The sequence below is a fragment of the Melanotaenia boesemani genome, chromosome 12 (genome assembly GCF_017639745.1).
Source record: "Melanotaenia boesemani isolate fMelBoe1 chromosome 12, fMelBoe1.pri, whole genome shotgun sequence".
In the NCBI taxonomy this organism is placed as follows: domain Eukaryota; kingdom Metazoa; phylum Chordata; class Actinopteri; order Atheriniformes; family Melanotaeniidae; genus Melanotaenia; species Melanotaenia boesemani.
Genome location: NC_055693.1, coordinates 12,371,507 through 12,443,171, shown reverse-complemented (window position 1 = coordinate 12,443,171; position 71,665 = coordinate 12,371,507). Strand labels below are relative to the sequence as shown.

General features: G+C 38.0%; 4 protein-coding genes across 11 annotated transcripts; 3 read left to right on the top strand and 1 right to left on the bottom strand.

Annotated features, from left to right (window-relative positions):
* Window positions 1-13,339: 13,339 nt before the first annotated feature.
* On the top strand, window positions 13,340-16,855 carry col8a1a (collagen, type VIII, alpha 1a). Its single transcript, XM_042002210.1, has 2 exons — window positions 13,340-13,652; window positions 14,919-16,855. Exons 1-2 carry the CDS (start codon window positions 13,349-13,351, stop codon window positions 16,853-16,855), a joined length of 2,241 nt encoding a protein of 746 aa, XP_041858144.1. The 5' UTR covers window positions 13,340-13,348.
* Window positions 16,856-19,321: 2,466 nt separating this feature from the next.
* jagn1a (jagunal homolog 1a) lies at window positions 19,322-21,210 on the top strand. The gene is made up of 3 exons (XM_042001806.1): window positions 19,322-19,414; window positions 20,116-20,219; window positions 20,305-21,210. The coding sequence occupies exons 2-3, from the start codon at window positions 20,131-20,133 to the stop codon at window positions 20,765-20,767; spliced, it is 552 nt and encodes a 183-aa protein (XP_041857740.1). The 5' UTR covers window positions 19,322-19,414; window positions 20,116-20,130; the 3' UTR covers window positions 20,768-21,210.
* A 738-nt stretch (window positions 21,211-21,948) lies between these two features.
* tfg (trafficking from ER to golgi regulator) lies at window positions 21,949-35,817 on the top strand. 4 transcript variants are annotated; one of them, XM_042001805.1, is made up of 8 exons: window positions 21,949-22,092; window positions 24,763-24,976; window positions 25,145-25,228; window positions 26,990-27,136; window positions 28,249-28,416; window positions 28,529-28,678; window positions 34,376-34,453; window positions 34,579-35,817. In XM_042001805.1, the coding sequence occupies exons 2-8, from the start codon at window positions 24,793-24,795 to the stop codon at window positions 34,983-34,985; spliced, it is 1,218 nt and encodes a 405-aa protein (XP_041857739.1). In that variant the 5' UTR covers window positions 21,949-22,092; window positions 24,763-24,792; the 3' UTR covers window positions 34,986-35,817. The 4 variants fall into 4 exon arrangements, with proteins under 4 accessions (XP_041857739.1, XP_041857738.1, XP_041857737.1 ...); XM_042001804.1 differs by having other exon boundaries at window positions 34,576-35,817; XM_042001803.1 differs by having other exon boundaries at window positions 34,376-34,468.
* A 1,328-nt stretch (window positions 35,818-37,145) lies between these two features.
* On the bottom strand, window positions 37,146-62,844 carry LOC121650888 (target of Nesh-SH3). 5 transcript variants are annotated; one of them, XM_042002685.1, is made up of 23 exons: window positions 62,573-62,844; window positions 55,258-55,437; window positions 55,049-55,117; window positions 54,834-54,966; window positions 53,880-54,070; window positions 53,040-53,083; window positions 52,407-52,455; window positions 51,828-51,893; window positions 51,582-51,659; window positions 48,288-49,334; window positions 47,858-47,935; window positions 47,303-47,491; window positions 46,553-46,618; window positions 43,315-43,380; window positions 41,796-41,918; window positions 41,379-41,468; window positions 41,075-41,284; window positions 40,108-40,213; window positions 39,370-39,449; window positions 38,827-38,856; window positions 38,583-38,741; window positions 38,238-38,360; window positions 37,146-38,155 (listed from the first exon to the last, which is right to left on the bottom strand). In XM_042002685.1, the coding sequence occupies exons 1-23, from the start codon at window positions 62,673-62,675 to the stop codon at window positions 38,040-38,042; spliced, it is 3,396 nt and encodes a 1,131-aa protein (XP_041858619.1). In that variant the 5' UTR covers window positions 62,676-62,844; the 3' UTR covers window positions 37,146-38,039. The 5 variants fall into 5 exon arrangements, with proteins under 5 accessions (XP_041858619.1, XP_041858620.1, XP_041858621.1 ...); XM_042002686.1 differs by lacking the exon at window positions 46,553-46,618; XM_042002687.1 differs by lacking the exons at window positions 47,858-47,935; window positions 48,288-49,334.
* Between the last annotated feature and the right edge of the window lie 8,821 nt (window positions 62,845-71,665).

The following is a 71,665-nucleotide window of genomic DNA, read 5'->3' as shown; positions in this document are numbered from 1 at the left end:
GAACAAGAATGAACCAAAACAGCTATATTATCAACCATAAAACCATTATCAGCATTGTAAAAATTGTAAAATTCTTTGTATTGGTGAGAGGAACTGCACAACTGATCATTTGTGGGCTCACCACTGTAAGTGACTCCAGTCAAAACATCTTCGTTATTAGTGTAAAGATGCTCGGTGCAGCTTTATGATGAATTTTGCTTTTCATCTAACACATAAACAACATAAATGCCAAAATGATTTGTGGAATGATATGTGATGAATGGGTCTGCTTTCCTGTGCTGCAGGACGGATGGTTGGTGGCAGTTGTGAGGCCCATTGAGGCTTCATTAATGGAGCAGGAAGAGAATTGAAGCACAAAAGCAAACAAACACAACTCATTACCCCCTTGCTATCGTGTACCTTTCACACCACAACTCAAAGTGTGTGTCTGCATGTGTGGTGTATTTATTGCATTTATATGAGTTTTGTGTTTGTGTGGATGGATAGGAGCTGAATTATATTTCTGCTGGACTTAATGTTAAGGGCTTCAAACATTTTAGCAGTCACTTTTACAAAAGATAGCTTTATGTAATCACTTTATTATAAGTCATTTGAGCAACAGTGCCAGAGAAAATTACATAATCAGATTTTTTTTAACAGTGCTGCAACCCTTTGCATGGATTAAAAATACTTGATACTACTGAATGAATCTATTAAATGAACAGTCCTCAGCTATGAAAACACACCTAAACCATTAAGCTGACTAAGCTGACACTTGGTTGTTGGAGATGCAACTGGACATCCACCCTTTTACACCAGTGTGTCGCTTTGAAACTGCACATATCCACTGTTCATACAAACACATTCGCTGAATTCATCATCACTTCGGACACACTGCCGTCTCTGTTCAGTATCTAAAATCAGTAAAGCAATTACTACAGCAGTCTTTACAAGGAAGCATGCACAGTCACAGAAGAATAGTACACAGTCATACTGTATATACTCAGGTGGTCTGACATGTCAAAGTTACTGTAGTTTGTTGTTAAAAGAAAGTTCTTGAGCACAGGTGTCAAAACTGGCCTGGAAAGTGTCTGTCATACAGACCAACAAAGAACCTTTAAGAAAATGTGTGTTTTTACTCAGAAGGCTCCCTTTTAGTACTCATCACCACAGGCAGTGCTGAGTAAAGTTTTCACACTTTTGTAAGAATACGTCTAAAGGTGGGGTTGTCATTTTTCCCTTTATTTTTTCAAGGAATGCAGACGTTGGCCCAACACTCATGGTGGACAATCCCTACATGACTGAGACCACAGCTCCGGTCAAAATAGGCCATTTGTTTGTTTGCTTGTCTGTTTCAGTGTAGAGCTGCAGTCTCAGTGTACAGAGTGATGGATGAAAACTGATACAAAAAAAAGAAAAGTGCATAAAGTGTATGACTACATGTTCTACTTTTAAAGGTTATTTTAGCAGCACTATAGAAGCAGGACTAGCCCAAGGTGTAAGCAAACTAAGCAGACACATGGGGCTCCTATCCCACCAGCTGGCCCCGCCAAGTCTGCTTGAAATGTCAAGAGCTTGATTTAAAAGAAAATAAATGAATAAATTTCCATCCATCCATCCATCCATTATCTTGACCGCTTATTCCATTTCGGGTCGCGGGTGAGCTGGAGCCTATCCCAGCATTTTAACAGGTGAGAGGCAGGGTACACCCTGGACAGGTCACCAGTCTGTCGCAGGGCCAACACAGATAGAGACAAACAACCATTCACACACACACTCACTCCTACGGAGAATTTAGAGTGTCCAATTAACCTAACATGCATGTCTTTGGACGGTGGGAGGAAGCCGGAGAACCCGGAGAGAACCCACGCATACACGGGGAGAACATGCAAACTCCACACAGAAAGGCCACCACCCTCAAGGTTCGAACCTCCCCCCAGCTGAGATTCGAACCGGCGACCTTCTTGCTGTGAGGCTGCGGTGCTAACCACCACACCACCGTGCAGCCCAATTTAAAATAATAAATTTAAAAAGTAATAAAAAATAATAATAATAACAACAACAACAACAACAACAACAACAATAATAATAATAATAATAATAATAACAGTCATTTAACAGTGGGATGGAGTAAAGACAGTTGCCAGATGAATCTGTGCCAAGCTGGTCAAACTATTTCTCCACCTTAGTACTACATATGTGTGCCTTGACCTACAAACTGGCATGATAACAGTGACGGACAATTAACCTGTTAACACCTGAGGGCCCCCAATTAAGGGACACTGAGAACAGATGGTCCAAATGCCAAAATAGCAATTTTAGAAATCTTACCTGAATTGTCTAAACTATGGAACTACTAAAATCCTCTCTAATTTGGTTCTGCTTCACTACAAAGAAGTTTTAAAAGACCTTTGCAGAGAAAATGTTCATATATTGGACTGTGATTTTATATATGGTTGGAGCTACAGCTGCATCATTCCAAAGGGACATACATTTTAATTCTGAGTTTGTTTTTGCTGTATTTTTATTGTTTACTTATTTTACTATTATTAGTAGTTTTTTTTAAAAATGACTTTAAATATATTCTTTGGGTCTTGTGTCATTGCCTCTGTGTGTTTTATGTTTTTCGAAGTGCCTAGTAATCCCGTTGCACTGCTGTGTGTAATGACAATAAAGGCTTTGAAATGAATTGAATTGAATTGAATTTTGGTTTTGTTATTTTAGGCAAGCCAGAAATGTTTTTTCATTTGGGCTATGTGCCATCTTCATTTATTCTTCACCAGTTCCCTTTATCGTAACTCCAAAAATATTTACATAGACCTTGTGGTTGCAGGGATATACAAATTGCATTATAGGTGTGCAATTATCAAACAAAGGCCCAAAACACAGCCACAAAGGTCAAGGGGTTATATTAGTGTTGTGATGTTTAGAAACTAAAGTTCTTTTGTTTTTTTGTTAGAAAACAAAGTTCCTTTACTTGCACTTTTACTTTGTGACTTCGAGAAAAAAATTTAATGTTAAGTAATGTTACAGATTATTTTGGGATTATTGAAAAATGAGATGGTGGAATAATTTACTTATGCTCTTGAAATTAAGGTAGGAAAAAAGAACTATTACAAGTGTGGTCACTATTAGCCCCAGTGTAAATACTGTAGGTAAATTCTGACTATTTAGGTTGTTAAATGTCTTTTAGACACTACTGTCTACATGTAGGTTCTTCCTATGCTTAATTATGATTTTTACAATGTGAGGTATGTGTTTGTATATCCTCCTTTATAGGCTTTTTCCCAGGTGTGTGCCAGAACAAGTGATCCAGAACAACCAACTCCCGTGTGTTTGGACTCTTATAGAATAACTGCTTTTTATTGCATTCAGTGGTCAATATATCACAACATTAATGAGGGAAACATTCCTTTTTATCATTGTCATCCACTGTGGGTGCTTAGCCGGGGTATGTGAGCATGTTTTGCCACTATAAATTATGGCATAACTTTATTGGGAGCTTGTATTTACTTTCAGTCAAATCCCTATCCCTCCATCTCTTCCTCCTTCCTTTCCTTTCTCCTTCTTTCTCCCCCACCCACTCCGGTGACTCCACCCTGCAGCAGATAAAAGCTGTGTTCACAAGGTGTGCATCTCTTATGTGCACATATGCCGAGGTTCCCTCTTTGTGTTTGTGTCTGCCTACTAGTGAGACTGCAGTGATTATTCCACCATAAACGGCCTCTCAAAAAGGTAAGGTCCCACTGAAACACTGCTTTATATAAATCAGATTTTGATGTCTGTTTTCTTGAGTCATATTAGGATTTTTCTGAGCTTCCTTTCAACTGTTTTTCTGCTATATATAATTTATCCAACACATCTTAAAATAAGATCACTAAAATTTTCTTTATTTTAGTTTTTAAATCTGAGTGATGTTTTAAATTCAAATCAGATGACAGTGAAAGTTTATCTCTATTACACTCACCACAACAGTTAAATAAATCCTCACACTTTAAAGTGTAACTAACTTCAGCTCTGATAAAGGTTTATCTTAAGCCTGGACCTTATTGAACAGTATCTTAGAAGCTTCACAAATGTTAACTGTAGACATATCACCATGCAGACTGTGTGGCAGAATGCTAAATGAATGTTCAGCTGCTGTTGCACAGCATGTCTTGCAGCGTGAGCTATGCATCCCTCTGTGTGTGAGAGAAAGAGACTCTGTTTAAGGCAAATATCCATTCAAAGGCTCTGTGTGCATGCGTGTGTGCAGAAAGTTGAAGCCAAACTGTCAGATGAAAGTGATGGGGGCAAGAGCAGCAGTTTGGTGAGAACAGACTGCAGAGCAAACAGCGCCTTTGGCCCGTAGCAGCTCTGTCTCTTCGGTTTGATACGCTTTATAATGGTTTCTTTCTCTGACGTTGCGTGGTGTCTTGTCTGTCACAGCTTTATAACTCTTTAATGACTTGGTTGAATCTTATACAGGATTATGCCTCCAGAAGTACAAATTGAGGAAGTTATTGAGCTTGAATACTGATAAATTTTCATTGTAATCCAAAGTTTATAATTATTTAGCTGTGCATTAAGGGTTATTTTTTATTATTAGAAAACATCCTTACTGGGGTTTCTGAGTCACTACAAGCTGTATAGGTCTTATATAGAGAGGCATGTGTTTAGTAACGTGGATAAAAAAAATGCAAAGAAAAAATATTGTTAGTATATTTGTGTCACGCTGGCTGCAAGTGGCATAAACACAGCAAAAAGATACATGTGAGGGGAAACAATGAAAAACAGTAATCCTTGAAATTTGTTTGACATTTATTTAAGTACAGACAGCATTGAGCCAAGATGTGTACTTTTTTTCTTATTACCTTAAAATTTTTTGTTCTGGGCAATACTTTTCAAAAGAACTTGTGATTGTAAACTTTTATGTGCGAAAGTACAGGACTCGCATTGTAGCATTCTGTTTTAAATTTCTTCAATATTCTCAATAGGGGACAGGCCAGTCCACCATAACACTTTATTCCACAGAAATGCTGCTGTAATGCATGTAGAATGTGGGTTTGCATGGTCTTATTAATAAAACAAAAAGAAAAAGAAAAGGAAAAGAAAAACCTCCATGACCTTATTTGGGAAATATGTGCCATGGAAGACAACATAGGACATGAAGTCTTAATGCACCTTTCTGATGCTTCAGCCTCACGTTTGGAATTGTTGCTGATAACCGTCTAAATAAATGTGTTAGTGTTTTTTGTGTTTTTTCATGCAAAACCACCTTTCAAAAAACAAACAAAAAAAAAGTGCTAAAAAGACAGCACTAATTCTGGACAAGGTTAACAAGAGATTTTTTTTTTAGTTTTTTTTGTTTGTTTGTTTGTTTGTTGTTTGTTGGAAGAGGATGTTTCCCCAAGAAAGATACAAAAAACACCAACACATTTATTCAGACGGTTATCAGCAATAATTCCAAATGTCAGGTTGCAGCATCAGAAAAGTGCTTTAAGACTTCAGTGACGTTTAAAGCGACATTTGGGCATATTACTCTATTTTGTAGTGTTTTACAACAAAAATCCCACAGAAATCCTTTAACCGTGTGGTTACAACAGCCAGTGATGAGTATTCCTGGTTCATTTAATGAGAAAATAATTTATTTTCTTACGTAGGTGTTGTTGTTTTTTTTTTCTTTAATTAATATTCTGCAATAAAATGTTGTCTTTGGACTTGCTTTAATTTGATCTGTGTGGATGATAAATATCTTTAACCCCCCCCCCATAATTTTTGCAATACTAACAATTTCTTCACGTTCTGGCTACATACTTTATACCTATTATTCCATAGGGGATGCATCATAGTACAGGATTAGTGTGTGGCCTTAGTTTTGACCTTTGTGTGTGAAAGGTGCTGAAGAAGAGACCTTATATATTAGAAGGTTTCTGCACAACAAGTAACCTTTCAAAAGGAGTGTGTGCTCATACAACATTGCACCCCCTTGTATGCATTATTCAGCAAACTTCAGGAATGCATGGAACAAAAGGGTGAAAGAATGCTATGAAAACCGAGAATGATGGTTGGGTAAAGCAGGGAAGTAAACACTTTGGTCTTTTAGCTGCACAGCTGTGGCTGTGTGTGTGTGTCTATGTGTGTGTGTGTGTGTGTGTGTGTGTGTGTGGAGTAGCTATGTTCCTCTGGTATGTGTATGGGGTTTGTTTGACTGAAAACGTTTGCAGCGTGACTTGAGGAGGTGTTAATTTTACAAGGTGTGCTTTGTGATAAAAGTTGCGTTTAGGGAGGAGAGGAGCTGCAAATGTTGTTCCCTTTCACTGAGAAACCACAGCGTAGCGCCAATTAAGATTAAATGCAAGTGTGTTGTTGGCTTATGTAAAAATTTGTGGATGGTTTGCGGTGCGGAGAGGAAAGCCAAGAGGTTTGCTAACATCTTAAGTGGGATTTAAAGCTAACTTTTTAAAAGCTGCCTGTTTCTTGCAACAAATGTCATTGAACCCTTCCAAAAAGTGTTTCACACACACACAAACATACAGCATGAGCAAGTATTGTCAAAAGAGTACTCCTCAAGTCTCACATCTCATCCCCTCTGGACTGTTGTGTGTCTCTTTTTGCTGGGATGTTGGTGTGTTGGTTTGAAGTCACACTTTTTTTTTGTCCTTTGACCTCCAGTGGACTGTGGAACTGACTTAAGGGCACTGAACCAGCATGTTTCCAGAGGCAGAACAGGGCCAACGAGGACAGACGGAGAGGACAGAAATAAAGCTGATGGTGTAGCTCAGTTACAGCTCTGTAAGAAAACAGGAAGAAATGGAGACAATGAGAAAAGTCTTTTCACCAGAGGAGACTGTGACAATATTTCCATCACTGTGGATGGAAGAGAAGTACTTTTGAGGAAGAATGTGTGTACTTGGCTGCCACATCCATCAGCTGAGACATGTCCCTGTGTGTGCATAGGCTCATGCTTTTGTGTACTAGTGTGTATGTGTGGATGTGCATGATGTGCATGTGTAAGGAATCTGGCAGCTGCCATTCTTCATCATTTGTGTCTGTGTTTAAAGTTTTGAATGGAGATTATATCATTTTTCTGCAGAAGTTTGTAAGGTATCCATTTAATTGTAAAAGTATTTTAAAAGTTAACTTGGTCAATTGCTTTATTTAATAATTATGGGTTGCATCTCATCATCTGAAATATAAAGCTGCAAAGTGATAATAAAAGCATTTCTTCGTAATGTTCTAGCAGCTTAGTGAATGTGTTTTTAATGTTCCTCTTGCTGCCTTCCTACCAGCATGCAGAAGTAAATCATAAGTAAAGACGCTGAGTTTATTACAACATTCTATAACACTGATAGCATTAATTTTGCTCACGTTTTTCCAATGTGTTGCTCAGCTTTTGTACCTTTAATGAGATTTTGGAGGTTTCAGCTTATAGAAATGTGTCAAACACCTGTGTTTCCGCTGGATGAGGGGCAACTTGGTATATAAATAAAAGCTTAGGGTCATGTGATACCCACAAATCCTCTCACATTACACAACTGATGGACAAATTACTGAGTTTTATTTATGAAAAATTAAAAGAAAATGGACATCTGGAAGTGGTCAAAGATGCAAAGCCGCACAGATGGACACTGAAACACATACTGTAGACTTAAGGCAGACTACTTCAAGGTTTGATTATTTTTTAAAACTGTCTGGGCTCAGCAGCACATGGTGAGAGTTAAATGGTGTATAACCAACCACAAATGAATCTGGCAGCAAATGCTGAAAAATCCATGTTCAAATGTGGATATTTTGTGCCTTTTTGTCTGCCTTTGCTGTTACTTCATGGTTTAAATACAAGTCTTGCCTGTTTTAACATAAGATTTTTTTAAATGCACAAGTGTTATAGCTTCAAGAAAGGAATAGTCAGCTGTCCTACAACAGAAGAATAAACATTGGATGGAATACCAAAGGATGAATCCCACTGATTAACTGGTTTTTCTACTATAAATCTGTCAGGTCACATTTTAAACAAAGAGTGAAAATTTAGTTATCTTTTAATCCCATTTTGGTTCATGACTAACTGACAAGAAACTAATGGCATCTGTAGCCTTATAAGCTCCACACATATGCTGTTTAGTAACAGAGAATGAGGTGGTACGTTATTGCATGCTGGGATTGGAGCCCCATCTTCTAAGATTTACTCACTTGTTAACTCTATTGCAATTGTTGCCATTTAGATTTTGCTTTGTTTAGCTAACTATTGACAAATCTAACACAGAAGGGAAAACATAGAGAAGAGAAATGGAGAGAAAGAAGAAAAACATATAAATTTATTTGAAGTGTTGCTTAGATCTTAACCCAAGTATGCTATGAAACCTTAAAATCCTGTGTATTTTATTATCCTTTTTATTCTATTGTACTCTTATTTAATGAATTTTAATAATTTTTTAATATTTAATAATGACTTTTATTTTCACTATCAATTGTACTTTTTATTGTTTTTAAATATTGTATATACATTTATCTTTTACACTGACCTTTTAAAGTTAATTTTACTACTAAACTAAAACTAATAATACTTTCAAGTAAATTCAGTAGAATGTTTATTTCATATTCATATGGAATAAGAGTTATCAATCATTATTATTAAAAGTAAAGGTGTGTTTTAATCTTGATGTCTCAATAGATGTAGATACTATTATTCTACAATTTGAGTGTAGAAGGTTAAATTCATCATCTGGGTAAACAAAAATCTGTCTCAGAGCGAGTACATTATGGCATCTAAATAATAAAATGTGACATCACTTTCAAATACTATATTAGCTTATAGTGAGGGTAGTAGACCTTAGTCAGAAAACAAGTGGTATTATAATTGTTCTGGTACTTCTCAAGACATATCACTGACAAAAATATAAAATTTTAACTTGTAAATTATAAACAGATGGCTTCAATAGCAAACTTATGCTTAATGTCAACACAACCAAAGATTTTTGTGGTCATCCCGCATCACAGCATGTCTTTGTGGTGCTTGAGACAGATTACATGCATCATATGGCAAACCACAGTGTACCACTGGGCATTTAAATGTTAGAGGGCAGAAATCTTGTAAATCTGGTAAAAACTCACACATTGCACATCACTGTTGTGCTAAATAGAAAACATTTTATTAACAATAAAGGCCATGTTGTAACTTTCATTTGTCAAAGCTGAGTAAGTCATTTATCATCACTAAGCTCACAAATGTACTGGTGCAGCAACAATTCTGGAGCAAAGGAAACCCCTATAGAAACAACACTTTTTCCTTGTATAGCCTCCAAATTGTTTCTAGATTCTAACCTATAGAAGTGTGGCATGCTGGAGTTGTGAGAAGACCATCTGAGGAGCATGTCAATGAGAACACACGATTAGCTAGTACTTTCATTCTGAGGATGTTAGCATGCTAGCATTAGCATGTGACTACTGCTAACACAAACTCAGAGCTAAATCTAAGATGGCTGCAACCTTATGTCTTTAACTTAAGATTAGAAGCAGTATTTTAAAAGAAAGAAAAAAATATTGCGAAATGAGAACATTTCCAGAAAGGTAAACTTTTTTAAAAAGTAGCTAGAATTATCACAGAGCTAATCAGTTTCAGACTATAAACATGAAAGCATAGAAAGATAAATACAAAACACAGCAAATTATTAGACTGTATATATAACAGTAAGTGGTTTATTAACAATGTTCAAGCAATTTTTTAAATGATTTCAATGTGAAACAAGGTTTATGAGTGACAGTGCTGCTACCTACATTTGCATTTTTTTTGCAGTTACAGCTGTTCTGAGGTGGTACATTTTTTAAATTTCCTTCTTTCTTAAATAAAGGTTAAATAATAAAATAAATTCATATTAATTAAAAAATAGGTTGATTGATCATCCTTAGAAAATCCATTTTTGTTCAGATGAATGCCTTTTTCAAATCATTTGTCAGTAGCAGCAGGAGAGATATTAACATGATGTACATTAGCTTGGCATTCAAAATATATTTCTCTATAAGAAGCTTTTTCTGTACCTGCACCACATTTGTGCAATCAGGGCTAGCAAAATCAGGTCATAATATTGTTTCTTCATTGTTTACAGATGATCTTGCTGTGTCCCACCTCCTCTGGCGCAGAATTATGACGTCTGTCATGACCTGTGGGTTTTGGTTGGGGTTTTTAGTCATGTCATTTTGAGTTCTGTCTTTTCTGTTTTATTTTTAGTTATTCCTTTGTGTGTTTGTTTTCTTTTCTTTTCTTTTCTTTCTTTCTTTCTTTCTTTCTTTTTTTTATCATAAGTTAAACTGCTTTAAATTAGAATGTGTAGAAATTAGTGTGAGAAACAGCTCACAACTCAAACCTTACAGCTATGCCACATTTACATGTGTCTAATTGTCATCTGAATGGACTCAAAGGGATATGAGTTTGAATATGACTTTAATCAATATGATTATATATGATTATATACTTTTTTATAGTCGTTTTGTCATAGCCCAGCCTTGTTTTTATTTAATTTGATAACAACTTCAACATGTGGAAATTGCAAGTTAATGTTTATGCTGGAGACTTAAAGTTGCCCTAAATTAAGCCACTAGAGAGGCAACACTTGTGTAGAACAATGTGTTAAAGAAAAACCCACAAGTTTAAGAAAGGAGGTGTTTCCATCACTTTGCAGTTGTCACGACAATGCTTCAGTGTTGCTATGTGACACTTACCAGACCCTTGTTGTGTAGACCCATTGATCGACAGCTGCAAGTTTTGTCTGAATATTTCTAACACTTACAAATGCACACAGATGCATACATATACACACATACCAAAACAGAGCTGGGATGTGTCTACAGCGTCGTAAAACTGTAACTTTAAATTATGTTAAAGATATACATGATCTGAATGAACCAGATGAGTGACAAGAGAATTGTAAAATATTTGTGAACACTTCATATTTCTTTTTACAAGTGTGCGAAGTATTTCTGACACCTTCAAGCTATCTCACTGGTGTGTATGCCCCTAGTTAGCACTGGTATCAATCGGAGAAATGCAATCATTTATGGAAGCCAGTGATTTAAAATAAATCACAAAAAACAATGGAAAACTCTCAGCAAAACTGCAAAAGAAGTCAAATATTCAAATCTAAATACAGGAGCCTGTCAGAAAATTCAGCTTTCAGCTGCTCATCTGCTAGTTTCATTCAGTCATTCTTAGTGGCGCCACTTGTACTGCAACATAATTCAGATGTGATCTTATACTATTACCAAATTATCTTAAGGCTGTAATTCACATTCTAAACTACATCCTCAATGGTCTCTCCATAAATGACTATTCGGATCTTTTCAACCCTTTCACCTTTTCTCAGGCGTCTGGTGATTTTGACATGGCTGTGCCACTGTCTCCCGCAATGAGAGCCGGTCTTTGAAGGAAGTCTAACTGCTTTCCACGGCGACAGAGGCCAGACATGCTAAAGAGTACAGAAAAATGCCAATAACTTTTTTTAATGAGATTGATACCTGTTTGTAATTGCTGGATGAAAAAGTAGTAACCTTAACATCAGAATGAGTCTATGAGGTCTGCAGATTTTAAAACAAAGTTAAGGAAAGAATAAAGGAGATTACTGCATTGTTTGAGAATATGTTAAGGTGAAATTAACACTGTATAACAGTGCTTTGAGTTAACTTTGACATATACATACAAACAAGAGAAGCAGAATGAATAGATAAGGATAAAAACAAAGGAATTTTACAAAAGAAAAGCCAATGATGTTTCAGGGATGGAAAAGCAATTAGATAATGTAAAAATAAATTATCAAAGCCATGGTTAACATGACAACATTTATCTTGCCCAGAAAAAATTGTGACTATTAATGTTTGTATGTATTGCATAACATTTTATATTTATTTTACTATTTATTGTGCTTACAAAAAGCAAATCGTTTATCAGCTTAAACTGTTTAGACACACTTTTGCAAATAAACAATTTGAGAAAAGAAATCCTGAACATCGAACAACTTTTAAAGGTTTTGTGAAAAAGAGAGGCAAACTTTGTCCAAATAAAGGCAGTTGCTTTTCTGTACTTTACAATACATGACGTTTATATATGCATTAAATGCCAAAAACTTGAGTAACTAATAATGGCATGAAAAAGCAAGTTCTGTGTTGCTCCCTTTTCTGGACAACTTTTGCAAGTTTGAATATTTGAGTTAAAATGAATAAAAAATCCATTTATTTAGCAGGCCTACAAATTCCAAGATATAAATACTTCAAGCAGACATAATCATGCAATAACATAAATATATTTATTTTTTGTGGGAATTTCCTCTTATCCATTTGTCAGGAAATATGGTATTATTTGCTGAACACCAGATTAGTTGTGTCTGCCTGCACACACAGACACATACATCATTTTATGCAAAATTTCCAAGTTTGGGTTTGACCAATTTCAGTAAAATACAATTAGAGAAATTGAGCATCACAATTTAATATAAAGTTTATCATTTTAAGACTATTATTATTATTATTATTTAAATATTATTAGTTATTTTTCCCTTAAATACTTAAAATAGGTTTACAGAGAATTCTGTAAGGGTCCTCCATGTCTTGGCATATTTAATTGTGTTTTATTTTTAATGTTGTTGTTTAGCTTAAGTGTATACCCAGTCAAAAAAAAGTAAATAAACTGAAATATTTGAGAGCACTGAGAATTGTGAAATTGAATGTTTTGTTTTGTTTTGGGTTTTTTTTTCGCAAATAACTCAGATAAATTTTAAAATATTGTCTTTGATAAGATTTTATCTGTGAACCTATACCAGTAAAAATTTATTTTAACCTTGAAAGCTTGAATAAATTATTTTCTTGGTTCTGAGAAATCCAGTTCAAGCTCAAAAAATGCCCATTTCCTGGATAATTGAGACTATACACTAGTTCATTATGTAGTTGAAACGAATAACCAGCAGAGGGAGACAAAGTGTGGCCCTTACAGACTGCACAATGAAAACGGACTCCTCCACTTGGCTCATCCCTCCATCAATTTTCTTTACCTGCCTTTTCCAGTGCAGGGTCATGGGGGAGAACAGAGACTATCCCAGCTGGATAAGTCATTAGTCTATCTCAGGGCCAGCACAGGGAGACAAACAATCATTCACACTTACTTCTAGAGAGAATTTGGAAACACCCATTTACCCCCTACACAAGTCTTTGGACTGTGGTAGGAAGTACCCAGTGAGAACTCACACTTGCATTGGGAGGACATACAAATTCCTCACTTGGCTCAATTAAATGATATTGTTTCTGTTACTGCACTGCTTAAATGCTAGCACACAATAAGACAAAATAAAAAAGCAAATGCAGCTTTCCTAATATTTTGTCTTACCTACTTTCCATACAGGCTTTGGCCATGTCTTCCCTCCCTGTCCCCATCTTCCCAGCTCTGCTACAGCTTGTAGTCCTTACATATGTGAGCGGTGGGGCATACTATGGACACAAGCAGCACCCTCAGCCATACCAGCCAATGCAGCCAATGCAGCATCTTCAGCACATGGGCATGAACAAAGGAGGCTTTACTCAACAACAGTACCTAGGCAAAGAGGTGCCCTATATGCCATATCCCCACTATAGGAAGGAACTCCCCCAGATGCCCATGTTGAAAGGCAAAGAAAATGCTCTTAAGGGGGGCACCTTTAATGGTGGCAAAGACAAAGGTAAGAAAGAAATCATTTTAAACATTTTAATAAGTAATTACCACAAATCTTGAAAATTACATAAATTCAGACCTTCAAGGTATTAAAACATTGTGATTAACTGAAGTTAATTGAATTGAACTGAATCAGTCCTAAACTGTTCCAGTATATTTCGCTAACCAAAGGAAAATAAAGAAATTAAAAACAAATATTAATTGTAAAGAATCATTGTGCTGTTGCAGTTGGCCAAATTGGGCTCCTCTCTCTGTAAATATTGCAGAGAAGCAGAACAAGGCAAGTTTATTTATATAGGGCATTTCATGTACAAGATGTTTCAAAGTGATTTATATAAAACATTAAAAGCATTAAAGGTGGTGCAAATAAAACATTAAAAAGTAGTAAAAGTCAGCAACAAATAGAAAAAATCACAATAAAATCAAGAAAACATTCCTTTGTTTCATTAGTTTGTAGCACAGGGTATGCAGTGTTGTTAACTGCAATGAGAGGCTTGTGTAATACTTTTCCTTCTACAGTTAATAAGCCCCCAGAGCAGCACAGAGCCAGCTTTCATGATCAGTTCGTTCATTTTCTTTGAGTCAGTGGTTCTGAAAATTTTACTCTCAGCCACAGATTTATACAAGATGATCTGCATCTTGTTGCAAATTTTGAAGATCAAAGCAATCTTAAAAAGTGAACTTTGTTTTTCCTTTCTTATAAACAACCTCACTGTTGCATCTCCAGTCTGGCGTGTTATCCAGGTGAACACCATTGTGTCTAAAATCTTCAGTTACCATCCCCTTTCTTACCAGGGTGGAAACTGTGTTCATCTTAATGCTGGTTCTCCTAAAATCAACAACTATCTCCTTGATCTTGTTCACATTCTAAATGGGGTAATTGCTTCCATACCATGCCAAAAGTGGAGACCCAATTCCCTGTACTCAGGCTATTATTGTAGACTATATGGCAAGGCCAGAAAAAAATCCTTATGTTTATTATAGTCTGCTAAGTTGTTAGTTACAGTGGCTTGGACACACTTTCCCATTATCTCCCCATTAGATTTAATGGGAAAGTGTGTCCATACTTTGACTGGCACTGTACCTTTCATAGTAGTTTAAATATTGGTTTTTCTTTTTTACTTTTACACCCAGGTACTGTTTATCTATACAAGACTGTTTGCCCAGATATAAAATTCATAATTAAAAAATTATCCGTCTTTTTTTCCTTGTTGTTTTGTTGTTGTTGTTGTTTTTTAACATAGTAATTATGTAATTATGTCATTCCTAACAGGTCAGACAATCCCAAGTGGTGCAGAGGGAATTCCCCAAGGAGAACCAGGACCAGCTGGGCCACCTGGACCAGAGGGGCCTCCAGGACCTCCTGGACCTGCAGGGAATGGAATACCTGGTCCTTCAGGCCGACCTGGACCTCCAGGTCCACCAGGACTACCTGGACTGGGAAAACCAGGTTTGCCAGGGTTGCCAGGAAAACCTGGAGGCAATGGTGAAGCTGGGCCCCAAGGAGAAATGGGCCCTAGGGGTGAAGATGGGCCAGCTGGACAGCCAGGGCCGCAAGGCCCACCAGGACCACCTGGGCTTCCAGGAATAGGTAAACCTGGAGTGCAGGGATTACCAGGCCAACCAGGGCCCAAGGGAGAACCTGGTCACAAGGGACTGCCAGGTCTGCCAGGATTACCAGGACCCAAAGGAGATAAAGGGATGGGACTGCCAGGACAACCTGGTCACAAAGGACTGCCAGGGCTCCCAGGACCTGCTGGCCCAAGAGGACTGCCTGGTTTTGGGAAACCAGGGTTGACTGGAGCACCAGGTCCATATGGACCACCAGGAGATAAAGGACATCCTGGAGAACCAGGGCCTCCTGGGCCAGCTGGAGAAGGAGGACAGCCTGGTCCTCCAGGTCTACCTGGTCAAGGAAAGCCAGGTCAAGTTGGACTGCCAGGACAACCAGGTATGCCAGGTGGAAAAGGTCATCCTGGACCACCAGGTTTGCCAGGAAAACCAGGACTGCCTGGATTTGGTAAACCAGGACTCCCAGGAATAAAAGGTGATAAAGGTATGGGTGGGCCACCTGGACTTCCAGGACCTAAAGGAGATAAAGGTTATGGTGGACTACCTGGCATGCTTGGACCCCCTGGACCAAATGGCCCACCGGGTCCTCCAGGTCCTATGGGAACCCCAGGAAGAATAGGTGCACCTGGTCCCAAAGGAGACTGTGGAGATGGGGGACCGAAAGGACTTGATGGTGTCAAGGGGGATCTTGGTCCTCCTGGACTTCCTGGTAAGAATGGTCTGCCTGGAGACCGTGGAGAACCAGGAATGAGAGGTCCACAAGGACCAAGTGGTCCCAAAGGAGATGACGGGCACAAAGGCCTACCTGGCATGCCTGGCCCCCCAGGGACTCCTGGTCCAAAAGGAGAAGCTGGGTTGCCTGGTGATGTGGGACTTCAAGGTCCTAAAGGAATTCCAGGACTGGATGGTGCTGCAGGACCAATTGGGCCTCCTGGTCTTCCTGGGCTTAAAGGAGATAATGGTCCTCCTGGTGCACCAGGGATTGCAGGCAATGGAAGTCCAGGTCTACCTGGTCCCATAGGACCCCCAGGAAAAGAGGGCCCTTCTGGATCTCCTGGACAGCCAGGTCAACCAGGCCCTCCTGGTTTACCAGGACCACCTGGAGTACCTGGCTTTTCTCCTGAAATGGCTGGAGTGCTCTCTGAGATGGGCCCAGGACTAGATGGCGTTAAGGCTGGAAGTTATGGTAAGAAGGGCAAGTATGGAGGAAGTGGAGCAGAAATAATGGGTCCTAGTGGGCTAGAAATGCCAGCATTTACTGCTCTAGTAACAACACCTTTTCCACCTGTGGGCGCTCCAGTTGTATTTGACAAGCTCTTGTACAATGGTCGCCAAAACTACGATCCCCAAACAGGAATTTTCACCTGTGACATGCCTGGCATTTACTACTTTGCCTACCACATTCATTGCAAAGGAGCCAATGTATGGGTAGCTTTAATGAGAAATAATGAGCAAGTGATGTATACATATGATGAATACAAAAAGGGTTTCTTAGACCAAGCTTCAGGGAGTGCAGTATTGCCTCTGCAACCTGGGGACACAGTGTACATTCAGCTTCCCTCAGATCAAGCCTCAGGACTTTATGCTGGACAGTATGTACATTCCTCTTTTTCTGGGTACTTGTTATATCCCATGTAAAAAATAACACACATTTTGGAGGGGTGGGAAAAAGCCTCTTTAAAAAGGTAGAAGGGGCTTTTTTTGTATAATATAAGAATTGAACATACACTATTGTAGACTAAGCAGTCATTTAATGTAAAATAAGCAAAATGTTGATCTCATCAGCAGAGATGAGAGAACAAGATTTATACTATAGAAACCTTGCAAAATATAAAAGCAAGTACAAACGGCAAACACCTAGAAAAAGGGTTCCAGATGTATTGTCATGGAAAAAAAGTGTAAAACAAACAAACAAAAAACAAAAACAAATAAACAAAAAAAAAACCCTTGAAGAGTGCAATGTGTTATTATGTACAAACACATGAAGGGAGCATGTGAAGTATATGTAAAAGATGACCAAACGAACTGTATAATTCTTATAACACTGTTGCGACAGTGTCAAATTTAGTCCCTAATCAATTTCAAAATTGGCAGCTAATCCATGCAGCAAATAATGTGAAAGCAATGCAAACAAAACTATTCATTTTGGGAGAAAAATCTAATTTATTTATGCATGCATACCTCTATAGGAATACAGTTTTTTGTCTCTATGTAAAGGAAGGATTACCTCTTGAGAATGACAATGCAGATCATTTTAAGGTTTGCGCCAGGGCAGTTTGTGCATGTTTTGTTTTGTTCTTTTAAGCTAAACACATTTCTAGTTGTATAGCCAGGAAGTGACTACGTTTTGAAAAGATTATCCAAATTACTTTCAGTGGATTTCATAGACTATATAGGAGGGACCTAAATGTCTTTAAGTTACATCAGCAAAAGGAAAACTTGTGAAATCGTAAAATGCATGAATGAATATCCTACATAAGGGACACCTCTGACTGGTGTTTGAGTCGTCATTAATTTATACTCTTCTGTAGAAGAACACAAAAAATAGGTGGTCAAAACTAAAATAGGTTCAACATGCAAATAAATTGCTAACTGATGTTGGCTTTTGAGTGAGACTGATAGAGAACTGAATGTTAATTTTATGTTTTATTGTTTTCAGATAGTTTTGTGGGTGTACTGCTGTAAAGAACCTTTGTTTTTGTGCATAAATGAAACCTACAGAATTCAAAACTAGATACAATATTGCTCTGAACTATGAAAACCACTCGATACGCAATATTAAAAACTTTACACACAAAAAGTAAACAACACACCAAATTCCCTTCCCTGCTATTTCATTGTAAAGTTGTGGGAACAACATACACACACACTTTGCATGTGAACAGTTTCACAAAAACTGTGTTTCAGTCAGCGCAACTACCAGAGCACACATCCTTTTTGTTGAATTATTGGCCTGGTATTATGATTTTATTTCACATCAAAACATGTTTGAAATAAACAGTTCCATTTAATCCCTTTCATTTAATGCTTTAAAATCCATTCAAATGAGAACCATTTAACTGCCATCAACCCTCATCTTAGTAGGTTATGTATGCATTTGAATGAAAATCTTAATAAATGGGATGATATTTGTTTAGAAGTACATCTAGTTCCACTGCAACCTTGATGTGGTTTATCTGCTGCATTTTGCTGTATTACACTTAATGGACTTCAAGCAATTACTGACTGTCACAACAATTCAACAGTTCAGTAGCGCTCATTAAGCTGATCACCAACATACAATGAAAACATAAAGTATGAAAACCTTTAAAGGAGAATAACCATGGTGCTAATATTGTCATTGTAATAAAAAAAAATCTGTTTATTAATGTTTCAAGTTTGTATGATTGTCTGTTTTGTTTTCTAAATAAAAGTTGTTTATTTAAAAACAGAAATATCTTGAACATTGTCTTAAACTTCAAAAACAGCCGATCTGCTGATATATCAAGAGAAAACTGCTTGATTACATTTTTCTGAGTTTCTGAAGGGGTTTGATAAAATATGTGATAAAATGAACAATTGAATTATAGAGTTTATTTATAAAATGTTTATGTTTGTCATCAAGATGATTATGTTATGATTTGTGGCATGCCAAATATTAACATTTTACCAGCTAATTGTGTAAAATATCCGTCAGCAAAGCAGTCAGCTACCCAGTCTGAAGAGTCCCGATAACCCAGTGAGCTTTTTTTTTTTAACTAAAAATATGTTTAGCAAAAAGCCTAATGAAGATTGTTTTACCTGGCATGATAATCAGAGTAGTATATATATTTCTTTTCTTTTTTCCCACCACTATTTTCAAATTACAGTATGTTATCAAATGACTCCACTGAAAATATTGGGTTATTTTATATTGTGACAGGCAAATCATAGAAAAATATTAAGCCAACTAATTACACATTTACCCATGATAGATAAAAATGTCAAAAGCGCAATATAAATCCCTGTTATGAGGTTAACTTGTTCTTAAAATATTGAACTTCACGGCACCAGCTGAACTGAGTCTTGGGTGATGCTGATGTTGCGACTGGACAGCCCTCGGTTGGTTGTGCGCACGCGCACATCTGTTTGCAATGTTCATCACTGTATTCTGTTAATCCACCTTCAAACGACGAGTTTGACCAGGCGTGAAAAACTACGCAGCGGTAGGCATTGTCGGTAAGCTTGGTTCTATTTGGTTTCAATCTTTATTGCCTTTGCTGTTCCTAACATAACGCAAACTACACATACAACACACATCTGATCAAAGGAAATGCTCCGTCAGCCTAGCTAATAGCAGTAGCTAATGCGCTAGCTTGCTTCAAATCACAGCCCAACAAATGTCCTTTAACCTGGAGCGTTTTATATTGGTTTGTCTGGATACACAAGGCTGAATTAGTACCAACTATTGTTTTGTTTTGTTTTTTGTTGTTGTTGTTGTTTTTTCTCTGCATTTATTTCCTTCTCTCGGTTGTTAGTTGCCCCTGTCTCTCAGGTCTACATTTTCACACTGGGATGTGTGGAGCTTAAACAAAGAGCTGGCTCAGCAGTCAGCTTTCATCATTATCATTATAGTTTGGGTCAAAAACTAAAATTTTGCACAGTTTTTGTTATTTAGATCTAGTGGACACCTTTATCATTCTAAATATTGATTTATGACTAATTTCATACATCATTGATACGGGGAGTTATTATCTGCACTACCAGTCAAAAATATGGATTCACTTTCCCATTAGATTTAAAAGGAAAATGTGTCCAAACTTTTGATGCTGCCAATATTTTAAAACATTTTTTAAATAAAAAAAAAATTAGTTGATTAATTAATTGGGGGGAAAGAACTACAACTACTGTTGTGTCAAGTCATTTGATTTGTTTGTTAGTAGGTTTCATTCAACATGACATCACGTGTTGGTCTCAGAGCAGTCGGTACCAATGGAAGTGACTTTAAAAACAGAGAGAGGGTCACCCCACATTACCAGATGAGGTAGGTGGCTTACATGTTGAGAGTTTCTCATTTAATGTTGTATTTATCTTAAAAGCAATGCTGGGGTCTGCTTTCTGTTTTACAGTGCTTCCCTGAAGGCAGAGATACGGAAGCTAAACTGGGTCCACCTTCTGATATGGCTGCTGGTGGCTGTTCAAGTGACTGTCAGCCACTTTGACCTGGTGTCACATGACACAGTGTCCATGCCATACCAATGGGAGTATCCCTACCTGCTCAGCTTCCTCCCACTGCTCTGCAGCTGCCTGTCACTTCCAAAGAACAATATCAGTTACCTGGTCATATCTATGATCAGTGCAGGGCTGTTCTCTGTGGCGCCTTTAATTTATGGAGGTATGGAGATGTTTCCTGTAGCACAGCAGCTTTATCGCCATGGAAAAGCCTACCGCTTCATTTTTGGCTTCTCTGCAGTGACTGTTATGTACCTCATTATGGTGGCTGCTGTTCAAGTACATGCCTGGCAGTTATATTACATGAAAAAACTTTTAGACTCATGGTTTGATGCCACTCAGGAAAAAAAGAAGAAGTAGTGGATTACACACAACTGTGGCTGGAAAAATGTCTTTATGTTAATTTATACAAGGGTTATATGTCATATTTAGGTTTACTTGTTTATTCATCACATAAAACCTTTTAATCATGTGTCAAAGCCTCATTCAAATAAATAAGACATACAATTTATTATAACCTAGATTCCTTCATCATTATTTATTAAAAGAGAAGAGGTTTCAAACCCTCTTCAATGCTTAGTCTGGTTTCTGCTTTTCTCCAAAGAGATTAGATTTTAAAGCAGAAAAGACATAAACTGGTTCACCATGTTCATTTTTCTCAGAAAAAAACAATTAATTGTGTTAAAGGAAGCTGGTTTGCTATTGCATCAGATGTTCTTATACTGTCTCTTTCAATAAGTCTTGCTCTTACAATTTTATTTTATAGATGCAGTTAAGCTGTTGAATAAAAATGGTAACTGCAATTTCTGACTGAACTGTTAAGTTATTTCAGGTATTCTCATATGGTCTTATACCACAAGCTTTTTGTGGCCTCTGAGGACAAAAATATACAATGTAAGCCAATCAAAACAAAGGCTTTGGGTCTTTGTTAAATTTCATATGTGAAAGAATTGTGTAATAACACATTGCATATTATCAGCAATACATAAGATAATTACATGTCTCCAGATTTACTTAATTACATCTTTAAAGCTAAATATAAATTGCAAGTAAAGATGTATTTACCATTGACTTTTGTAAAAGTAATTTGACTAGTTATAAATTATTAATATGATATTCTGAATATCAAAGCAAACCTTTTTTTTTCTTTAATAATTTTGTGGAAAGTGCTCCTGTAATATTTTCCATTTTATGTCAATGGTTCTTTTGTGTGACAGGAGCAAAGTCATTAATGTGACCTTTTATTCAAGGTAGTAGTTATATTACGTTTTTAGAATCATGTGCCATTTTTTTTTTTTTTTTTTTTTTTTTTTTTTTTCTCATTGTTGATACTATTCAAAAGTAAAAGGAGCATTCTTATTAGATAAGCTTTTTTGTAATCTTGCATTCCTCATAACAAAAGTACCTTTTTAACTTTTATTCCTACATACTATATACATACTGACAGTCAAGGTGATGTAGCACAAATCCTGTGGATGATAAACCTATAATTAAAAGAGACTCCCACTGCACTTTGCTCTAGACGGTCTGCGGCTGCGCCTGAAGTATGCCACGTACTGGTTGACGCTGACTGGAGGACACTTCCTGATGCTGGTCCCCGGGTCTAGCTAGGCTAGCTAACAGATTCGATTTTCACTGTTTAGTGAAACCTGTGAAATACCGCTTGGTCAAGTCGTCTGATTCAGGTATACTACTTAATTGTGACTGAGGTTTACTTATAATGTAGTTTTGCCGTAACTACATAACCGGTGACTTATGCCATCACAGCCTGGCTTATAGGTTGCTAGTTAGCAGGCTATGGGGTTAGCGCTAACTGGATAATGTAACCGTAGCTACGTGGTGAGCTAACGCTACACTAGTTCACCCAAACAGGTGTGGGGAATAATTTGTAGAAACTAGCATTAGAGAAGATGATCAAATTTGTTAAATCAAATGTGAGCAGGGCATAACTGACACATCTTTAAGTTAAGCCTAAACGGTCTAATTCAGTTTTCAATATCCTTTAAATGAAGATGTACCGGAAAAATAATTTCTTGTCGTACCGTTTGTACAAAGTTCAGTTAAAGCAGACCAAGTTATTACATGTATTACAATTTATTAATAAACCTTATACTAAGACATAGTAATGTTATTATTTTCTGCACCGCCCTGGTAGTATATATTGTTATCGTTGACATGAAAATGGTACAATGGCCTATCAAACTTCAGCAATCACAGAACATGGCTATGATAGATCAGCGTCTTCCAACCAACACACTCTTTGCAACAATTCGGTTTTGTTGTAAACGTGTTTTTCCAATGCAGAGAAGTACATTTGGTACAGCTTATCCCGCTAGAAATCATGTTCCTGTTGTTCCTATTTAACATTTCTGTATGCTAAACGCTAGCTACTATACAATCCCTAGCATCCAGCCAATTACTCATCTGGCCATGACAGCTAAAGCCGTAGCATTTCTGGAATTAAACTCACAGTAGTATATTGTTCAGCTTACAACATCTGTCGATAACGTCATAGTTAATCTAACTCGTGACTATTCAAAGAAAATAAACTACACAGACGGTTGATGCTACCTTATTGGTTATTTTGAGATAGAACTAGCATTGTACACTTGGATGGCTCTGAAATTACTGTACGTTTTGCCATAGAAATGACTGCAATTGAGATTCATTTAATTATATTCCAGTATTAGCTTTGACACTTTTGACAGCAGAATCTTTGTTTCAAGTTAGACAGATGGCCCTGTTAAAGCTTTTGCTTGTAACTAAAACGTGTCTATAGCATCCTTTTGGTGTTTGAGATTACATTTAAAATCATAACTTTAATGACAACACATCATCAGAATACAACCAGTCAAATAATATAAGTGAGATTATTTGACATTAACAAAAAATTTTTATATTGGATCATAGCAAAACAAAGCTGGGGTGAGCAAAATGAAAACTGTGATGGAAATAGGTTAGCTTAGTTTCTGTGTAGTGGATTTTATGAATGAAAGCTTAAGTCTTCCTATTATCAAAAAGATATTTTTGGTCAAAGTCTATGTTGAAATTTTACTTATAACAGTCTTTGCCTTTTCACTGGGTAATGTTTGACCCTTGGACTGCAGGTAAATGAAACTAATGATGTTATTACTACATGAGACTGAGCAATAGGAAAGGGAAGCACTATCTTTCTCTTTGAACTTCACAGTGTATGTTTTATCAGCACAGACGCTCAGTCACAGGACAGAGTGGAATGATCATTTCAACACACTGGCATTGTCTTGAGTTAATGTAGCTTTTATAGAAATCATTCTTAGAGGAGACGCTTGCCCTGACCTATTAACCTACTTAATGTTCAGAGACCCAGTGTCTTCCCAAAGTCCTCATTGGGATGCCAATGAATGTCATGTTAAAATAGTTTTATATTTTCTGTAATAAAAGACATTTTGTCTTCTGATACTAACATTCAGCTCTAAATAATTGAGCTGTTTCAATACCAGATGCAGTCAATATTTTAACTATAATACAGTAATGTGCCCCCGTTATGATTTTAAGAAAACAGGATAGCTGATTAGTTTTTCATTTGTTTAAAAGAATGCTAGCTGTAGGAGATCTTTTTATATTAGATTAAACAAAGTATTTGGCTTTTGTTTTTGTTTAAACTGGGCAATTTAGAGTAGGTGCAGTTCCTTTCTGTAGTTATTTGAGCATATTCCTAAGTCTCTAACAATGATGGCCAGATTAGTCATGTTTTTTGTTGTTGTTGTTGTTTTGTTGTTTTGTTTTGTTTTTTAAGCCATTTGTGCCACCTGGCCTTTCAAACCACACAGCACTGCAGCTCCATTTATGTAAAATGACTAATTAAATATTAATATATTACCAACGGAAAATGCCCTGTTTAGAGTATTTTGTTATTTAGGTTTGTTGTATTAATGATTTTTCATAATGATATTTGCTTTACTTTCAGTCAAACGAACGTCAGCATTAGCTGTTTGCAAAAGAAAGACTACTTTTTAAAAACTTGGAAGAGAGGATGGGAATGATACAGACCTTGAATCTGACGTTTCATCAGACATTTCCTTTGCTACTTGACATGTGGTTCAAAGCTACAGTTCTTGCATCTCATTACTAGAGCTTATTAAGTAAAATAAAAATTATAGATTAGATATATAATCTCTAAATACTTGTAATTTTTGCACCATACACAAAGTTTTTATCTTGACGAAGAGATTACAAAAATATTGTTGTATAGCTTTTAATTACTTCATTTTTTTTCTTCAAATATATGAAGACTAAATTTAAAGTTGATATTTAGAAAGGGATTAGAAAACCTGAGAAGACTGTTAAAGTACCTCTCCTCTGTCACTGCTCAGTGGCGGGAGCAGAAGAGGTCAGACGGCACCATGAACGGCCAGCTGGACCTGAGCGGGAAGCTAATCATCAAAGCCCAGTTGGGCGACGACATCAGACGCATCCCTATCCATAATGAAGATATTACATATGATGAGCTGGTCCTGATGATGCAGCGTGTCTTCAGAGGCAAGCTGCAGAGCAACGACGAAGTTACCATCAAATACAAAGATGAAGGTGAGTCAGAAAACTTTCCTCTGGTTTCTTCTGTCTTAATTGCTCTGAAGGACCAGAGTTTGCCTAGGGGTTACCTCAGTTATAAAATGTGATTTGGTATAATTTCATCATATTTTCTTTGGTACTGATGACTAGCTGTACAATCTGTTCTCTTTTCCCTGTTTATAGACGATGACCTCATCACCATCTTTGACAGCTCTGACCTCTCCTTTGCAATCCAGTGCAGTAGAATACTCAAACTAACTTTGTTTGGTAAGACAATTCAGCATTTTCTTTTTGCTGGTACTCTCATTGGCCTTCATAGCCTTTTTTATTATTATTATTACCAGGTTCTTTATGGTTTCTATTCTTGAGGAATCTTAATGTTCAGTTGTTACAGCAGCCATTCACTAGAGGGTAGTCCAGCCTATATTTCACCCAACGAACCTCAGCTCTTTACAGTACAAATGAAAGATGTCTGCTCTCTCCTCTAACAGATTCAGGGTGGAATTTTTGTGTCTCCTAGCACTGGTTGAGCAAACAAATAATGTCCAGTTGTAGATGGATATGCTCACAAGAACCTTTTGTGCAGGTTTAATTAGTTTCTAATGATAATGTTAAGTGTGTTCCAGCACAAGGGAGTTGAGGTCTAAGCCATAGAAGACTTAATATCCAAAAATAAGCAATGGGCCTCATGCTGTCTTTTCATTCAGGGTTTGCTTTTGCCAGTAATTATAAAGTGTTGAAATCTCAGGAATTGTACAACTCATTCCCTATAATATATTATTACATGAAGTGTGATTTTGATCTTTAGTTGAAAAGGAATAAAAATATTCCTGAAAGCACAAACCTAACAGCTCTGTTGAACCCACATCATCTTAAAGCTTTTCTGTTATCACAGATTTTCTTTATAATAAAATGTTTATTAAATTTTTTGTAAAGAAGTATTAATTAATACTTCAATTATTTTTTTTTTATTTTGGTTTTTTTTTATAGAAAAAAAGCTCAACAGATTACAAATATTGTGCTCTGATGTTAAGCACCCTATCTTCCTGCTGTTGCTTCAGTCATGTTTAACCTTAGAGTTGAAGGATGTTTTTCTGTAAAATGAAGAGAGGGGGGGGGCGGGGGGAGAACTTCCTACAAATTAAATCTGAGCTCTGGCTTGTCTCATCACATGCCATGACCTCACATGGAAATGATACTTTCTAACGTGCTGAGATTCAAGGGTAGCTTGGCTCTCATGACAGCCTGCATCTCAACTCAGTTCCTCATGACCGAGTGCATCTCTGTTCAGCTTTATCCACTCAGGCTGGACACGTTAAAGAGAATGTGCATGTGACATCACCACATCTTTCTCCACCATTTTGGGGGTTTATGTCTACACTTTCAGGTTTCTCACTTGTGAACTGTTAAAAACACGCTGAAAGAAACGTCTTGACCGCGATAAACTCTGAAGAGAAGTGAAAAGTCATTGTGATGCAGAAACACTAATTATTAATAAGTTAGATCAGTACAATCTGCTGAACAATGAATAAAGTTCAGGTTTGGATGTGTATATGAAAATGTATGTTAAGAATGAATTGTTCTGTTATTTTAAATATTGTGAAGAACTCTGCCCAGTGTTTTCTACAGATTTGCATGTTTTCGCATTTAACCAACAAATTTGGGTTTAAAAAAAAAAAAAAAAAAACCACACACAGCCAAAACTGGTGCCTTTTTCCCCTCTGTACCCCACCTCCACTGTCATTTGAATGCTTAGTTGGCAGAATTCCTGTGTCAGCCATTGGGAATCTCTTTGTAGAATCCCAAGTAAATGGACTACAGTCATTAAACTGGGTCAGATCGTCATTCATAGTGATCACATATGTAAGAGCTACTGTAGAATTCAGATGTTTATGTTATGCTGATGTTACAATGTCCGTTATTGTTATTCAATGATCTATCGCTATGAAAAGCAGTCTAAATGTAATTTTTTTTTTTTTTTTTTGGACCACAGAAACTTTTTCTTAGTTGTCTCGTTTCTGTCTGCAGTGAATGGTCAGCCACGACCTTTGGAATCCAGCCAAGTGAAGTACTTGCGCAGGGAGCTCATTGAGCTCAGGAATAAAGTCAACAATCTCCTTGACAGCCTGGAGCCCCCCACAGAGCCTGGACTGGCTTCCACAGCACCAGACAGTGGTATGCATCTCCACACACAGGAAGTAGATCTACATACAGTATGTATCTACATACAACCTTATTATTGTTTTGAAATTATTGTATCTACTAGCACATATTTAAGGCAGCGAACAGTTGTAAGTTTACTTCTTAGAACAACATTAATCATCTAATCATGACAATCTTTACTAGAGTACACTACAGGTATGTCATTTTTTTTTATTTACAAATTCTATTGATTTTTGTCTTATTATAAAACACACAAATACAGCCATAGAAAGATTTATTGGCTCACCACCAGTGGTTCCAGTCCACTGTATAATAGCACCCGTTCATTCATCTACAACCAGATATGTGGAGATATTGTGTCTCCTGTTGTATTTTAAATGACTTTTTAAGACCTGAAAGGTGGGTTGCGTGGGTTGTTCATATTCTACATATCTTACAGCCAGAATTATAAGAGCTTTATCCCACACAAACGCTGGCGGCAGATTGAGACAGTTTACAAGAGGCAGTCACTGCTGGAATAATTTAATGCATTTTAATAGAATATTTGCAGTTATCCAGTAAAACTGTAAAAAACTAGTTAAGTCCAGTTTGATTGTGGTCACGCTCTCCCACATGTGTGCATTGCAGGAAAAACTATTCCTTTCTTCTTTATTGTAGCAGTGACTGAAGCTTTGATGAAGAATGTGTGAAGTTCCAGTATTGATGTTGAATTAAATGCGATTTTTGTGTTGCATTTTGTTATTCTCTCTCAGCTACAGCTTTAAAAGCTGAATTCATGACTGCTCTGGAGCAAATATGTTCCTTTAAAATTTTCCAGCATTTGATAAGCAGATAAAAATTATCTGTAGGTTGAAGTGGAGCAGAGATAAATAATTTAGTTTTAGTTTGCAAGGGAACAGCCATGATCTACCATGAGGCTTGTTATTGCCCATGTTTTGAAGTTTGTAGCTTGTTAGGAACATCCCAATTCTTGTGCTAGCTATATATATATATATATATATATATATATTTTTTTTTTTTATTTGACATACATCTGTAGTTTAGTAACACATTTGGTGATATCCAAAGTGTTGGACATTTCTCCTCCTTTCAGTGTTTGAACATTGTTCATGTTATGTTCCTAGAATCAGTGGATGGACGTGAAGGTAAAGTTGTGGCTGCTGACCCCACAGCGAAACAGGCCATCCCAGTCAGTGCAGCCAGCATGTCAGCTTTCGACCCATTAAAAAACCAAGATGAGGTCAACAAGAATGTCATCTCTGCCTTTGGTTTAAGCGAGGACCAGGCCTCAGGTACTGCTGACTGCACGTCACATGAGGAAAATGCTGTTTAAGTCATTTCATTGTACTGCTCTCATTATGTCTTTATGTTGCATCTCGTTGTCTGTCTCTTTTGTTTTTTTAGTAGCCACCCCAGCGGCTGCAACAGAGGAGCGGTCAGGAACCCCTGACAGCATTGCTTCCTCCTCTTCTGCGGCGCCTCAGCCAGGAGTGCCCCCCCAGCCACAGGCTCCCTACGCTGGAGTACAGCAGGGTCCCCCAGCTGGAATGGATGGTGAGACACCTCCACTTAATTCTGCTGAACATAAAATTAAGCAAAATAAGTCTACATCCTCTAAGACAGGGAAATGTCTATTTAAAGTGGAATAACGTCTGTGTAAGTAAATGGACTTTGAGATCCTGCGGTGTGTGTGGTTGGGCAATTATGTTTTACCCAGGAGCAGTTAAATAAGAGATATTTTCCAATGTTGCCACAAAAGTACCCTCACAAATACAGATGCCAGTTTATTTAGCACTTCTTGCAAAGTACCAATCCCAATGTCACGAACGTTTATGAGTATATGAGTGGTGAGTAAATTTTATGATTAGTTTGGAGAATGTAGGATGCTGTTGACACTGCCTGCTTCCAAATAATTACATATAAAGTATTTGTCTATGATCTAGCAACATAAAAGTTGCGTAGTTAGTTTCTGCAGTTGCAAGAATGCACCCGTCCCTGTTCAAATGTAATGGTTTTGTAAATTTAATAGTATTACTTGGTCTCATGCCAGTAGCCCCCCATAGATTAGATTTGCAGGGTATTAATGAACTGAAAACAGTGTTTGGATCCAAGCACAGCAAATGGAGAGAATCCATCCAGAATGTTTTTTATCTGCACATTTACACATAACAAGTACTGAAAGCGTGTTTCCTTTTTTGGCTGTTAGACTCACTCTGTTAAAGCAAGAGTTTACTGGCCAATCACCACAGTATAATTTTAAACACAGTACGAGCTGTATCCAAATATTTATCTCCCCCAGAAGAGACCTTATCCCAGTTCCCCCCTGTGTGCAGTCCTCAACGCTGATGTTTTGTCCAAATTTGAGTTCTTAATAAAGACAAATGAAAGTGAAATCAGGCAGTGTGATGAAAGAACAATTTCCTCAGCAACATGCCATAGCAAGATCCAGCTCACAAAGGGATGTGGTCTTATTTGCCAGTCGAATGCCAAGATTTTCTTTAAGCTTATCACTTAATGTTCTTTAACCTATTTTAAAGGTCCCATATTATGCAAATTTCACTTTCTAAAGTTTTTCTAACGGTCATATGTGTCTTCATAGCCTGTGTATGAGGCCCAAAAATTACAAAGTTCTGTCTCCTCTCTCGCTTGCTCCACTTTTATCAAATGTGTGAAAAACGGGTAAGTCTCAGATCTTTCCCTTTGAGACGTCACTTTCCCCCTGGTAGTGGATACTGTCATTGATCCACTCCCCGGTTAGCTGAGCTTGCCCTCTAAAATTTTCAAGCTGGCACTAGCAAAAACCAGATCCTTTCCCAGAGAGCGGCGTGGACAGGCACCACTCATGAACATTTAAAGGTTCAGACACAGAAACAGCCCGCAACTTTTAGAGTGGCTGAAATTAGGAACCGAGGCTGAATTTGACTACTGTTTACCTCACTATAGTGGGTCTGCTAGGTTGTTTTTAACTTGGTGGTTTGGCCTGGTTGAATGCGCGGCCCTCTGGAGCAAAGAAAATGCCTCATGTTTCTCCCTTTCAGAGCTGTAACGTGCTCTCTGGGCAGTCAAGCTGCTGACTCCTGACCACACCTGCAAAGCTTAAGACCTTCACATATGTGTGACTACTTCTGTTTAAGTGGTGATTTGTGGTTTGGTCTAACAAGAGTCTCGGGGCCTAGTAACTTGGCTTGGTACACTTCAGTCTAGAAGGACGGCTTACAGAGTTATTAGGCTAGCCAGCAACATCATGTTTCACACAAATGGCCAATTGAACATGATGATGAGTAGGATGTCCTATTTTCTCTAAAACAAATACTAGAGATTTAAAAAATAACCTCAAGTTAAACTGATTTTCAACACTTAGTTCGATGTGTTGATTAGAGATTGATGCTCATACAAAAATGGACAACCTGGCTTAGTTTTCAGGCTGCCATGTTTTGAATAAATAGGTAATAAGTTTTGTGAACTCTGCTTGATGTGTGACCTGGAATTAGCTGACATCTGTGTAAGCAAACATAACTGAAACCATGGTGAAGTTCAGCAAGGTTTCCTTGTTCTGTGCTAAGCTGCAGTTTGAAAAAACATTTCCAGGAAGAAGTAAAGAGTCGTTGCACACAGTACATTGGCAGCTGTGGTTACATACATTTTATCTTGTTAAACGCATCTCCAAGCCCAACGTGGTAACAGGTAGTTTGTCTGTTCCTTGGCGTTTTCATCTTGCTTCCAAGTCAGCAGATGGTTGGCACACAAAGAAAGTCAACAAGAACTGTATGGTCTCCTCTTTAACTCACGTTGCTTGACTCTTTGCCTTCACATTACTACTTGTTGCAGACTGTTTTTAGTCTGGCAGCCTCAAGGTAAATCAGACCGGCCAGTTGTTGCATAAGATTGTATATGAAGTAAGAAGTAATATGTGAGCTCGGATGCCAATTAAGCATCTGTGGCTTTTTACAGATAGTCATAAGCTTACTTTTAATGCAAGCTGAGCTTACTTGTTACCATACGAATGCTGCTAACAAGGTCCATAAGAAGATGGTAAAGATTTCACACTGTTTTTTAATGCTGATTTACCCGTGGCAATTATTTGCATCTGTGCAAGGAAGAAACTGTAAATGCTTGTGGGTTTTCAGATGGGCAGATGTTTAGACTGAAGAGTTTATTTAAGAATAGGACTTTGAGTTAATGATTCCCTCTTTAAGACATATAGAGAGGTCAACAGGACTGCAGCTTTTTAAAAAAAAAAAAACAGTTCATCCCCCTCCTAAACTAATACAGTAAGGTGTGTCCCAAGTCATTTCTTTGTCCCTGATTGTTGACCTTTTGACTGCACTAAAGTAAAATGAACTCCATGACCAAAGATGTCCAACAGCCATCCTTCTATCACTCTTATGTAACACTCATAATTGATAACAGGTGAGAAGAACATGAGAGGAAAACAATTTCACACACATACCTCCTCTCACAATAAAGACCAGAGAGTTCATGTTAAAGGAGATAACAGATGACTGCCACATCACAGTTTCTTTAAAAGGGTGCAAAGAGGTACTCTGCTCCTGGCTAAGTATTTAGTTATCAAGTGTCTTCCAGGAGATTGCATCGCAGCACGAGGAGTTTTTGTGTTGCCAGAACATTGGCAAACATATCTGCCAACACTGCCTAAAGGAAGATAATAGATTTGTACTGTATGGAGTGTGCTGAATTTTGAATTATAGGTGATTCTCCTTCAAACTTTCAGTTGCAAGGAGTTATTTGAGTGCACTCAAGTTCAAACAGTTCACTATGATTTATTACCTGTCAGTTGTGCCAAATTTAAGATGCTGAAGAACTTAACATCATTCTCCCAAACAGTGGAGCATCAACAGGTTTTCTCAGTGCTTGAAAAGTTAGTTTACCCAGGTGCAGACTTCTTTCATTAAGCACTCTCTTTTCACATTATTTGAGTGTTGCCACCACAGTCGTTTGCCAGATTGGAGGTTTGGAAGTAAGGATATGGCTGTAAAAAAAAAAAAAAAAAAAAGGGGGAGTACACCAGTTTGCCAAGTCTTTGCATGTTTGTTGTATACTTAAGTGTCCAATGGAAAATCTGATGAAGTTAAAATAGCAGGGGTAAATGGATTTGTGTGTCTTAAAACATAAGAATGTGTGTCATTGCTATGGATGGGAACCTCTGTGCAGCTCAGGGTTCAATTAGATTACGATTCAGAGAACAGTGATGCAATTATAAAACAATTATCAGTGCATCTTGACTACTATTGTTGGCATGCATAATTAATTTACTTCTTATATAATTTTGTAATAAAACAAATAGACATGAGGCCATTTCACTGGAAGGTTATATTCACCAGCATTATTCCGAGCACTGGAAGAGAACAAACAAGAAAAGTGTGCCAGCAACTTTTTAGTGAATTAATACAGATGTCAGTGTGTTTATGAACAGCTTACAAAACAGAGTTTTAACCAGCATCCTCCTTTTATGTATGAGTGATATAAACGCTCATTCATTTCTTAAAGTTGCTGCATGCTAGAAGCTCTTCCCATTGTTGGTGATAAAGTGCAAGGTGTGTCTGCTAAAGTTTTTGTCGTTTGGACTCTCGCCCACATGGAACCAGCATTTCAGAGCCTGAAAATGCACATTTTTTTAAATGGGGGTTCCAAAGTGAATAAATTTAATAACACCAGAGTTTCGTTTTGGCATTTACAACCTATATGTTTTCTTGAATCGATGACACCATAGCCCCACCTCTTCCTTAACCCACATGCTCAAACCCAAACCCACAGCTACAATGGCGGATTACAGTGTTGCATTCAAGCTGCGGAAGCTCCCGATCATGATCTGACTTTTAAAGCTAAATCTTCTTCTCGCCACCGATCCACACAAATGTCTTTTTTAGCTTGATTCTCCACCATCATCTTGCATGTTTGTTTACATCGCACACGTTTACGTGCGTGTCCTTGTCTTATTCTGTTTTTGGTGTATTTATGCGGTAGCGTTACAGCACCACTTACAGCCCAGGCACTTATACTGCAACTTTTAAGTGGTTTTGTATGGAAGCGCAATTTTTTTTAAATTATTACAGAATGTGTGGATTGCTGTGTCAGTAAAATATCCTCAAGATGGGATGTTTGTGCAACATGGCACTAAAGTCCTGCTTCTCAGACTGAATTTGAACATTAACTTTTCGTAGTCGAGGTTGTGATAGTTTATTTGCTCCGTTACCAAAGTGAAGCATTTTTCCTTGGAAATTCAGAGGCTTTTTTTTAAAAAAATAAGTTTATATTTAGTGTACATCCTTAAAATGAGTGCACTCAGACATGATGGCCATTCTCCGTCTGTGGCACGGTGAAGTCATGGTTAATAAAAGTCTGCAGGAAGTCACTGTCTGCAAATTCAGGCATGTCTAGTGATGCACGTATTTATTTCTGCTACACCTGATGTATGTTGTGATGCTGGAAAACACAGTCGTCTCTGGGCCTGTCGTTTGTTTACATCTGCTCACACATCTGTATTATGCTCTTAGTGTGAAGTCAGATTTTCCTGTAACTTGCCAGAAAAAGATTTCTGTAGGAGATTACTAGCAGCCGAGAGTCATATCAAAGTGTTTGCAGATGGGTTCATTGAAGCACTTCTGTGATAGTCTGTCCAGATGAACAGGTGTTTCCATGAAGATATGGGTACCCTATTTACACTAACTTTCACATGTGTCTGGGGCGTATCAAGTGCTATTTGATCTAAAAAAAAAAAAAAAAGAGAGAGAGAAAAAGGCCAACCAAGAAACTTTACTTTATCTCATACTCACTTTGTTTTCCTTGAGTTTAATGAGCTATAGCTGCACATTTAATCACATTTAAATGAGTTGTCAAAAAGATCCTTCAGATTTAGCCAAAGGACGGTCAGAGATGTTGCAGAGATTGTCTAATGCTGAACCGTATAGCTGAGGGAGCAGTGGGAGTTAAAGCCAGTGTGGGTCAAAAAAACCCTTTGTCTTCCCTGTAGTCCATTATTGGGCTTTATGATGTATGATTAGGTTAGTTTATGAGCAGTTATCAGTCATCGTACAAAGTTTTAATTATTGTAACTAAATAAATGCGTAAAATTCTACGGTTTCATCTGTCATTGATGTTGCATGTTATTTGACCGACCATGAGGTACGTGCATGTGTCTGTCTGTAAATTGTATTGTATTACATTGCATTGCATTGTGTTAGGTAGTATGTAATACTTTGGTACTGATAATGTTTGTCCTTGCTTTTTCAGGTCAGGTGTACCCGCAGTACCAGGCTCCAGGTGGATACCCTCCTCAGCAACCAGGTGGCCCACCGCAGCAGCAGTACGGTATGCAGTACCCTGGTAAGAATGACTGATCAGGGTTTGAGGAAAATTAGGTTGCTGCTGTGTTGAGTAGTTAGTTTCTTTCATGTTTAGAGGGAATTAACGAGACCTCCTCCATATCTCAGCAGGATACAGCCCCCAGCCTGGAGCCCCTCAGCCTGGAGCCCCCCAGCCTGGCCCACCACAGCAACAGTTTCAAAACTACCCTCCGCCCTCCTCCCAGGCTCCGCCTCCTGGTCCGACCCCAACTTCTGGCTTCCAGGGCGGGCAGCAGCAGCCCCATCCATCTCAGGGAGCCCAGCAGTATCCACCAGGAGCCTTCCCTCCCCAAAACTATACCTCCCAGGCCAACCAGCCTGCTAACTACAGCATGCCGCCCACCTCCCAGCCTGGCTCAGGGTACCAACCCCGCCCAGGATACACCCCGCCTCCAGGCACCACTGTCACCCCTCCCCCTGGAGCTGCTAACCCATATGCCCGCAACCGCCCCCCTTATGGCCAAGGCTACACTCAGCCTGGCCCGGGATACCGGTAATTGAGGAGAGTAGATGTTACTGATCCTCACACACCCCCAAACCCTTACCCATCTATGTGGCTCCAACTGTTTGGGTGGGTGCTGAGAACAAGTGTGCACCCTCCTCCTCATACAAATAACAAGTCCAAATATGAAACAAGCAACCCCTCCCAGTCTGATGGTTAGTGTTTGTATGCTGTCTCTCCAGCACACCATTTGGTTCTTTCCCTTGTGTATTCTCCTTGTGTTATTTTTCCCTCTTCTCCTGCCTCCTCCTCAGGCTGCTCTTCCGTCTTGTATCTGTCCCTGTAGCAATTTAACCAGTCTGTATGCACACACCTGGGAGACCAACACAGGCTGTTGCACAAACTTTTCATTATAGGTTTTATTTTGCGAGTGATATGAGCATCCATTCTGCAAAAATCTCAAAACAGCTGTGAGTTTGCTCATTCGTGGCTCTATTACAATAAAAACAACCCCCCCCCCCCCCCCCCCCCCCCCCCCCTTATGTTCTGTTGTTTTGTTGTTTTTGTTTTGTTTTTTTTTAGGTTATGTTTTTATTTGATCAATTTCACCACCATGTCGGTATTGTTAATGTTTCAGTGAAGCTTCACCATGTTGGGAACACTAGTTAAGTGATGACTTGAGGGAGGTGTGGATCCCTGTGTCATGAATAAGGCTTCTTTTATTAACTTCTTTCTGTTTATCACCTCCAGTACAGCCTGCTATTCCTTTCTCTATCTTACCACTGGTTTTTACTAATATATCAAATCAAATTCCACCTTTTGAGATTAGTTATGTATAAACTGTAACATTTTTTTTTTCTTGAACCTAATAAATGATTGAGATGAAATTGGAGTCCTTTTATTTTATGTTGCACCTTTTTCTGGATTGTCTTTCTCATGTCTTTAAGTATGGCTTGACATCTGTCTTCCTCTTCTCCTCCCAGATTTAATATTCCCAGTTTGTTTTCCGGCCTGCGGGTTGTGGTTGGCTGGGACACTGGAATATGTTGCTGGTTTTTATGTCAAATTGAGCGAGAGAAGTCAAGCTCATATGGTTGTTACTGATTTTAGCGAAGTGTGTGTGAGTAGCATTGCTCTCTACCTTGTCTGTGGTTAGAAATTAAATTATATTAGGTTAGTGTCTGTACCACTGCAGATTTATTTTAAAGAGCTTTGGTCATTCAACTTACCACATAGTGCGGAATAATTGTTAGACATATTCATACCTTGTTGAGTCATGGATTGCAAACACTTGGGCAAATACCATTAGAAGTTTTGCAGCAGTATAAAGGAGTTAGGCCTATTACTGCAGGCTAGGTTAGCTTAGTTTAAAGATGTAATCAGCAGGTCCAAAACAAAGGACTGAATCAGTTGGAAGGTCCATACAGTAGTTATCTACCTGCCTGTGTGCACTCATGTAAGGAGAGAAGCGTTAGGTAACACAATGAGCGTTGAATGGATGGTTATATTTATCACAGAACATTGGTTGTACACAGGAGTCCTATACAGTTAAGAATTATATTAAGTATTTTTCAGATAATTATGGAAAAACACAGATTTTTTTTCTTTTCTACAGGATAAACATCTAAATTTCTAAAACCAAAATAATAGTGTTTTTCACATAAATTATAAGATGGTTCAAACACAAATTGAAAAGTTTACAGCTCAGACTACAACGTCTCCACATGCTAAAGTGTCCCTGGAAAACTTCACCAAGACTGAATGTTGGGAAAGAAGATGCCCTATGAGTCATAATTCACTTGACATGATGCTTAATTTTCATTTACAAAGGAGTTAAAATGTGATTTTAAAACAAAAAGATATATTTATTTTCATTCCTTTTCATTTTTATGTTTTGGACAAATATGTTGCCTCTGTGTTGCTTACTGTTGTAGAAGTGCATCTTCTTTAAAAAGTTGTGCATTCATTTAATTGTAATAAACATGAATGAGCTACAGTACCCTGAATTACTTGCAAATATGTCGTGCAGAATTTAAAATACATACATTTTAATCTGAAAACACACCTATAGATGTTTACACTCGAGTCATATGACCTGAAAGAAATGACTCAAATCTAGAGATGTAAGTCTGCAAAAATATGTCATTTTTAACTGGAAAATGTGAAGCTCATAACACATATTCATTTTATTGCAAGAAAAAAAGAACAGAAAATCTGTAAATATAAAAACAAAATTTATTGTTTACAACATACATGGTACATTAAACTATTGCAGTCATGAAAGTCAAGGGTAAAAAAGACGAAAGCATCAAAGATTTGTTTTATGTACACTTTGCATAGTTCAGCTCTAACAAATTATTGTTCATCAAGCGTTTCTTCGTGGGCATTGAAAAATACATAATGGCTCCATGTTGTACCACTGAAATGTTTAACCTTTGCGCAGTCTTACAACAGAGTAAATTGACAACTACATTTAGTATATGATCCCTGGAAAACATACTGTATTTCACATCATATACATATATGAACAAAAGTTTAATACTGTGCAAACTGCAACTGCTAATAATCCCTTAAGACTAGCAGAAGATCAATTCTGCTCATCTGTGTTTAGTTGCATTTTACATAGTCAACATGTACATGAAAGCAGGAATGGTACTCTTCTGTGTACATGTGACTCAGATAGGGAAGCACTGGAAACATTTTTGTACTTTTTCATCTCAAACATCTGAGCACAATAAGAGTATTCAGAATCAGCATTTTGATAAATATTATCATACAAGTTGTTAGACTTTGGGAGCCAGCTTCCCAACATTACCTCTGTGATTACTATATATTCATTGTTTTGGTTCATCTGGTGTGACTTTTTTCTTTTTTTTTTTTCTTCTTTATTTTTGATAAATAGAGAAATGAAGTTGTCACTGCTACAGGGGTTTTAAACACCCAATAGTTCTTTAAAGGTTCACACCTGCCCAAGTTGGGAGAGTTCATCTTCAGTATCCATGGTAACACAGGAAAAAAAATGCTCTCATCCCTTTAGGCCCAATCAGGCATCTCATCCTCTTCCTCAGCACAGAGAAAGTCATCCTCCAGGGCAGTCTTGTAAGTGGTCTCACCACTTCCCAGGAATGGGTGTGCCGCACTCATACCAGCCCACGTATGTCACGTGTGACTTTCCTCCGATCTCTCCAAAGGTGACGGGTTCCTGTCTCACAGCTCGGAAGAATCCTGATGTACAGACATACACAAGAGAGATGAGAGTCCGGCTAAAAAATACATGACATGCTCAGTAAACGGTTAACCAAAGTACCTGGTCTGCTTGGCAGCTGGTCAGCCAGCATCTGAGTACCGGTGCGGCCATCTAGGAAGGAGTCGACAAACTGACAGTGGTCCTCACCATGGCCTGTCTGATCTCCTAGGTTGTAAAACTTCCCTACAGAGTGGAAATTATCTTTAGTCTGAGAGTTTATATTTAGACAAAGAGCTAAAACAGTCACAATGTGATTCAGTTTCAGTTTGTCTTTTGCTTCAGGACAGCAGCCCATATGCTTATACGTCACCAGCATCCCTGCTAGTAAATGAAGCATGTTAAACAATATTACTGAAAAGGCCCCCCCCTACATTCAGATTCAGTCATTTTTCTGTGTGTAAATACCAGTGAGTGAGTCGCTCAGGTAGATTTTGTATCTCAAGGAATTGCACAACTGGATCCCCACAAACTTTCGGTACCAAGTCCTCTTCACATACTGCTTCCCGTTGCATTCAGAGTAGGCATCGGCTTTAAATGAGAACTGAGTCCAGATGGCATCCTTGCCTGTAAGGAAACATTTGGTAATAAAAAATTTAACATTTAAGATCTACAACAGCAGTTTAAATAATTTGATTTGAAAAATACTTACCTGAGGCATGCTCACTCACACGTGGATCCGCTACAGATGTAAGGGACAATTTTAATGAATAACGTTGTCAAAACAAATTGAAATTAACACTCAGTCATGAAACACTACACTAGACAAACCCAGACTTGTTTTTCTTTTTCTTTCTTTTAGGCAATTTGGCATTATATTCACAGTGTTTAACATCAAAATACTTGACTCTGATTGCGCAAAGGCAGGAGGCCAGTTAAGCAAAGCAGCCTCCTCTCAGCTTTGTTGTTTAGAGTAAAAACTCAACAGCTGATTCACTCAGGCACACATGTCAGCTGCTTTTTGAGTAGTCAAATCACCAGATGGATTACAGGTTAGAAACCTGCCTCCAGGCAAGGTCCTTGAGTTTTAACCACTAAGACCCCAGAACCATGCTAAAACTATTAAACTTGCAATTCCTTGACAGCCCGACTTCTTCAAAACAAAACATTAACATCTCACACATTAGTCTATTTTCCAAGTGCAAACACATGAAGGTTTATCAGGGATTAGATGAAAAAAGTCAAGAAAACTTGCCTGATTCAGTACTAAAAGTCACAGGATCACTGGAGGGCCCGATTCCATGCTCATTCTTTGGTGTTACTGTGAATTCATAACTGAAATGAAAATAAGTGTTAACTATGATAAATTTTAGTCATATAGAAAAAAGGAAATGAAAGGCATAGTCCAAACTTTGAGTAGCTTCTTAGCTGAAGTCTTTCAATCTCCAGAGCTAGGATGCATAATATTTTAATGACTTTGACAGCTCACACTTAGACGAACACTAGCTAACACACACAGTCTCACACACACCCACAGAGTTGATGGTTATTCCACTTGCTGCATTCAGATGTGCTGGCAATAGTCTGCGTAGCAAACCCAGCCCAGGGGAGGGTTCTGCTGAGTCTTGAGACTCCAGATGCTGAGATCTAATTAAAAACTCAGTGACCCACTCCACCTCCACCCATATTTCCCCAACTTTTGGGTCACTCTGACCGTTTTCTGTGTGCAAAACCAAATATGATTCACTGTATTGGCTGCCAGAGCTCATGTCAATCCAAAGACAAACAAAAGAGTGCTGACAGCTGTGCACGGCTATTTAGTATCTTTCTCCTGATTCGATCAACAGTAGGCCTTAATAGTGTAGTCAGTTACTGGTTTATGTGCAAGGCTAAGAATTATTATCAACAACCTTACAACTGTATGAATGCTACTTAATCCAAAAGCACTGGCTGAAAGATGGATGGGTGGAATCCAAATGTTTAGGTTGCATACCTGCTGTCTGGAGTGAGATTCTCCACAGCTGTATGCGTCTGGTTGGTCGTCAGTACAGAGACCTCCTGTCCATTTGGTCCAGTGGTTGTGGAAACAACCTCATACTCTGTCAAGACAGAAATCAGCATAAAACAGTTTCACAGCTCAACTATTGACAATTAATTAAACAATATAAATTACTGAGCAGAATGTGGCAATTTATGGCAGAATATTTAGATATTTAGATATCCACTTAGACCCAACACTGACATTGCAACTTGGACTTTATTATTAATGGCTCAAGACATCACTTGACTTGCTGGACATCTGAATTCAAGCCCACAGATTTAAAATAAAACTATGTTCTTCAAATGATTAATTTCTTAATTTCAGCCTACATTGCTGCAAACACTCATACAATGACAAAAGCCACAGTAACAAGTAATGAAGTTGGAAGAAAGGCATACAAATGTATTTCATTTTGATCCATTATTCATCCATTGTTACAGTGACATAACACTAGGTGGACAGCAAATAACCTGCTTCCAAATTACTGCTGCAAACGTCAACAATGTCAATTCTTAACACATTAATTAACCATTGTCATTGTCACCTTGCCATAGTGTGTTAGGTAGGTGTTTCTGTCACTCTCTACCTTTATATTAGAGTAAAAAATGTATATAACAGAAATACACCAGTTTAAAAGCTAAATAAACATTTCAAAATGTCAAATGTAAAAATTTCTTAAGATTTTCTAACCACATTAATTTCAGCCATACTGATCAATATGAACACTAAAGGATACTAACAAAATTTGGGACAAGCTGTTTATCATTCATCTAATATATCATAAACTATCAGTACAATCCTTTAACTTTCACTGTTTATCAAGCATGTATTTAGCATGATCACGATCTTTAGCATGATCAACTGCGAGGCTCAGTTTGGCTTCACAGTGTAGTTGGCCTTTCGTATTTTCATTCTCTACCTGTAGTTTCATTATCGGTTTTCTCCCAGTCAAGAATGACAAAGGAAGGGCAGCCCTCCACTGTAACCACAGTGAGGTTGGATGGCGGCATGCGAGGCGGACCAGTCACATTTTGATCGCCGCCTTCCTCATCAGGAAAGTAAGCCATAGAGGAGGTGATCGAGCAGGGCTCATCTGGTTTCTTATCTGTTTTGTAGATAACATGGGGAGCTACGGAGATGCACAATAAGAATAAGAGTTATTAATATAAATTTAGATTTAATATAGTGTTCAGACATGTACAATGACACTAATGAAGTCTTACCCACAAAGCGCTTCTTGCCCATAATATCTACCTCTGAAGCAGGCAAAGGCCTGAAAATGGAGGAGTTTTCATTCATGTCAAAACGGCTGCCTGAAAAAGAAACAATAGGGAGAAGGTGGGGTTAGTTGTGTATTGCCAATAGTCCCTGGCAGCTCACCGTGTCCTCTTTTTTTACAGCTCTGGCCTATGTCACAGACCATCCAGCCCAGCACCTGCTCTGGCCACACTCTTTATCCTCAAAATTTTCTTCCTTCTTTATCTTATGTCTATTCACATGTGCAGGCTGCATCACCAGAAAATCCTCTTTACAATTTTGTACAAAGACATTCCAAGATTTTTTCCTGCATTTACAAAAATCCAGCCACTGGAGTTTAATTTTCTTGTCCCTCATAACCATTAAAAATGCATTACTCGTACTGTTTACTGTTGGAGCTGCTGAGGTCGTTTGCTGCCTGCGCTCCTGTTTTGGTTTGGCTGTGACCCCCGTGTATGGCTTTAAGATGGACTCCTTGTTTCCTTGTTTCAGGTCCATGGGTTTATCTGAGGACAGAGAGAAAAAGGAGGAGTAGAGATCAGTTCTTGTCCTTCAGCATCTGACTCACAGTCATCCACAGTTGCGATCCATCTGCTCTGGCCATCCTCACTGAGCAACTCAGTGGCCTTTTCCTGGCTGCTGAGGCAATCAGAGAATGCATGTAGAGTAATATCTCTTCTGCACTTTAAAGGAGATAAAGGTCTGCCAGAATTTATCTCCTGAGATCAAGGATGCCCAGATGTGTTAACTCAAACACAGATACATTTGCTTTGTACCCCCAAGCCCAACAAAATGGAAGAAATATCAAGATAAATTCTCTTTAGTCCATAAGCAAACACTATACATGTCTATCTAGAGATTTGAAAACATTTTATCATTTACAGAATGCAGCTTGTGATGATGGTTCTCAAACTATGCACTATGCATCCAAGGTCCTGTGGAAATAAATGTGGATTAAGGTTAGAGTAAAAGAACAACAAAGAAAAAAACTTAAAATAGAAGATAGATTTTAGACAGGAGGAGATACTTAGTGATTAAGTAAAAACTTTTATTTGTGTAGTGAGACTGGTAGGCGTTAGCTGTGGGAATGGGCTTTTTCTGACAAATATCTGTAACTTATTTTAGCATAAAGACCAAAATCATTTAGGCAGACTGTATTTTTAAAAATTAGACTTTTAAGGAACACATCATTCAGTTCATCACTGTGACAGAATGATGTGTCCCAAATCTGAACAGAAGTAAAACATTCAAGAATGACTGGGGGTAAAAACTCTTCTAACCAAATTACTGCCAGTACAGAGGCCTAAACTTTAAACACAGTGCCTAATTAGTGGTTTTGTCATGAGAGACGAATAAGTGAATCCACAAGTATAAACAGGTTACTGTCTAAAACTGTCACTTCAGTGCCCATATTCTCATGCACTCTATTTTCACTTTTAGTCTGTTTTTGGTTAGGTTTAGGAACTCACTACAAAAATACTTTAAAAAATTTTATTTTTATTTTTACTGAAAGTCTGTGTTTGGATAAGTTTAGGCTTAAAAAATAAAGGGGGTATACTTGGTTAGGTTTAGGCACCGACCATTTTAGGTGCCCCAACTTTTCTTGGTTATGTTTAGGTAAACAGTATTTGCCAGCAGATATTGTCTGGAAAAGGAAAATAAAACAAAATTTCTGCACTTCTCTGAATAAATAGATATGAACTTTTCACAGAATTAAATAACCACAGAGTCAAACTATTCCTAAAGTTTACATTTGATCAAATGAGCAGGAGAAGCTAAAGAAGTGTTATTTTAAAAAATGCATTTTAAATTAAGTCTTCCCCTTGGTCCTTCTGTATGCAGAAATGCAATTTATATGATGAAATGCAGTAGCCTGTGCACAAACACCGCTGTTGCCCTCACCATGATCTCTAGGTTTTCCCACCAGGTTTGGTCTCTTGTTGCCAGGAACAGGGGGATGTTGGACTGCTAGAAATAGTGGGAATAAAAAGAGCTTTTTTTCAGTTTAAATTCACAAACAAAACAAAGTAAGAGATGGCCAACACTGGAGAAGAGATACAAAGCTGAAAACAAGTGTTTTTGATTAATTTAACAGTGCAATGAAACTTAAGAATGGCAAGTTTGAAGGCACATGTTGAGGGAGATATTTAGAAAGCCAGAAGTCTGCAAGAATACTTTGTGACAAGTATGCAAACAAAGCAGTGATTAAGCAGCCAGACAGATTGCAAACAAAATTACTTAAAGTCACTTTGTGGAGTGCTGCCACAGAGCACCGCTATGATTTCTAATGAAAATTCATGTTGCTGTTGAAACCATAAAACAGTTTTTGAAAAATGCTTTCCGTAAAAACCCCAGAAGACAACAGGAATTTTAAAATCCTGCATAGGGCTCAAAGGAGGAATAAAGGCGGCAGGTCTGATAGCTTGGAATGTTTGACTCTGTTCTATTAGGATCAATCAAAATGAAACAAAGACCAAAATTCTTTTCCCTATGAAGCGAAGTAGATTTGATGTACTTGGTGATGCACAGCAAAGTAAAAGGTAATGAAATCATCACAGCTACAAACTGTCAAATTCTTTTCAACACAATGATTTCACTCAGATTTTGTGTTTTCAGATCAGCAATATGATCCATGTGGAACCCATCTAAGCGGTGAATAGGTTAAAAGAGCTTTGAGAGGCTTTTTAAAGGTTTACATGTTTTTACATGATTTTTGTTTAGAGATACCAGATTGTAGTAATTCTGACTTGTTTTCAGAGCATCTACTTCCCTTGCCATTTCACATCTTGGAGATTTATTAAAGGTCATTTTGTTGACAAGATACAACAAATGCCCATGTTTTGAGGCCATTACACATTTCTCTTTTGGAGCAGTTCCTTCTTTTCTGGAGATGACCTCCCCCCGATCAGAATAAATCAGCGATCTCCATCTTTTTACTGCCAAGGCAGAGGAGTTGAGGCTATCAACACAAACTGAAACAACATTTGCCAGCGAGGCTCACTGATTAACAAAGAATACAATGTGGGCAAGCCTCTAAATCACATAATGTAACTGTTAGCTAATGGCAAACATATGCTCACATATAAAATCACACAGTATGGTGTTGCAGTCCTTTAGATTTCAGTCACCAGATAAACAAACATGGAACACAACAGTGTTTGGAGCATGAAGATCTACAGTAACAGCTCAGATGAGTGATGTCATAGTCGACTGGGGAGGAAATAATCGGGCCTTGGAGACGTGACACTAATTATATACTATATGTCAACAATATGTCTGGACAGTATTCGATAAGAGCTGGTGTAAAGTTTCTACACCAGGTGTGTTTTGTTTGCCGTGTCTCTAAAGAGTGAGCCAAGCGTCAGATTCAGATTAAACACAGCAGCTGTGGTGGGAGCGCTGATGTCTGTCAGATAAGTTTATCATCATCAGTGAGAACCTGAACAAATGTCCAATCAAAACACAGAGATTCGCATTGAGTTTGGAAATGTTATTCCCAGGAATTGAAAATGAAATACCTCATGGGAAACTTGGCTCTGAGAGCCTGTTGTGAACAAAAAAAACACTCTTTTCTGGCTTTGGTTTACCAGATAAAATAGCAATGTTCATTTTTTTTTTTATGTAATAAACAAATAAATCAAATCAAATAAAAGAAAAAAAAAGAAAAAGAAAGAAATGCTGCAAAGGTGTGGCACCCCTGTCTAAATGTCTATTATTGTGATAATTGAAGCAAATGGAAGAAAAAATTATTAGTGGTGGTACACTGTTCTACTGTGACCCACAAAATCTGTTTGCAAATTAACCCATGTGAAATCATTCTGTTAGAAAGGTGCTTTTTGGCTCCAGTGAGTAAAGCTATGTTTGGTGACGCTGGGGAATTCAATTAGACAAAAATATTTTTTCCACGATGCATGAGAAACTACGGAGCCCCTCTGGTGACATGGTCAAAAAATAAATAAACTGTGGCCACGAAATGAATACAACGTGCGCACGTTGTATTCATTTCGTGGCCACAGTTTATTTATTTTTTGACCATGTCACCAGAGGGGCTCCGTAAGAAACACTATCCTGGAGAGATAATAACTGTTCTTAACCTATATGAGAAAATCACTGACCAATTTTGGAAAACAAGAAATATTTGAATGGTAGGAAGAGGAATGGATTCAATTCAGCCTTAACTATTTTAGGTAGCAAAATATAAGACTTAAAGAGAATGACTTCTAGAGCTAACCCCTTCTAGAGATCAGTAAATATTTACTGATAAGTCTTAAAAGGCCAAAAATGCATGAAAGATGGTCTAGGACTCTAAAAAAGTACTTTACAAACAAAAAATGCTAAAGAAAAACATCCCCGGTACATGAACTGGAAAACTTAAAAAAAGATTTAAAAAAAAGGCACTCTTGTTTAAAGTATTTAAGGGATAGGGTACCCCTAAATGTCATACCTTCAGGACATTCAATCATCTTTTACTCTTTTAACTACCCTCTGCTACCAAAAGTTTGACCAGGGGTGCCCAGACTTTTGCTTGGTGAGGTATAAACAGTCACATTGCACTTGGATGTGCAGTCTGGCAGATAAAACTTCAATTCCTTTCCATAGAGTTGCTTCCAGTGAGCCTTGCGACTCCTTGAAGACCTCTGAAACTGTCCAAGTTTCCAGCAATAACACACACCAGCTGTGACATGGGACTGAAGCACAATCTCTCTTCACAACTCCAAACAATAAGAACTAGAGCAGATTCACCATTAATACATGTGGCTCAGACGTGGTTTGCCTAAATAGCTGAGATGGATTCAATTACTCTAATTAACTGACCCTGACTGGCTGAATGGAAACAATGTGATTGACCAAAAAAGGGAGAAAACCACATTCACCATTCCCAACATGAACAATAACTCTTCTTTAACTAATCTGAACCAGCTGATTACAGGACCATATGTGCAATGGACCAAGCAATACAGCGAGAATAGTTGGCCTAAGTCTCAGTCAAATATAAGTTAATGCAACCAAACCAATCAGACGACACAGACTATGACAGGACACAAAAATTGCAGAGCATGACAGGATGGTGGCAAAAGCACATATCAGTGCAGCAGGATGTAACAGTGCCTCTTAGGTTATTGTTTTGGTTTGTCTTTACCAGGTTTTTCTTTGGGCCTCATCACAGGTTTAGGGAGAACATTGCCCCTATGATGCACCCCACTGGCTGTTGGAGGGAGAGAAAGGTCTGTTATGACAAAAACACCAACACTAAATAAGAAGAAAGTCATAAAGTTAAAAAAAAAATGCTGCTGCTTTTATGCTTTGGCCAGTGTCAATGACAACAAAGCTGAAGAGGTTTGTGTATTTAGGCTACTTTTACAGATGTTCTGGATGAATAAAATGGAAATGCCATGGCTCAAAAGCATAAATTTCTTGCCTTTTGACATTTGCTGCTTTCTTTTGTACAGCTCTTTGGGGAGTGTGTGAGTTTGAAAGAGAAAGAGATACAGAGACAGAATGAGAGGCTATGGCAGCTGTACTGTCTGCAGTGATGGCTTGGCATTCTTGGGGAAAAATGTGGAGTGTCCTGGCCAGTTGCTGTGGCCAGACTTCCCACCTGGCCAACAAGTGGGACTGTAAATCATGTTAACGACCCTGACCCTGAGCTGCAGCTTATAGTGAAGGTGTGAAATGCACACCAAGCACATGTGGCAGAATATAGACAGCATATGTACTGTAAGAAAAGGTGAACAAGAAGAAAGCAAGGGAAAAGAAAGGCATTCAGATTGTGCAGCTAAATAAATAGCCAAGAGTTTTTCTTTTTTCTTTTTTTTTTCTTTGTTTTTTTTCTTCTGTAGCTGAAGGCTGTGGATAACGTAGCTGCTTGGGAAAAAGGAATGAGGGTTACCGCCAGATTTGCTGGAGCTACGAGAGGAGGTAACTGTCTTGGATGAAGGAAATGCTCTGACACCATGATTACTGGGATTAGGAGGAACCCGGGTGCGTGACATTGTGGTGTTTCTTTCTGTTGTAGGAACTGATGAGTTAATGGTTGAACGAGGGACCTCAGCAACGGAGGATCTGACGGTGCCGGTACCTAGATGAGCAGAAAGGCAGTTTAAAGTTAGAGAAGATTCACTTCTGAGCTCGAAAGCTTTACCTGGACAGGACAAATGATAAAGTACTTTAGTGAAAAGAAATGAAAGGAGTGCGGACAATCAATGAAATGACAGAAAGGTTTAAAATAACATCCAAAGATAGTCACACTGCTGGTTGTGAGTTGACAAGGGTGAGGCGAGTGTATTGTGCCGACAATGGACGCACACATGAAAACAGGTACAATGACGGTTGGGGTGTGTAGACTGGCAGGATGGAGATGGAGATGGGGAAGCACTGTTTTCCATGTGACTTGACAAAAAAGCAGAGATGGTAATGGGACAAAATTGTTATGGTATTTGTTTACCAGGATTGTAACTATCAGCCTTCTCTGTGGCCAGTTCAGGTCTTGGTAGAGGCTTGCCCTCTTCTAGTGGACTAGGAGCTGTATGAAAGAAAATTGACTATTTACCTGGGATTATAAGAGCAAAGTTTGGACTTTTAAAGGGGGCATACCTTAATTTTGTTTGTAAAACCTAACAGGATTGCTGGTTTCAAAATCTATACAATGGTAAAAGATAATCTTTGTTATCACATTATTCTGACGTTAAGGAGAAATTGTAGCTGGTTGATGAAACAAATGATCTGTGGAATTTGTTGATGTCAAAAAACAGAAATTTTCATTCTTTTTAACTGAATACAAGCACTTCATATATTTTATTTAATATGCCCCCTTTAAAATGTAATTTGAAAAATATTTAAAGAGGAATGCTGATGGCAGAATGTAGGGTCTTTACCCGTAGGAACTGCCTTCCTCAGGGTGCCCTTGAAGCAGTCAGATTGGATCCTGGTCTGAGGCAGAAACTGAAGCCCAGGCTGTGGTTGTAGTCGAGCCCTAGAAGCTTGGCGTGGCTTAGAGAGAGGGTCAGATGGGAATTGGGCCTTTGGAGGAGGTTGAGGCTGGAGGCATGGCTGAATGTTTGCCTGATGTTGTGTTTGGTTCCTATTTCTTGGCTTTGTTAGGGGCTTTGGTTGTTTTTTCGGTCGAACCTGCAGCTGAGGATTGGACTGGTTCTTGGGTTTAGATTGTGCTCTGGGTTCAGGTTGGGCAAAAAATGTCCTTGGTTTATCTGTATGCAGGGTTAGCTGGGGCTGTGTCTGGAGTGTCTTTGTCTGAGATTGTGTTTGGGTTTGTGGCTGATTTGGAGACTGAGTCTGTTGTTGAGGTTGGGGACTGGTATGAATCTTTGATGGTGCCTTTTGGACATGAAGTATGTGCTGAGGTGCTGGCGTTGTGGTTCGGGGATGTGCCATAGGTGTGGGCTGAGGACTTGGTTGGACTTGTGCTTGAGGCTCTTGATGAGTTGTAAATTGAGGTTGTGTTAGAGGCAAGATCTGTAGTTTGGTCTTGGGTGTTGGTTTAGTGCTTAGTTCTGACTTGGGTGATGGCGTGGTTTGAGGATGTGATTGGTGATGTGGTTTCGGCCAATGTGAAAGAGGGTGAGTCTGCAATATGAGCTGGGTTATTGCTTGTGGTTGTGTTTTGGTCTGGAGCTCTGGCTGTGATGTTGCATGCAGCTGTGGTATTCTTTGAGTGGTGAGTTTTGGTGGAGGTTGTGTAGGTTGGGGCTTTAGCTGTGGAGGTTGATATTGGGGCTGATGCCTGTACTCTGATTGAGGTTGTACTGTACTGGACTGGAGCTTTTTTGGTATATTCCCTCCATGTTTGGTCTGGTATACTGGCACAGATGCCATTGTGGCTGTTATGTGTAGTTGAGAATGGTGTCTGGGAGCTAGTGGAACCTCCAGGAAAGGAGGGATCTCGGATCTCGAAAGCTCTCCTCCTGGGTTGTGTGAAAGAGACAAAATATGGCAATGAAGCCACAACACTATTAAATCTAAATCCAAATATTATTTTCTGTAGGGGGGATTGATTTACTAAATAAAGTAAAGCAAAAAGTTATGTTTTATTATCTAGAAAATGATAAAAGCAAAACATTCAGGGAACAGCATAAATTTAGAGCAGCAAAAGTGCCAGCAGCTATTGGCCTACCAACACACACAGCAACACTTGATCTGAAGCAGAGGCTACAACAGTAACTTCTATCTGGCATCAGTTTGATAGAGCCAGTCCAATTTCAAAGATAGGCAGACCATATGGAGCTATTTGCAGTGAAACAGCTATGTTACTACACACAGGCCTAGCTAAAATAGCCAAGATGCCTATGAGTGATGGCCATTTAAATCCATTGGCTATGCCTCTGAGAAGCTGTGACACATGAGGGTTTAATAGTTGCTGACTGATCGCTTACTGTGGGATTTTCATAGACCATTCTAAATTGGTTGTTCAATCTGGTCAGATGTTCACCTCAGTCAGAGGATGAAAGAAAAAAGAAAGGTCAGAAAGTAAGAGAGAGAATAAACCTGCGGTACAGTAAAGGTCAGACAACATGGAATTACAGTTTTTTAACAGTCCTAATCACTTTTAGACTTATGAAATACAATGACCCTTTTTAGGAGATTTTTTTTTCTAATTTGACTGAATGAAGTCACTTTTCTTTCTGTTCCAACCTAAAGTCTTTTTTGTGTTGTTGTTAAAAAAACTTCCTTCAGAGCACAGAAAGGAAGAAGCACGTTTTAGCTGCTTGTACAAAATAATAATACAGTAGTCCCTCGTTAATTGCAGGAGTTACGTTCTAAAAATAACCTGCAGTAGGCGAAATCCGCAAAGTAGTCAGCTTTATTTTTTACAATTATTATAGATGTTTTAAGGCTGTAAAACCCCTCACTACAAACTTTAAACATTTTTCTCAGCCAGGCATAAACATTTACATACTTTTCTCTCTTGTTTAACTTCAAAGTCACTTCAGAGTCAAGCTGCTAGCCATCAAAGATTTATGTAAATTTGGCAAGCTGAACGCATTCTGTACTGTTCAGGATGCAGAACACAATGCGCTGTTAAAAAAAAAAAAAGCATGCAAAATTGCACTAAAAAAATCTGCGAAACTGTGAGGCTGCGAAAGGTGAACCGCGTTATAGCGAGGGACCACTGTAATAGTAATCTGGCAATGTGGCACCCTCCTACAGGGTTTTGCTTTAAAATGTAACCATTGTGAAACAATCAAATGCACAGCTTTTTTTTCCCACATGAAACAATTTCCCTCCCTCTTACAGCTCATGCTGTGTTCTCTGTGTCTACCCTATTGGTTGAAGCTGGCATGGCTGGCCTACACGATTTACCAACAGCTGCAACAATTCCTGTGGTTCAATTTAAAGCAAAGAGAAAACTAATCTATTACTCTTCCATGTCTTTGCTTAACATATAGTATATTTTAAACTTTTATAATATTATATAACGCTTTACAACTTGGCATAACTAACCTTTAAATATGAAAATATAAGAATGAGTAAGACACAGAGGGAAATTAAAATCAAGATAGAAAGACAAGGAGATGAGACAATGCTGCATAAATTCCTGCAGGAGAGAAAAACATCTGCTTCATGTAATGTTCTCAAGCAATCATTAGCACTGCACTGAAAGCAAAGATTAATAATCAGTAGCAATGGTAATGACAAATAATTATAGTTGAAAATCCTGCAAAATAAATGATAAATAAAAATAAAATAGCGACAGAGGAAAATGAAAGAATGTAGAAGACAGGTGGTTATCTGTATTTGCTAAATGTCACTGCACTGTAAGTGATTAAGAAAAATCCTGTATGATACATTTGGTCTGCAGACTTTTCTGACTGATTTCGTAATTATAATCTGCAATAGGACCACAGAAAATGTGGTGCAAATCAATCACTAGAAAATTACAGAAAAAACAGAAGATGCTTAAAAGCAATACCAAGAATTTCTGCAAAGTGTTGTTTTGCTTGGGTGTCATGCAAATATGGCCACCTACCTAACGTACTATCAGCTGGACTCCACAGGGAGAGTATATACTACTCCCTAAGAGCTTGCTATGATTGCTCATTCAGCTATTAAAAAATAGACTGTAACGTAGTAAAGCAACTCTATTATTTTCTGCCATTCCTATCATTACTCAGTGAAAGCATTTCCAAGAAAAAACAGGATTTGTTGTTTACCAATTGGCGGTTTGTTGACCACAGGCAGTTTGGGCCTAGGGGTCGGCAGAAATTCCTGTCTAGCAGTTGTGGTAGGAGCTGAGAAATATAGTGTAGGTTAGTAGACCTGTGGAAAAACTGTATTACTGTATGTCCTGTGTGAAAATCAAACAGAATAAGTTAAGATTTCAGGCAGGATAGCAAGGTCAGATATACAGTTCAGCGTATTTTCTGAGCCTTTAAGTTTTAGGTCAGAAAATCTTTTACCAAGAGTTGATTTTGGGACTAAGTTGTGGAGGGTGGGCTGTCTGGCCCAGGTCCTGTTTTGGGGAACTGACAAGGACAGAAAAAGAAATTAAAGTCAACACTTATAATACATTCAGAGTCCTGAAAAGAAGAGTCAATATGATATCTAGTCTACACATTAGCATAACTTAATGCTACGACATTCAAAATTATCATAAAGTGGGCACTGTGGACTGGATGAGTCGGGTGGTGGAAGATCTTTAGACTTTTTGACTGTTTGGCAGCACTGTGCATCAGTATACTGGTGCTCACACACTAATATTTGCTTGTGTTTGGTATAAGTTTATATTTATTGATAATCATTACAACACTTTTCTTTTCAAACAGCTTTACTATATTGTGTCTCAGCAATAAGGAAAGCTGAAAGGTAAACTGGATATGAGGAGGTTCTCTCTGCTATATGATAAATCACATTTCTTGTTAAAGTTCTTTTAGTGCGGAGTCTTAAAACAGGGGTCAGGGAGTAGACCTGAAACAGACATTTCAGCAAAATACGCTTCTGTGAAACATACCAAATGCAAAAGGTATCTATGGGCTTACCGTGTTGAGGAGTGAAGGGGAATGAGTGAGAACCTGGTGTTAAGGGCTTCTGAAGGGTGAAAACAAGAGACAATGACAAGAAATAACCATTAGCCTCTAATCATTAGAAAGAACCAGTATATTTCCTCTACTATCTTTCTTTGCATTACATATGTTATAAATGCTCTGTACATCATGTGAAATGGGTAAAGTCTTTGGTTAGACATTTTTCTTTTCAAGTTCCTCCAGACGGATGTTTTATGAGTTCAGTTGTTACAGAAAACAACTGCCATCTTAATTCTTTCCACTCATTTCACCTTTGTCATTCTTCTCTTGTCCTTCCAACTCATCTGCCCTTTTTCTCTCATTTTACTCCAGAAGTTAGCTTACTACAGACTAGCTTGGCTAGCTTTTGATGTTGTTTCCATTCAGCAGGTGGAGCGAAAATTAATAGGGCAACCCTGACAATACCAGGAGTTCAAGGAAATGTTCAAAAAGGACTCAAAAGCAGTATAACCACACCCAGTACCCAAAAGTTTAACTTTCAGTTTTCTTCTTATGGCATCTGTATCCACATATCCGTACAATAAAGTCATGAAAAAGTCCACAAATCTCAGATTGTGTTTGAATATGATTTTTGTATCCATGACATACCACAGGGTTGACTGGTCGTTTATAGATTTTCCTGATGACTCTCTCTAAAATCACAAGAGAAAAAACAGTTTTAAAAATGAGGGCACTTCTTATTGTCAAGCAATAGAAATAATGCTGCAAGCACACACATTACCACTTTCACATATTGTCTGCACATCAAGAAACTGGATTTCTGTCCAAATTTAACATCCTTAGAGCACTGCTGTGACAGGAATATATATATATTTATCTTAATAAGCATAACTTCAAGTCTTTCTTTGCTATAAAAGCAAATATTTAATCTTGTCTTTTATGTTTGTAAGATATTTTTATATATCAGCTGGCAATGCTGTGGCTCAGGATTTCTACTTTGCAAAGCAACACCAACAGTTTCAGAAAATCTATGTCACATAGCGTGCATGTATCACACTGAAGATTGGCAGAACCAGTCTTGACTATTTTGGTGGGACTGTAAAGCCAGTTTCTTGTGCCATGAGAAAAATAAATTAAATGAGAAGCTAGAAGTGCAAACTACTAGGAGAAGTTAGTTGAGGGTTGGAAGCTCTTTGGCTAGCTATCACTCAGCCCAAAAATGAGTAGATGCTAAATGCTAACTGCTAACTGCTGAGATATGGGCAGAGCCCATTCACTGTGTCAGAAAAAAAAGTGTAGTCAGGCCATTATGAGGCAACAAGAGGTGACAACTTCAAAATGTCAAGTTCTGAGGAATAAAGATAAATATTTAAAGGGGTTATAACCACTGAAGTTGGACATCTCATTTGAGCAACCTGCTGTGCTTCACCCTTTCCATTCAGAACAGTCACAGCAAGTGATATTTTAGTAGAGATGAAGGAAACATACCCTCTGTGCCAGCCATGCTGACGTTGTGAAGGACTGGTTTGCTCCATATCCCTGTGCCATCTTTAGAATTAGGCTGGACACCAAACTCATAGACTGTGTTTGGCTTCAGATTGTCAATAACTGTATCACTAGTCGGGCAGGTCTGGTAGTTCCACTTCCTGTTCTTCTCACGATAACGCACCATGTAGTGTCTGAGCAAAAAGCATAAAGATAAACAGATAAAACCTTGATTCAAATAAGAAGCACACACGACCAGTTAAGAAGAATTCTGGATAATTTATTTTAAAGCTATGTCTTTTCAAAATTGCATAGAGCTTCTAATGCTGCTTTGCCAGAGCAGAACTCTGTTCATTTTCTTAGAGAATTTATGACTGAAACTGAAGGAAAGTTAGTTTATTTAGAATTATTGTAAGGTTGTTTTTTTGTTGTTGTTGTTTGTTTTTTGTTTTTTTCATAAAACTGAAATAGTTTCACATATGTTGTGTGGGTGGACTCCTCTCCTAAACTGTGTCCACAGGCTGTCCTGATTCCACTTCTGCGTAACCTGAGAGACTTCAGGGAGTCATTTACTACTCATGGAGGTGCACCAGACACACAAATCTGGTTCAAAAGCGGTAGGCTACTCCATCATCTGTTTCTCTACTTGCTATAACAATACAGCTGGCCTCCATGATAAGAACAGGCTGAAGATTAAATCTCCATGTTTTTTGATGGGTACATGTATTACTATACCAGCTGTATTTCTGTCCTTTAGCTTTCTCTGGCTTCACTCTGGAAGGTTAGATGAGGAGGGAAAGGATGAAAGGTGGTAAGGATAGATCCTGAGGTAAAAGCCACAGATGCATGCCACTCATCTGACAATTAAAGATACTTATTGTGCTTTGTTGCAGTTTTTAAGCAAGTCAGTGAATGAAGACAATTAACAAAAATCTTAAGATGCAAATGTAAGCTCACCCATCTTCTATACAGTCATTCATGACATTTGCTTCATAGGGCGTTTTAAGCAGCGTCCCCCAGGACAGGAGAACTGAAGTGGGTGTCACCGATCCGATAACAACATGTAGCGGCTTCTCCAGCTCCACTTTACCTGAAAACAAATGTGTGTTTTCTTTGGAAAATGGCTGATATTTTTTGCCTTAAAACAATCTGATGATTACTTTTTGTCATACCGGTACACTGCTTTTTAACCTCATTTGATGGGGTGGGCTGGACAGCTATAAGGTACTTGGGCTCAGCATCTAAAAACAGAAGAAATGGTTGAATGTTGATGTCCTCTCAGCCTACAAGGACATATTCAAAGCTTTCATAAGTGACTAATATGAACAACATATATTTTATATAAAATCAGTCTTAATGGAGCAACAACAGCATGTCTTACCAAATTCGGTTTCGTACGGTTGCCCGTTCTCCGGCAGCTTAATGAACTGTTTGGAGAACATGCTGCTGCCGTAACCCAGGATGTAGCCTTCAAGCTTAGTGTCAGCGTTGGGTCGTACAAACTTCATCACAATGGTGTCTCCAGTGGCGCTGATTCGGACTTTCATGTTCTGGCGCCTCACTAAGGAGTTAGGAGAAGACACCACTGATCCATATGTCATAGTACAACAAAGATTTTCCATTGCCATCATATTGATTTTAAGAATTTAGTAGAAAACAAAGGGGCAAACATTAAAATGAATAAAAGTAATATTTTGCATAGAGAGTTATGGTTTATGCATAGAGTTCATCCAAGCATGTTGTATGACAAACAATTCATAAACTCATAAGGAAAACCAAACAAAAGAAGACTGAAAGTTTCATTTCTATTTCAATAGCGATAAGGGAAAGTGAATATATAAGTGGAAGGATGCTGAGGTTGGAGCAGGCAGGCGGGAGACCTAGAGTCAGACCAAAGATGGGATTTATGGAAAAAGAGAAACAGGATATGAAGTTCGTGAAAAAGAAGAGGATGCAGAGGAAGGTGTTTAATGGAAGCAGATGACTCGCTGTGGCAACCCCTGAAAGCAATAGCTGATAAAGAAAAGAAGAAGAATAAGTAGTGATGATAAAGACTCAGAGATACCTGGTAATACTTTTTGTGTTTTTTTGAATTTGTGAAGAACATTATTTTTGTTGAGTGTGCAAAGTTTAAGAATATAACTTAACATGTTGCAGGCTCTGGGTGATTTGTTAAATGTCTCTGGACTCAAAATGGACTTTTTATGGAGACAATATACAGACAAAAATCTGTGACCACTTAGTCTTAAAACATGAATTCAGCTAAGAAACACAAACCTTCTGATTATTTGACAAAAACACACACACACACACACACATAAAATAACATTAATCAGAAACAAAAGTGACTTCTACAGAATTTTGGCTCCTTTGTTAGATGTTGACAGCAGACAAAGGCCTGGAGTAGACTGAGACTAAGATAGATAACAAATGTGCTTGTTTTCCAGAGTTTTCCAGAGAAATTCAGTTGCAATGGAATGAAATAAGAACCATACTTCCAGTGCATACTTATCTGAATGCTGATTTACTTAAGGTTCATTTATCAATAAGCGTAACAATGGTGGGTACAGTATCATTCTTTTCTGCCTTTCATATCTTATGTAAAATCCCATGAATGGTTCATGTGTACATGCTAACATTTGCCACTAAATCTGTTGCATGTGTCATAACTTTTGACAAAGAACGTAAAAAAGTATTATTATATATATATATATATATATATATAATTAAATGGTGTGGTAAATAATTAGGCTGTGTACGTGGGATGGCTGAAGACCAGACAGATATATTAGCCACAAGACTAACCACTTCCAGGTGAAGTGAATATCCCTGATCATTTGATTTATGATCTGTTGGGAAGCTTTGGCCCATTTAAATTACATGAATTTTACTTGAGGATGTCCAGTCCATTGAAACATGCTTGCTTCAGTTCTTCCCAAATGGAGCGTTACTCCATAATGGCAAGAAAACACACCCCTCAACACCACAAAAACTACTCATAAACACCTCCAGGAACACAGAAAAAGCCCAAATTATGTACCAGGCTTGCAAACTCTTAAAATCCCAAACAGATAAAGTACCAGGATGCACCAGGACAAGCTGGCCAAGAGAACAGAGACCCAGAGGACCCACTCTCAATGTCTTAGTGCCAGTCAGAGCAAGAGTAGCCATATTCATGCTCAGACATCAGGACGGTGCAGTTTAATGTTATCACTAATCAGTGATTTTGACTGCAGGGGACATCAGTTCTTAGAGCAAAAACACACCACTTGAAGGTTTTTGTAAAGTTTGGATTTAAGCAGCTCAAAAAAGCAGGTTCTACAGTTTCTCTGACAGAGGTGAGGCATCGATGCTGCCCAACAAACTCACTGCTCAGTCACATTCATTGTTCTTATACTGTAAATGCATTAAGACCTCTCTTTCTCTCTCTCTCTCTCTCTCTCTCTCTCTCTCTCTCTCTCTCTCTACAAGCACAACATATGGAAAAATGTGTATATTCTTTGTTATTACTTGCCCCCTTCATGTGACCTGTGACACTAGCCAGTAATGAGGCATGCTAACAATAAGCTGTGTTATAACAGATGTGGTTATGAATGTCAGGGAAACAGTATGAATGCAGCCGGGGCAAACAGTGTGAGCTACTGTAACTTTAAAAGTAATCAAATTTAGCTAGTTTTGTTAATTCCTTAAACACCTTCCATTTTCATCAAGAACGGGATTTGGTAAATAAAAGACTTGTTGTGTACCAACTATTTTACTGGACCCTTGCTTATGTAACAGGACAGTTTTTGTTGCAGTATCATCAGCTTCTGGAGTACAGCATAGCTTCAAAGATGAATTGCACTTGCAACTGGTCAGAATTAGGTGTTTACTGAATCCACAGTTATGATTGTAGCCTGGAATAGCATACATCATTCAAATCATAAGAATTATAGCTTTCCAGTATGGTATATAATTGGTAAATAACATGTGCAGGTATTTAAAAGGGAGACTGAGTATTAATTTGTCACGTCCTGTTCATGGGACGTCCAGTACCAACAGTAATTAATAGCCATTAACTAACTACTAGCCAAGTTAATAGTAATTAGCATTGCCTTAGTTTCTGTTTTTCCTAGTTTGCAGTGAAAATCGCAAATAAATCTTTGCTTAAAACTTACAACCCTCATTCTCTCCAACCTTTATAACTCTGGACTTTCTGGAATATAGCTTGCTTTTCACCCTCTGCAGCACATGTCCTTGGCTCATATTTCAGCACTAAATGAAATAGTGGAACTTTGAGTTAGCAAAACTGCCGGAGGCTGCCACAAGCCAAAATAGAAACTGACAGTGAGAGAGAGGGAAGCCCTGGATTTGAAAAATACCCTCATGCTTTTCCAGCTATGTGTTTCCTATCAAAACTGCATTTATTTTCATTCCCATCAATATTTCCGATAAAACACTTGAGAAATTGGCCCAGAGGAAGAGGGGCTCTGAGCGCATGAAGCATTAGGAAACTTCTGGCAGCAAGTTTTCATATCGCGTACAAGTAAACATTGGATCTGCCCCATGACAACCTGTCCACAGTCCTGCCATTTGGCCCATACACTACATAGGGACTGTTGAGCCTTATCAGTGTTTCCAAAATGGTATTAATAAAGCTCCAGGAATGAATCCAGAGTCCTGGTAATCAATCAAATATTATAGAAAGGAAAATAACTGACATTTAGTTAGCCAAAGCTGCAAAGTTTTGTTGTGTATGCGTGGTTTAAATGTGAGAAAAACAATGAATGTTAATTTAAAGCTTAAATTTTCCTGAGGGCAGTTTCCTTGTTCTCTGGCAATGTCAAACACATATGCTCAATGAAGATATACAACCTCAAAAGACGAGTAACCTAAGCATAAATAAATCCATAAATTCACCCTTTATAGCCATAGATGGATTAATGGACAAGTCCGCCAGACACAAAGACAAGTTCTTACTGGAACATCAATTAAACATCAAAGGCACAAAAAAAGGGGGCCAAAAGGAAATAAAACAACCAAAAAGAGATGCAAAACAGTTTGCAAGCTGACTGCAAATAGATGCTACTTCATCACAAACACATGTACCCTTCAGTATTATTTCTAATCATCTATGTGTCTTTAAATCTGTGGTTCATGTTATATTAGAGGGCTGAGTGGCTCTACATGACTGCAGGGGCCCATTGTTTCACAATCAATCCATGCTAATAACCAATTTCTCACAGGGAATAAAACATAAATTTTATTTTAAAAGAAGGAAAAAAGTCACTATTCCATTATCTAGAATCATTCCATCACACCGTGGGAGACAAATATATTACACAATATACTGTATATGTCGTAGAGAATACCCTTTTAATTAAAGCATTCTCGGTTAAATCCCCAGAAAGCGCAGCCAATTCATCACTGAACTCTGGAAAACTCTGGGAATCAGCCAATAAACTTGTCAGGTTTTGCAATGAGCGATGCCACGTCATTTAATAAACATTTATCATGGATGTCTTGTTTTGAAATAAAACCAAGAGAATGAAATCTTGCTGGGCAGAGCAGAAAAACACTGTCAAACAGGATAAGTTTACTTGGCTCTGTTAAGCAACAGTCATAATGATCCTCTGTGAAAGCCAGCAGGTTAATGAGGTTATCAGTTTGGCTCAATCTCTTTGTGTAATGAGATTTTTTTTTATATACATTTTGGCATTTGAAAATGAAAGAACAGTACGAGCGCTTTTGGGTTTGTAGTATCTTGATTTACTGTCAAAGATTTTCTTTGACATCCTTCTCGTGCTCTGACGATTTTCTGAAAATAAATAGACTGCAAGCATGCCGACGTGTAAATGGATGTCCTATAAATGACCAAAGAAAACCTTTTGTCTTAGTTTTGGTAGGTGGAAAAGACAAATCCTTGCAATAAATATCACAGCAGTCCCATTTCTGCAGGTACAACACTATAAGCTGAAGAAGACACTCGTGCTGTATGTACACACATAAATGTCCTACTTTTAAACGTATGGTGAAGTTTCAGCGAGTTTTTATGCATGCTTTGGTGTGCAGTATGCTGCCCTCTCAGGTTTCAGGAGGAGGTGGAGAGGAGACTTGGCCTCCCTCGCTGTGGAGACAGATGTTTTATAGTGCTGCTTGGTATAACAGTCACCTTCATTCAATGTAATGAAATGTGAACATTTTAAAGGGTTTGAAATAATTTGGTTGGTGATCTAATGACAGCTGAACTGACCTATATAAGGTCTTGTGGGAGCAGCAACAGGTCAGTGTAATTCAGCCCAGAGAATATCTACTGTAACTCAGCAGGAGTTACAGTAGATATTCTCTGGAGTTGGTATCCTAGCGTCCTTCTTTGGAGCAATCAAATCCCTGGGGTTTAGTGCAGAATTTACCTTGCAGCCCTGCAGCAGAATGCTGCGCTTGGGATTATACTTATATATTTTACCCCTCAGAATTTTCTGCTTCCATGCAGGTCTGTCCACTCACACTATATCACCTCTCTGTCAGATTCAACTGCGAGCAACAGCTGTTTCCTCTTTTCCCTTTGGCGCAGCTCCATCTCGTCCTTCACCTCCGTGATTCAGTCTTATAACGTTCATCTTTCGTGTCCTCTACTTTCCTCTCTCCTGCTTTATCTCCCTCTAATTAATCTTTACATGATGCGGGGCCACGCTTGGTCTGGCACTGCTGTAGTTTGCAAGCCATGTGTTGTCCTTAAGTGGGCTAGCAGTAAATAACTTCTTGTTTTACAAGTAATTCAACTCATTAACATACAGATGGAAGACATATTCAAAAGCACAAACATATTAATGGGAATTAAAGTCTTGGAAAGTACAATGACACAAGAGCAGAATTAAAAATTGTTTCCTTCTTTGATCCAAAAAGAACACAGATATAGACATTTAGCCTTGGTCCCAAGGCAAAAATACAAAATTCCCTTTCATCTAGCTGCCAAAGCCGCACACTGAGGTTTGTACGAGCCAACTTCAGCCAGCACTGTAAGCAACCTTTTCTGTTGTGCCTACTCCTTTTGTACTGTATCACCTTCAATCTGCCATAACATTAGAGTCTTCAGAATTTAACAAAATTTAACTCAAAAAATGGCTGAGAAAAAAAAAGTAAGGTTAAACATGAAAAGCAGCCTTTAAGTGTGTGTTCATGTGTGTGAAATTAGACACTGTAGTAGTTGGACAATGAGATGTTATGGAAAACATTTGCAGAAACTTTTTCTGCCCTCTGTGAATGTTGCTAGAATCCTCATCAGTTTGAGGAGGTTGAAAATGCTGAAATTTACTTATTACAGAGAGTGTTTTTAATGTGTTTAATGGTTTCCTCTGTGGCATGTTGGAAAAGAAAACACTGTATCAGGGGTAATAAGAGTTGAGACCTGTGAGACCAGTCATCATCCAAGTACTGAAAACTCCACATAGCAAATTTAATTGGCTTTACAGATGTTGATATTCAGGCACTGTTGCAATTTTCTTCATATCTTTGGAGGGATTTTTATTACATTACAGAGAATTCTTTTTTCCACTGAAGACTACTGAGATGTCTATGTTTAACTTTGGTAAATCTCATCAAGTAGCTCGATGAGAATCTATTAGTGAGGACTGTATGGAGAAAAAAAAAACATTATAAAATCTGTAAAAGCAATAAACCATCTTTCAGTCCCTTTAGATCTTCTGCTTTGTGGGAACAGTTCCAGGAATGCCATCCCATCAGGTTGTCTTACAAGTCTAACCCTTGACCCTCAAACTGCAAACACTTTCATCAAAACCTTTGAGAAATGACTGGCTTATTTCACTTTGTCTTCTTCCCTCATTTCAAGGACTCATGGATAAATAAAAGAGAAAAATGTGCTCACACAGTTTATAATGAAAACTGCATGAAAGCCAGTGTGGGGACTATTGGGAATAAGGTTTATTTTGCCCCTTAAAGTTGAGGATCAGCAATACTTTATTGATTCATAAGACCATATCAAATGGTCAACAAGAAGGCTTCAACTATTACCTATAAATGTATAAATAACTAATCACTTGAACTCATACAAGTACAAATTAGTTTCTCTTTTTGCTCATAAGAGAAAACCTGAAAAGGATCTTAGTAAAAACCAGGAGTTGAAATCAATTTTCCTGCCATGGAGATCCAAGTTTCCTTACACTTCTGAACCCTTGTGCACCAGAGCAAAAGAGCAGATTTTGGTTTGTCTTGTGGAAAGGAAACACAGGGGAGAGCTGCAGTAAGATTAATGTGATAATCAGGTCTGTAACTTATAGTAACAGTTAAGTAGCAGATAACAGAAACAACTTCCCGAGTAAGAAAATTGCCTAATTCAGCAAATGTTGGTTTGTGATTTTCTACATTGTCACAGCCTTTTTTAACTATGAAATAAGCATTTTAAAAAGCATTCTTTGCATGGTTTTAAAATTTTCACTTATCCTTAAAACACCCATTTTACTCAACATATTGTCTTTTCAGTCCTATTTCAGCATGCATTTGGCTGAAGACAGCTGAATACCTTAAAAATCCTCAATCTATGTAACGCCGAAACACGTTTATACTCATGTCCACCTGCATAAATTTTAAACTATAGTTGAATACCTATGAAGACCATTCCTTGATACATGCAACAAATGCATCACATGAGATCAGCACCATCATCAGATGTGAATGTCTCAGTAGAAGATTTTACCCACCTCTGCTCCTGTAGGTAGTCGGGGGACCAGAGAAGACTATCCCAGCAATGAAAGCTATGAGTAGAAGCACCAAAAAGCTGTGTGAGTGCTGCTGCATCCTCATCAGTCTCAGGTGTGATGACTTGCTGCGATTTGAATAAGCTCGGTGAACTCAGAACAGCACTGTCTTGGACTGAGAGAAGTGTGCACTGCAGCTGCAGAAATCAGGCTGGATGCTTCCTGACTGCTGAATGTCTCGGAGTTAGTGGCTCTTGGGACTGGTGCAGCTCACAGGACTGGACTTGTGGATGCTGCAGGCTGCTCATGCACCATCTATAACATCTACGATGGAGGGAGGGGACAGACACAGTAAGACACGCCCACTCTCCTCAGGCTCCCCATCTATCCTTTTCTTTTTCTCCATCTCAAACACTAATTCTGTGGAGAAGGGTTGGATTTCGTTTAAACTTTCTTCTCTTCTCCTCTTTTTTTTCTGTTTTTTTTTTTTTTTTTGCCAAAGCACTTAAACATCTCTTACTGTTTTTCCCTTTCTTATTTTACATTAAACTTATTTACATAATCTGTAAGATCACAAATCTATTTATATCCTATTAACAGTCAAAGTCATCAATAATAATAAAATACACAGTGAATATGCATGGATACATGTTGGTTGAAATAACATAGTAAAATAAAGTTTGCATAACTGTTGTTATTGTTATTGTTGTCCACTTCAAACTACAAGCATTTATGCAACAGCAGACAACTACATATGCTTGAACTAGCTAAGATAACTAGGAGTAAAAGCCTACGGTTGGATCCTTCACCACATCTTTCCAAAGCCAATGTAAGACGGGTTTGGTTGTATATTAGGGTACCCTTCCCAGTTTCATATGTGAAAACACAGCTTAGGCAGCTGCCCCCGCAACCTGACCGTGGAAGAGTGGTAGAAAATGGATGGATGGATATCATCATATATGGAGAAATTGGATTTATTTTAAATGTGATGATAGTAATAGTCTAAGTATAATGTCAAATGCACACTGGCTTTACTTTCCAGACCTAGTGGCTCCATTAATTTCTAACACTGCATGTTTTGTACCTGCAGGTTGCTGCTGTGGTTTTTCTTGCAATCAATTCACCTCTCTGCTGAGTCTCTCCTTCAGACAAACTCCAAGCTCACCTAACTGGACAGAGGCCGACATCAGTGGCAACATGAATCTGTATTCATCAATTATAGGTTGTGACTGGAGAGGCCCTCCAGCTTACAGTGGATCACCCAGATGGCAAATACTTTCAGTTATATTCAGCATTTATGATACATAGAAAATCAATCAAAAGTGTCCATTACATTCACAAAGATGCATGAATCATGAATCATATCCAGGAGTACTAAAAATGGCCCTAGAAATTTGGTAGACAAGAATTCTCAATTGACCACACAGCCAAAATCTTCACCCAGATACCAACTTCATCCAAGTCTGAACCTGAAATAAACTGTTAAATTTAGATTTAAAATGTTTTATTTACAAAACTAAAACCCAGAATCCCCATTTTTTTTTATCTAAACACAGCTACCCATTTCAGCCTGCACATTTTGAAGGGTTATAGCTGTGTGTATCCAAATCTTATGAAGGGAGTGTCGGCTTTTATTTTACATGGAAAAATGTCTCACATCATCCTATCTATAAATATATTTTTTGCCAGTGTCTAGAAAACACATTAAAATCACATGCACCACAAACCAGCTAACAAAAAAGTGCCTTTTATGACCAGACATCACTCTCTGGTGCATCACAAGCACATGACAGTGTTATATTATGGACTATTTTCAAAGTCCAAGTCACAATATCTATCATTATTTACAGCCGTTGAGTCCAGTTTTTGCATCTGGTTGTGTGCAAAAGTGTGTGTTTCTTTGAGATAATTTTAATCCTGCTCTGCCAAGAATCTCAGTCAGAGCCAGGCAAAAAAGATGCAAAGTGTGTGTGTTTGGCTTACACATGTCTGCTTGCATGTGCATGTGTGCTTGTGTGTATGTGTGTGTTATTTTAGGATCTCCACCCATCAAAGCAATATCCCACATGTCATCACACGAGACAGGAAATGATGTCGCCCGCCAGAAGAGGTGTGTCTTCTGAGGAAGTCCCTGAACAGATTGTTGCTGTGGAACTCCGACCTTCATCATGCCAGAACACATGAATCATAAACTCCACAAAGTGAAAATGACGACAAGTTTGAGGTGTGACTAGAAACATGGCAATTTTTTTTCTTTTGATAGACAGTGTTTGTCACTTACCAATAAATAAATTCCTGCAGACAAAGTTCTGTTCATGCTCAAGCATAGGCATTTTCTAAAATGTTTTATCAAAATATACAGTATAGCTTCTCATTGTACTCTTAAAGATCACCCATGATGAAAACAGAATTTTTGCAGCATGTTTGACTCTGTAGTCTCCTCTGTTGCAAGACAAATGGTGAGAAAAGCAAGCAGTCAACTCCATGATTGCTTTTCCACCTTGAAACTATGATATGCATAGGCAGGTTCAAAAGTTGGGATTTCAAATACAACAAACCAAAGAAACGAATGTCGTCTTCCTGGAGGACAAGGGGTACTTGTTAGCGCTAGCCATTGGGAACAAAGTTCATCAAACAAGAGTTAATTCACTGAAATAGAGCTCTTAATCCAGAACCTTCTGATTTGCAAAATGCAACCTGAATTTGACTTTCTTGCCTGCTTCAAAAATGTTGTAAATTTCCAAAGGTGATGTACCTCTGGTCTGGCTCACAGAGCCTAACTGATGTTGTCAGTGATGTCTGATGCTACAGTGCTGGCATGTGATTGGACACAGAGGGCAGCACAGGTGTTGGGTAATTGCATCATGAGTAGGGCATCTTCTTTGCAGATGGAGTGTGTGATACTAAAAAATTTGGGACTGAGCTGATACTAGTTAAAATCAGTATTACCAGTGTTTTTAACTTAGAAAAACAGGTGACTTTTGTATGGGGCAGAGCAATGATTCATAATTTATGAAGTGAATGCAATATGAAAAACTGAAGGATCCATTCCACTTTGAAAAGTAGCGTTCAGTTCTGTAAGTCAGCCACCTGCATATTGTTAACATGATGAAGGCCTCTGCCAGAGCCCAATGTCTCAGTGCCAAGAGCACTTTGTAGCTTAGAATAATCTTGCGTGAATATGTTTGTGTTGTTGCCACAACAGCAGATAAAAAAAACTATTGTAGATTAGATTGTAGCAGGCACACTGCCAAGTCTTGTCCAAAAACACTGTTTTCTTATTAACTCCTTTATAGAGTTCAGAAAATTCAACTTCTTCTATCACCCACATCCCTTCAGACAAGCACACACACAGCAAAAGGGAATCGATTTATGAGACTCCCCTTGTGGCATGTTCCCAAGCAAGCACATACATCCTATAATCACATTCATAAATATGTAACCTGTTGTGGTCGTGAATGGCAAAAAATGGTAAACATGAAGGTGACAGTCCAATAGTTATTTAAAATATTGCATTTTAGCTCTAAACATGACATTTTCTAACTATGGTCATATCATCAAGTGAAGTCACAACCTGCCCATGCGGACCACTAGAGGTTGTGAGAGGAATGCATGTGAAGGGTAAAAATGGCATCAATGAAGGTGATGGTTGTGAAGTGGATGGAATTCAGGGTTGACTATTTTCTGAGTCTGCAAAGTAATGTTCTTGTGTTAAACCCAACCTGGCAGTGAGCAAAATGTTTTAGGAAACTGTTGTAATGTGATGGAACAAACTGGTTTCAACATCAAGTGCAGGTAAAAGAGCTCGAGACCAGTAACTACACAGTAATAAATATTTGTTTGTGTCACACAACACTGATACGGATAATCGGAGAGATTATCAGACACTGTTGAACAACCTAGTTTGTACTGACTAAATATTGAATACTAAATTGAATTAGATATTTTGAGGAATAATCAATAATATTTGTGTATGTGTCAGAGCAAAGTCCATCTTTTGTGTTCTGATGTCTTTTGTTCCCATTTTCCAAAACTGACTCTGTAGCAGTTCCTTCTTCCCTCAGGGTTTGTGCAGAGGACTAAGGACAAAGGGTCATGCAAACTATCCCTATTTCTGCTTTTGTCATCACAGATTTGCCCTACCCATCCATCATTTATAACTTTTTGACACATCATCATCCAGACCTGCCAACATGGTATTGCAGCCAAAACACTGTATCAGCACTAAAAAGAAAATGGAGCAGTCATAAAAAATCACAATTTTCTAAGTATGTTAGTTTCCATAAGATTGATAAGATTGATTGTAGTAAAGGAAATGGTTATTTGGTCTCACTTATCCACAGTCTACTGGCCTCTATATCCTGCTAGACTCAGGCGGAAAACCACTTATGGAAGGCCTCACCACATATTTCCCAATATGAAACTGACATGTTAAACCTTTAAGATCATGATTTTTTTTTTCTTTTTCGCCCTCTGTGAGCTCTTGCTTCCACTCAGTGCAGGCGATTGGAAAATGTTTGCAGCCCTGTCCAAGAGCAGAAGGTCTTTCACAGCTTAGCCGAGTGTGCGCAAGGTTGGACTGGTTGTGATTTTGAGAATGGAAAAAAAGAAAAAAAAAAGAAAGAAATTAGATTTTTTTTTCCACTTACTTTTTTCCAACCTGTTGGTGGCATGAACTGAATGGCTTATTAAGTTACATACTTCCACTGCAGGTCGGAGCAGTTCAAGGATGAAAATTTTGCAGACATAAAAGGACATACAATATCTCTTCTCATTCTTCACTTCATGCCACACCACAGAAATCAGACAATTATGTCAATTTGTTCCATGATCCTATAATATAAACTCTGTAATGTCACATGTAGCCTACTTCTGACTTTGCTTCATTTTTGTAAATTTCTTCTGCAACTGTTGGGATGTGTGGCACTGCTGTTAAGTCTGGTCTTATCTTCTGTAGAGGGCCCTATCTTCTGTTGCAAAGTGGATTATATGATTTATGGAATCATTTTACACACACACACACACACACACACATGTATATATATATATATATATATATATATATATATATATATATATATATATATATATATATATATATATATTCCCCCTTGAATTTTTATCACTTTCTTGTATGTAAACATACATTTTGTATGTAAAAGTGTCATTACTGAAACACATAAATGGTTTTCTACATTGTGCAGTGTAAATGATTAGCAAAGAAAACTGAAGATGTTACGTTTCTGTCAGAGGGGGCGGGGCTACTTTCAAAACTCAACATATCAGGACCACAAAGACTCATGGGAAATGCAGATTCAGCTGAAATTGAACCTTTTTTATTGCTGTTCTAGAAATTTCAGTTCTGTGCTTTAATTCCTGTGTTATGTTAACAATTAGACAATGTTAAAAAGTTCTGCCCTGTTTGAATTTTAAAGTTGGTAACATGAGTGAAATGGACAGTACAGGAAAATAAATCTACCACCTACCACACCTTTTATATTTTGTACCATGGGTAAAGAGAAAGTAATAAGTGACACAACCAGTTGTCACCATTTTAGTTCAGCAGATGGTAGATCTGGACGAAGATCAGTGAAAGAATTAAAATTGTGTAAATCTCATTAAAGACAGGTCATTTAAACTACTAGAGAGTATAAAGAAAATTAGATAGTAAACTAATGGGTTTGAGTAGTCACCCATGGTGATATAGCTTGACATGTTTAGTTTCAGCATTTACAAAAACTGTAATGGTTTAAGGCAACGAGTGTTCACACAAATTTCTAGTAAATTCAACTAATCCAGGATCCAAGGATTAGAGTGTGGGTCCACCCTGAGCATGACTTCATGCTGACTGCTGTAACTGTTGATGTGGTTGTTGCTATGATACTACACAATGTTACATCCTTGCTCTCTCCCACAAACACAATGAACAGGTGAACAACATATGTGTATCTTCCCACATCTGCTCAAGATGCTTTGGAAAAGTTAAAGAACCAGAGCACACACTCTTTGATCAGTATGTTTAAAATGTTCACATGTTTACAGTAATTCCTCTCAGAAAACAAAATCTTTAACCACATTGTGAAGACATTTGAAAGGCTGTTGCTGCCATGTGGCAATCGGCAGATCTGCTCTCTGGAAAGCTGTGGGGGACAGCAGTGATGTGGATGATGAAACAGACAGATTTGTGGGGACTAGAGGACAGAGAAATTAAAAACAAAGAATCATAATTCACCCATTTCAGATTTGTCTCTGAGGGCAGCAGAAAGCCACCAAAATCCCAATGTGGTTTTCATTTTCTGTGCCTGACTGCAGGCGTGCATGTACTTTATGCCTTCAAGTGTTCTGAAAGATAAATAACCGCTTTACATGGGAGGATCAGGCAAGCAGCTTAGAGCTGACAGCAGATAGGAAACTAGACAAATCCACAAAGTAAGAGACAAGTAAGAACCTGGCTCTGATATTTAAAGAAAAAAAAACTATTTCAGCACCAAGCAATTATTACATTTTTACACATTTAATGCTCTCCTGATTTGAAAATCAATTTAACATAGACAAAGAAAAGTTATACTGTAACAGATACTTTTACAATAAACTGATCACCCAACAATTGAATGTTTGTACTCACTAATTCTAGTGTAGTGCTGCTAGAGGGGCTGGAGTTCTGCAGCTAATAGGTAAAAGAGGCAGGGTGAACCCTGTACAGGCTGCTAGACTATTAAAGATCAGCTGATCAATGGATGACCGGGCACGACCTGGACAGGGTACGGCCTGGCTGTCTTATGCCTGCTGCCTGATAGGTTCCAGCTTAAGCGGTATAGAAAATAGATGGATGGAGGATCAAAATAATATTACTAAAATACTAAAATATTACTAAAATATCACATGATCACTTATAAACCTCAAGAATTGTTGGTTTTACAGCTTGCAACTTCAGTCTTAAACACCCAGGGCAGTAACACAGACCTGCATTGTTTTTCGGTTGGTGGAAATATTTGTCACTCTTTGGTCCCCAGACCTGGGTGTCAGGCCTGGCTCTGCCCCATTGGCGTGGGTGGCTCTCAAGCTCACAGGGCCCTGAGTCCTGTGTCCGACTCATGTACGGACGTGACTGGTGAGGCTGACAGGTGCCTCATTCTTGGTGGGTGTACTTGGCCATCCCTGGCTGCCTGGTTGTCTTTCCTTCTCTCCTCTGTTCATGCTCTTGCTCTATTTTCCTCCAGTCCAGTCCAGCAGTAATGTGTAAATTTAGCAATAAGCAAATAAAAAAAAAACAATTACATAAAATCAAACAATAAAAAAGAATAATATTGAAGATTAAAGGGGGGGACTCATATCATAAAGGCTCCTTTTGGCAAAGCCAATTTTTTCTGCGCAACACGACAGCCGGACCATCATTCTGCTGTCATGATGCTGGACTGGACAAGTTAAGTAAAAATAGAGATAGAGTAGTCTTTCAATGGGTATTTCTCATCATAAAACATAAAAGACAACAAAATAATACTTTAAGCACTGAAGACAGAGCATGTCAGTGTCTCAGCTAAAACACTTTAATTATCATAGATTTACTTTCTTTGTTGTTCACAATTATTACATATTCAAGTGGACTTTTTATTTTATTTAAATATATTTTATTTTACGTTTTACACTTTATTTAGACAAGTAGTATTATCTTTAGACATGTACAAGACAAATTCAAAGTGCTTTACATAAAACATTAAAAGCAGTGGGGGGATTTGAAAGTACATTAAAACAAACTTTAAAAAGATACAAGAAAATAAATAAAGACAAAAAGTAAATTAAAATTAGATAAAATGCAAGAACATTTATACGTTATAGTGTGAGAATTTAACAGAAAACTTTTAACCCTAATTTAAACCATCTGAGAGTTTAATCTGAGGGATCTGGTTGGTTCATAACGAACCAGAAAATCCTGAATGTATTTAGGCCTTAAACTGTTCAGCGTTTTGTAAACTAACAGCAGGATTTTGAAGTCAATTCTTTGACAAACAGGAAGCCAGTGTAAAGATGTAAAATGGATGTTTTATTCATCATCCAGTAGTAAAATCTTTTATTTGATTAATTTACAGCTGCAGAAATCAGTTTAGATATTCCACACTCTTAAAAGAAAAAAGGAAGATGCATGCACATCTAAGAGTTCTTGCTGATTGTACTGCACAGACTGGTATTGATATATATATTTTTTATAAAATTCTTGACAAAAAGAAAATAGCCAAGTTAGTCTATTTGCTAAGAATCTGCAGTCTTCAACAGGTGCAAAGGTTTCTTTAGCTAAAGTAGAAGAAGTAATTACACTATGTGAATAAGCTGGAAAGTATGTGTTAAGAAAATACAAATATAACTTAAGAGTCAGTGAGGTGTGTTATTAACCATTCAGCTATCATATATAATATCCACTCCATTCTCCACCAGTCCATTAAGTATCCAAATTCAAAACACAGACCAGTCAAACACAAGGTACAGAGGATGGTTGACAATGGTTAAAGCAGCTTTTCTTTATGTAACACATTTACGACTGAAAATCACAAAGCAGATGCACATCATGCTAAAGTCATTTTCAGGCTTTGGCACACTGAGAGCTCTTCAGCTTTGCCTTCTTTCGAGTAAAAACTCAACATTACACTTAGTTCTTAAGTCTAAACACATGATGAAATTCCTTTCATGGTGGAACAATCGGAAGCAATAAAAGGGCAATCCTGTATTTAAACCCTGCAAAATGGGTCAGTGTGCACACAGAAATAAACTCAGGAGGTTTTCAGAAGCAGATGCAATAAAAGTTCAAATATATGTGAAAACAGTGCATGTTTGAGTTGCGTTTAGTTGTCTATTATAAAAATTAACATTGCATTTTTGTGCTGCGAAGTATCTAATATGCACTGTGCATGTGAACAAACATAACTATTTTATAATTTATGGTTAAATCTAGACTGAAATGAAACATGATGCAGCAGAAAAGAAGTCTCTGACCAAAATCAACTACTTTGAATGTTGTACACAGTGTTATGTAGAAATATTCATGTCCATTAACACACATAGAATAAATCCCAGTGTGTCTTTTTCATATTTCTCCATGTTTTT

Coding starts and splice junctions, on each gene's coding strand:
- jagn1a (XM_042001806.1), top strand. CDS start 20,131: ATGACATCACGTGTTGGTCTCAGAGCAGTCGGTACCAATGGAAGTGAC. Junction 20,220..20,304: donor ACCCCACATTACCAGATGAG/GTAGGTGGCTTA, acceptor TCTGTTTTACAG/TGCTTCCCTGAAGGCAGAGA.
- tfg (XM_042001802.1), top strand. CDS start 24,793: ATGAACGGCCAGCTGGACCTGAGCGGGAAGCTAATCATCAAAGCCCAG. Junction 24,977..25,144: donor CATCAAATACAAAGATGAAG/GTGAGTCAGAAA, acceptor CCCTGTTTATAG/ACGATGACCTCATCACCATC. Junction 25,229..26,989: donor ACTCAAACTAACTTTGTTTG/GTAAGACAATTC, acceptor TTCTGTCTGCAG/TGAATGGTCAGCCACGACCT.
- LOC121650888 (XM_042002685.1), bottom strand. CDS start 62,675: ATGAGGATGCAGCAGCACTCACACAGCTTTTTGGTGCTTCTACTCATA. Junction 46,619..47,302: donor TAGCTCCAGCAAATCTGGCG/GTAACCCTCATT, acceptor TCCCTCCAACAG/CCAGTGGGGTGCATCATAGG. Junction 38,742..38,826: donor TGTGAGTGAGCATGCCTCAG/GTAAGTATTTTT, acceptor GTTTCCTTACAG/GCAAGGATGCCATCTGGACT.
- col8a1a (XM_042002210.1), top strand. CDS start 13,349: ATGTCTTCCCTCCCTGTCCCCATCTTCCCAGCTCTGCTACAGCTTGTA. Junction 13,653..14,918: donor TAATGGTGGCAAAGACAAAG/GTAAGAAAGAAA, acceptor CATTCCTAACAG/GTCAGACAATCCCAAGTGGT.